At 29.6% G+C, this 70999-nt stretch overlaps 8 protein-coding genes across 13 annotated transcripts; 6 read left to right on the plus strand and 2 right to left on the minus strand.

Annotated features, from left to right (window-relative positions):
• The first annotated feature begins 8295 nt into the window (after window positions 1-8295).
• LOC107929844 (protein REVERSION-TO-ETHYLENE SENSITIVITY1) lies at window positions 8296-11155 on the plus strand. Its single transcript, XM_016861365.2, has 3 exons — window positions 8296-8645; window positions 9957-10378; window positions 10500-11155. Exons 2-3 carry the CDS (start codon window positions 10076-10078, stop codon window positions 10920-10922), a joined length of 726 nt encoding a protein of 241 aa, XP_016716854.2. The 5' UTR covers window positions 8296-8645; window positions 9957-10075; the 3' UTR covers window positions 10923-11155.
• Window positions 11156-17479: 6324 nt separating this feature from the next.
• On the plus strand, window positions 17480-18550 carry LOC107929906 (abscisic acid receptor PYL2). Its single transcript, XM_016861436.2, has one exon. It carries the CDS (start codon window positions 17752-17754, stop codon window positions 18298-18300), a length of 549 nt encoding a protein of 182 aa, XP_016716925.1. The 5' UTR covers window positions 17480-17751; the 3' UTR covers window positions 18301-18550.
• Window positions 18551-24437: 5887 nt separating this feature from the next.
• On the plus strand, window positions 24438-29295 carry LOC107929856 (homeobox protein ATH1). 4 transcript variants are annotated; one of them, XM_016861382.2, is made up of 5 exons: window positions 24438-24963; window positions 26347-27691; window positions 28099-28451; window positions 28574-28634; window positions 28745-29295. In XM_016861382.2, exons 2-5 carry the CDS (start codon window positions 26525-26527, stop codon window positions 28907-28909), a joined length of 1746 nt encoding a protein of 581 aa, XP_016716871.1. In that variant the 5' UTR covers window positions 24438-24963; window positions 26347-26524; the 3' UTR covers window positions 28910-29295. The 4 variants fall into 4 exon arrangements, with proteins under 4 accessions (XP_016716871.1, XP_016716869.1, XP_040973086.1 ...); XM_016861380.2 differs by having other exon boundaries at window positions 24951-25658; XM_041117152.1 differs by lacking the exon at window positions 24438-24963 and adding an exon at window positions 25049-25658 and having other exon boundaries at window positions 26355-27691.
• A 1338-nt stretch (window positions 29296-30633) lies between these two features.
• Window positions 30634-34072, minus strand: LOC107929863 (protein NDL1). Its single transcript, XM_016861389.2, has 11 exons — window positions 33872-34072; window positions 33161-33260; window positions 32764-32861; window positions 32579-32667; window positions 32173-32233; window positions 31962-32048; window positions 31806-31883; window positions 31663-31719; window positions 31487-31542; window positions 31175-31310; window positions 30634-31058 (listed from the first exon to the last, which is right to left on the minus strand). The coding sequence occupies exons 1-11, from the start codon at window positions 33929-33931 to the stop codon at window positions 30846-30848; spliced, it is 1035 nt and encodes a 344-aa protein (XP_016716878.1). The 5' UTR covers window positions 33932-34072; the 3' UTR covers window positions 30634-30845.
• A 14249-nt stretch (window positions 34073-48321) lies between these two features.
• On the plus strand, window positions 48322-54549 carry LOC107929896 (serine/threonine protein phosphatase 2A 55 kDa regulatory subunit B beta isoform). 3 transcript variants are annotated; one of them, XM_041117156.1, is made up of 14 exons: window positions 48322-48936; window positions 49780-49883; window positions 49997-50095; window positions 50207-50326; window positions 50513-50698; window positions 50855-50946; window positions 51213-51331; window positions 51749-51872; window positions 51990-52113; window positions 52272-52340; window positions 52439-52530; window positions 53326-53403; window positions 53577-53644; window positions 53861-54549. In XM_041117156.1, the coding sequence occupies exons 1-14, from the start codon at window positions 48822-48824 to the stop codon at window positions 54001-54003; spliced, it is 1533 nt and encodes a 510-aa protein (XP_040973090.1). In that variant the 5' UTR covers window positions 48322-48821; the 3' UTR covers window positions 54004-54549. The 3 variants fall into 3 exon arrangements, with proteins under 3 accessions (XP_040973090.1, XP_040973088.1, XP_040973089.1); XM_041117154.1 differs by having other exon boundaries at window positions 48327-48936; window positions 50513-50728; XM_041117155.1 differs by having other exon boundaries at window positions 48328-48936; window positions 50513-50701.
• A 5141-nt stretch (window positions 54550-59690) lies between these two features.
• Window positions 59691-62018, plus strand: LOC107929950 (NADH dehydrogenase [ubiquinone] iron-sulfur protein 7, mitochondrial). The gene is made up of 2 exons (XM_016861501.2): window positions 59691-60364; window positions 61529-62018. The coding sequence occupies exons 1-2, from the start codon at window positions 59961-59963 to the stop codon at window positions 61761-61763; spliced, it is 639 nt and encodes a 212-aa protein (XP_016716990.1). The 5' UTR covers window positions 59691-59960; the 3' UTR covers window positions 61764-62018.
• Window positions 62019-62145: 127 nt separating this feature from the next.
• LOC107929949 (uncharacterized) lies at window positions 62146-64432 on the minus strand. Its single transcript, XM_016861500.2, has 4 exons — window positions 63999-64432; window positions 63815-63920; window positions 63105-63248; window positions 62146-62687 (listed from the first exon to the last, which is right to left on the minus strand). Exons 1-4 carry the CDS (start codon window positions 64259-64261, stop codon window positions 62520-62522), a joined length of 681 nt encoding a protein of 226 aa, XP_016716989.2. The 5' UTR covers window positions 64262-64432; the 3' UTR covers window positions 62146-62519.
• A 135-nt stretch (window positions 64433-64567) lies between these two features.
• LOC107929955 (vacuolar-processing enzyme) lies at window positions 64568-67610 on the plus strand. The gene is given in 10 exon segments (XM_016861505.2): window positions 64568-64931; window positions 65068-65197; window positions 65200-65231; window positions 65312-65468; window positions 65600-65685; window positions 65786-65985; window positions 66292-66340; window positions 66578-66787; window positions 66923-67129; window positions 67216-67610. Coding segments are annotated over 10 exon segments (1461 nt in total). The 5' UTR covers window positions 64568-64724; the 3' UTR covers window positions 67399-67610.
• Window positions 67611-70999: the final 3389 nt, after the last annotated feature.

Raw genomic sequence — 70999 nt, forward strand, 5'->3', positions numbered from 1 at the left:
TGCGACATACCTTGTTACTTGTCATATTTGAAGTTGATAATTTTTTAAACAATATCTTTGGTGCTGTGAATGATGCTGATATTGTGGAATTGTAGAAGTATGGAAGTCCATCTATGAAAATCAGTTCATTTGAAATAACTTGTCTTGAAAATTGAATTGGATCGGATTGAATCCCTTGGATTGTGAAGACTATATTGAAATAGCATTGAAGACATAATCTACTTTACATTGGTCTTTATTGTTATATTGTATCTTGCTATTTTAGCTACTATTTAATAGGGGAATTGATTGTAATTGACATTTAGTATGTTAACAAGCCTCAAAACTATTATATATTTGAGAGACTTGTATAGGTTTTGTATTGAGTATCGAAAGTATTTATCTGTTCATAGTGAAACATATATTTGAGTGCAATCGAGAGAGTAAACAAGTTTTGTTTACTGTCTAAGTTCTCGGGGGGATAATAGATAACTTAGAGGTAAATAATCTAGACCTTTAGGTATAAAAGTGAGATGTTATACCAGGGTGCGGTAAGACTTAAATCTTATTGTATTGAGATCAAAGATAGTGAATTCATTTGCTAAGTTAAGCTCTGCAATTGAACTGCATAAACAACTTGATGTGTTCTTTTTTCTTTATTCTTACTATATTGACACCTTTAATGATAATTGCAGTCATCACTTTTATTCAAGCACCCTAATTTTTAAGCAACTATATATCATCTGTCTTAAAATGTATTAATAATTATTATTATTTAAATATTTTTTAGTGTGTGTTAGTTGTTGAATGTTCTTGAATTAACATTCAATCTAGTTGTTTTAAGCCTAACACGATGACTACACCATTGGTAGGCTGAACTTTAGGGTCTTTACCATAATCTTCTTATGGCCAAACAATCACAAACTTAACAATGGAGCTTCATGCCTGCTCAATTATCATTCATATTTCTAACGCCATTGTTGTCGAATGAGATGCAGATAAAAATTTTACGTTAATTTATGAATTGTTGATTATGACAAAGAAAAAAAATCATTTACCTAACTCATAAATAAAAGTGCATGCACCAGAGGATCATTAATAAGTCATGCAATCCTAAAAAGGTTTGCTTTAGAAAAAAATTGCAGCCAAGTGTATTATTCTTAGGGTTAGGTTACATGTATTTGTCCCTCTACAATGAATTTCCCCATGAAATTCATCTCCATCCTTCCATCCCATGTGACCAAACCTTATGCTTTTTCTTGTGAAATCAACTACTAATATACGTTAAAGTGGTCTCTTATTTTTATTCTTTTTTCTTAGGAAGAAAAAACTTATGATGGAGTTGAATTTTAAGTAAATAATTGAGTCACGTTAAAATATACATGTATATTTGTAACATTTTTCTAAAAAATAAAAATAAAGCGAAAAAAGTAACACCAATCCACCTAATTAATTTGAATATGTGGAGTTTTAGTATTATTTGATTTTATAAATATGAAAAACGTGCTTGTCAAATTTTTAGTAAAACTTTGTGATAATTTTTTAAATTATTTATAAATTTTAAATTAAAAAGGTAAATTATATAAATGGTTACTCGAGTAATAATAAACATTAAACTAGATCACTTGACTTTATAAAATTTATTAAATGGTGACTTAAGTTATCAGTTTTACTTTTGTTTTTTTTTTTTAAGTTCATTTTTGTTAAATCAATAAAATCATGGTGATGTGGCTATCAAGTATATGGAGAAATTATTTTATGGATCATTTCCACTACATAATCTATGGTCATTTTTTAATTATTTAATGATATTTCAATAATTTTTTCTATGTCATTAGCACATAATTTTGGTAAATTTTTTACCCAGAATCTTAAACTCTGGTTCAGGTTCGTGTTTAAGATTCAAGGTAAAAAAAATTACCAAAATTATGTGTCAATAACATGAAAAAACTGTTAAAACATTATTAAATAATTAGGAAAATATAATGGAGAATATGACAGGAAGGTACATCAAATATATGACATGAAATTTTAAGAATAAAATAAAATTAGGGATAATTTCCACATCATTTATTGAAAATAAAATCCTAAATTCACCGTTTTGGTCCTTTAAAAATTGAAGCCCGCCCCCAATTTCATCTTCTTCCGTCGTAGAGAAAACTAGCGAGGCAATGAAGAAAAAGAACAGGAAAAAGAATAGTGTTGCCTGAGGTTAAGCCTGAAAATCCTATGTACATAATGGGTAAGATTTAGAATGGATGATAAAGTGTGCTGTTTAGGTTTCAAATTTGAATACGAAACAGAGATGTTAAAGCATTTAATGAAGCCTGAATTAATGAGATTCCCACTCTTCAAATCTCAAATCACCAACTTCAGTAAAACCCACGCCATTGATATATGGTTTCCACGTTAAAGTTACACCATTGGAGATAATTAATTATTCTTTGTTTGGATGGCGGATTTGTAAAAGAAAAGAGAAAGAGAGATTACTTTCTTGGAAGAAGATGAAGCTGGGAGCGGACTTCATTTTTGTAGCTTCCAAACTGTGAGTTTTTGTTTTAATGGTCTTTTATTTAATTTATCCTTAACAGTCATGTCCTCCTGTTGTTAATGATTTAACGGAAATGGATTAAAAAAATAAAATTAATAATTTGAGTGATCATTTTGTAATTTTCTAAAATTGAATCATCATTTATATAATTTATCTTTAAATAAAAAACAAGATATTATGCTGTTTTTAAATTGTTACGACATCAATAGTGCTAACTAAACAATACTCAATTGATTTTTCTTAAATAAATATTTTTTTAATATAAAATCAAGGGGTAATGCACTATTTGGGATCTAAACTTGTTAATTATTCTCACATTAGAGTCTAAACTTTTTTTAATCTAAGTTAGTTCGGAACTTTTTTTAGTCCAAGTTAGTCTATGATATTTCTTTAAAAAAAGTTGGGCCAAAAAAATTCAAGCCCTAATGTGAAAATAATTGTTAAGTTCAAGGACTAACTTGGATAAAAAAAAGTTTAGGCCATAATATGGGAACAATTACTTAATTCATATCTCAATATAAGAACAATTACTTAATTTAGGGATTAATTTAGACAATAAAAATTTCAAACTTTAATACGAGTTCATAACCTAAATAATACATTAATCCTGAAACCAAAGAGGATTTAGATAAATCCAATACAAAATTATTTTTAAAAAAAAAACACATGCTCATCTTTTACTTCTAAATATTTTAATTAAAGTTGTAAATTTTTATAAATAAAAATAAAATAATAAATAAAATCATATGCATCCTACTATATTCCCATGTCCAAAAATTACAAAATTGCAATCACCCAAAATAAAAGATTTGAGACAAAAATGAAAAAGAGAGATGGGCATATGGTTCTTGATTTTATGGAGAAAGGGTGGTCTAAATTTCAAAAGTCAAAACCACAAATAATTAGGTTGGCTAAACTAAAGGCTAAATGTGAATCTACTTCTTTTTATATATATAAAGTTAATGCTTTAGTAAATAATTAGAATTTAATATTTATATTTAATTATAAATAAGGGATAGTTGTACTATTTATAGAAAATTTTGATATCTTAGATTTAAGTTTAATCATTTTTTTTAGATTTATTTTGAGTTGAATTGTTTTATAGAAAGTTATAAAATTATAAAAATATTATTATAATAAAATTTTTAATTAACTCGTGATTCTAAGTTAGTTAAATATTTAATAATATAAATATAGATATTCTTTCCCCAATAAACAATATTTATGATTTTTAATTGTAATAATTATTAATTATTTATGTATTAATTGAATTAGCTTCCGAACGAGTTTTATGATATCATAAATAATTATTCAAATCCAGTATAATCTGAAATATAAACTTTTAAATTTAATTTAAATTAACTTTTTTTAAAATAGGTTATTTTTTAATATTAAATATATATTATTAAATTTTTTACATAAACAACTTAATATATTTTATTATGTTTATATTATAATATAATATATTTTATTTTAAATAATATATAAAAAGAAAGAAATATATATATAGGGAAAGGATTGTATGAAATAGTGACACAACATCATCTGTATTCCTTTCCAATAGTTTTATATCACATCAATACTCTTATCCTAAATTTTAAGATTTTATCCTGAAAAAAAAATCAAATCCAAATTAAAATACTGAAATTCAGGATAAAATCCTGAAATTCAAGATAAGAATACTGATTTGACATAAAATTATTGAAAAGGGATACAAATGACGTGGCGTCACTGTTTCATATAATCCTTTCTCTCTCTATATATATATAAACTTCAAAATTGGATAGCATTGTCAGCATTGTTTCAAGCAGTGAACATTTAAATGCAATTCTAATCCACATTTTAAATGTAATTAAATATTTTACCTAAACAGAATTTTTAGAAATAATGTTTTTATCCAAACCTTTTTAATATCGAATCAACCTTCAAACTTAAATGAATAACTCAACCCTTAAACTCAAACACTCTTCGATGATTAATTAAAAATTGATATGTAAATAATTATTTAATAAATTGGAAAAGAAAATTTTAACTCAAAAATTAGGTTAAGAAATCGTCATACATCCTTAATTGATATTAAAAAAAAATAACACACGTAGCGATCAACTTATGGAATTTAAAATCTTTTACTAGATAATAATCTTATATATTAAATACAAGGCTTAAGGGTAAAAAAAAACATTTATTAAAAAATAAAAAAATCAATTAAACATCTTTTTTTAAAAAATACAACAAATTGAGTTCTCAATTACTTAAAAAACTCAATTGATTCCTTCTTTAATGGAAATTGTCGTTGATTAGTTTGATCATTAACAGTCCTGAAATGGTAGACAAAAGGCATGAGAAGTTGACAAGTGGATAAGTATCTTGATGTGGCATGCGGTATTAGCAAAATCTTTTTTAAAAGTTTAAAATTAATAAAAATATTAATCTATAATGAATTTAGAAAGATAAACATCTATATTTATTTGAATCTAAACCCTCATTTATTCAAATTTATTTTAGATGCGTATAAAAAATTACAAGTATATATGATAAATATTAAGTGTTGGCGTCAATTATAATTTTTAACTACAACACCAGTTGTAAAATATTATATAAAATTTTTATTTGTTAGTTTGTTTGATCAACTTATTTAATCACATATTTTTTAAAAAAAATTAATAACAAATCATGATATTATAACGGGAGAAGAGATTGGATGAATCAAGAAAATTTTCAAAGATTTACTTACTTTATTTAAAGATATATTGATTTTGAAGAACTGAAGAAGAGCTCTTTTCTTATATTGTATAATAAGTGAGGTAATTGAGGTAACATTTATATAGTCGAATGATAAGAAGGCTTGGAATGTCTTTTTAATCGGGTCGGGAATCACTTACTGAAGAAATTAATAGAGCTTGAACCACTTGAACAACAAATGAGGACAAAACAACCAATTACGACTTAAAGAATCATTGAACTGTATTTTTGCTCACGAGGCTTGGACCAATCTCGAAACAATAGATGAAGGTACCATTTCTGTGAGACAGTCAAACCTCCAAATGTTAACATCAAGAATTAAAAATATGGGAATGTCAAAAGAAGAATCAATTTTTTTATTATTATTTTTTGTGCTATATTATCTAATCAAGCTTTTGCTCTTGATGAGGAGTACTTGAATTTCAAGGTAATTCTAAAAGTTTTGTGATATTTTTATCAATGTTTTATAGTTAAGGTGACTTTAATAGAAGAGGCCAAAAATATTGATACGACGAGGATTGATGACCTTTGAGATGAATCTAAAAGGAGTACGATTAAGATAGAACATAACATTATAAGTTATTTCTTTAATTGTAATTGAAGAGAAAAACTTTTATTTATGATTTATTAAAATAGTTGGTCTTTCTTAGAATAAATTTAAATAAAGTCATTCGAGCGTATAATGATGTTTGCGAATTTGCAACCATGATTAGAAGCAAAGATGTTATGGTAGAAGTTCAATAGTTACCAATGCAAAGATTATGGACGTTATGCGGTTGAATGTGCCAACCTTATCAAAAGGTTAAAGTCTTCAATAGTTATTTTGAGTGGTTCTGAAAGTGGAGATGTTGACGAAAAAGATAATATTAACCACCATGTTACTTTTACTTTTTAATTACTTACAAAAGTTACAATTGACTCTAAAACTGGTGGTGACAATAATGTAAAATCAATAAACAAATGGAGTTTAGTATGAAAAGTTAATGAAAATTACCTGGTGAAAATTTTTCTCTTAAATAAAAAAACCACAATCTTTTGAAGATTTTCAAAGAAAAAGGCTCCCCACTAGCAGAAAAAGAAGCTAATTTTGGTGATGCTCTAAAAGAGCTTGCAACAACCTAATCTATCTTGAAAAACATGGGATCGAGGAGCAAGAAATCAGATGAGATCCTTAATGTTGGTAGACATGAATCAGGACATGAAGGCCAAGGGTAAGTTGATACTTGTAAGAAAAGTGTTGTTCCTACCATGTTTGATAAATGTAAAAAGAAAAATGCTTAGTGAAGCCAGAGATTTCCAAGGAAAGAGCATGAGTTTACTTGAGTAAGAAGATTCAAAGACTTAAAAGGTAGATTTGTGTGTAATCGGATCTCAAGAAAAGACATTCAGTTGTTTCTCTGGTAACAACTCAATTTATAACTATAAAAAGATGTAAACACGACAGGAACAAGTGTGGAATAAAAAGAAAAAGGTTATTTATTATTATTGTGGTATTGTTGCCATATCAAACCACATTATTATAAGATGTTGAATAAATTGAGATAGGAAATTGTTACAACTCAATCAAGAATAGCCAGGAGATACAACTAAAAACATACGTGGGTGATAAAAAAAATTTGATTAATGCTCAAATCAAAATGAAGTTGCAAAATTACTGGAAATATTTTAAACATCATGAATAGAGGTGCTCATGGGCTAGATTCGGGTCGGGCCTAAATATGAAATTAACATATTTTATGCTTGCTCAAGCCCTACCCGATCCAAAATATAGGCCTAAAATTTTTATATTATTTTAAGTTAATATTAAATAATTTTTTATTTTTTATTTATTGAAATTTTTTATATAGTTATCTTAATATTATTTTAATATTTATATTACAGTATTATTACATATTTAGTATATGTATATTTTTTTAATGTGTTATAAATTACATAATATAAAATATTATAAACTTAAAAATAGGTCAGACTAGGCTGGGCTCGGGCCTTGAATGTTCAAGCCCGAGCTCGACCCATATTTTAAATAAGCCTAATTTTTTTGCCCAAATCCTTTCAAATTTCGAGCGAACCTTCGAGCCTGGACAGGTAATTCGGCACATAAACAAGTCTAGTCATGAATACTCCAAGATTTCATGAAAAAGATCCTTATTATTCCACAAATTAGAGGTCCTATTTTACAGAATTGTTAAAAATTTAGCATCCATAGCATCTTCTGTTAAAAACATTTTACCCTAGAAGACTTAAATGACCATTTTGTAGTTAAAATATAAATTTATTAATAATTTAATGACATTAAATATAATTTACTCTTAATTTTGTATAGATCGCTAAAGACTCAAATGAATGCAATTTATGCTATAAAAGTTATACCCTTTAATGAATGAATATATAAATAAAAAAATCTTTAGAAAACAAAATGGGTAAACTATAAAAATAGTTACTTTTGTTTATTTCAGATTACATTCTAGTTATTTATGTTTGAAATGTTACGTTTAGTCACTTAGGTTATCATTTTGTTACGAAGTAGTCACTCTATCGTTAAGCTCCGTTACCTCCCTAACGAAAATCTTATGTGGCTGTCCAAATGGGTTTTAAATACCAACTTAGATGTCCAACTAGGATGAGAATAATTTTTCTAGTCAAAACGGAAAAGAAAACTAAAAGAAAAAGGAGACGAACGGTTATTCTTTTCCAGTTCAAGGTATAAATAATTTAAAATTTTCAATTAATTAAATTTATTTAATAAAAAATTTATTCTCATCCCAGTTGGACATCTAAGTTGGTATTTAAAACCCATTTGGATTGCCATGTAAGATTGCCGTTAGGGAAGTAACGGAGCTTAACCATAAAGTGACCACTTCGTAACAAAACGATAATGTAAGTGACTAAAACGTAACATTTCAAACATAAGTAGCTAAAATGTAATCAGAGACAAATAAAAGTGATTATTTTTGTAGTTTATCCAAATAAAATTAATAAATAATTTTTTTGAAAAAAAAGGTGAGGGGTAGCGAGGGTCCCACCTGGAAGTGAAAATCTGGAATGGTTCATGAACCTTGCCATTGCTTTTTCATGTCGCACTTTTCTTTCCAATTCCAAAAATTTATCTTTAAAAAAAAAACAATTTTGATTAATTCCCAAATTGAATTTTTGTCTGAATATATACAATCAATTGTTGTGATTCTTCAATATGAACAGCACCGCCACCTCTTCCACCAGCCACCACCACTTCCAAAAACCAAATATAAAACACAAAGCTATAACCTTTCTTCTTCTAATTTACCGACCTTTTCAAAGATCTTTGCTTTGATTCATCTTTGCTGCACCCTTTTTTTTTTGTTTTCAAGCAAATTACCCTACTTTTTTGTTGCAGGTTAGTCAAAACATCTTCCATTATCAGTCTAATTTTTCTTTTTTTTTCTTTGGTTTTCTTCTTCTTCTTTTTCTTAGTTCACTATGCATTAAATATAGCTAAATTTCTTTTTTTTTATGTGTTATGGTACACGTTTCTGGGTTTTGCTTGGTTTGCCTCAAGAAATGATTCAGAGCTTAGGGGAGCTGAAATTTGATTGGTGTTTTTGTTTTTACTTGGTTGAATTGAGGAGTTTTAGGTAGAGAAAAAAAGGGTTATAAGAAGATTTGCTTTTGATGATTTCCCACTATAAAAATGGAGCATTTAGTGTTTAATTTGATTGGTTGTCTAAAGGAAAATGATCTGATATATAGGATGCATGTTTTTAGGTAAATTATCTATTTGGATTATTGCAGAGTTTGTTGTGCTAGGCTGATAGTTGTAATATGTTCTCTTTTGTGCATTTTTTATCTTTTAAAAGTAATTTGGATTATCGTTTTAAAGATAATATTGAGATGCAAATTTTGCATTCCATTGTGCCCATGCTTTGGAAATCTTTGATTTCTTTGTGAATGAATGAGGTCTTCATGCTGGTTTTTACTTCTTAGTTTCTTTCTGTGCTTCTTCCACTCATATTGTTCCTATTTCGCCACTGATACCCTTGAGCAGTTGTTAACTTTCGGCTATGGAGGAAACCCGATGTCGTAACGAGTCTTTATTTCGGGTGAAGTTTGGAATGATGTTCCCAAATAGGGTTGATGTAGATACACAATAAATGGCTAAAACGAATGTTAGTCAAGGCTATAAGGATGATGACTAGATATGAATGTAGCATTTCATTAGGCGAATCAAAAAAGTTAGGATTCTCGAACGTGCTAGTATATACAAGGTAATGGAGTTGCATTATTATGTAGATCATGTTGGATCTTGATGGATTCTGAATTTAAGCAAAGGTTCAACGTGCTTGGTAACATATGCACTCGTTTAGAGAATTAAGTAGTTATTGGCATGATTAATCCACTTTGGAGTTTGCACTTATTCGTTAATTAATCGAAGTATTAGGACTGCACTACCTTGAGAATGACATTTCTAATGCTGGATATTAAATGGCTTGGGTTTTTGCCTAATTTTGAAAGGCGATGAATACAACCGGCAATAACGGAATTCTTGTATGATAGTGAATTTTGATGAATCTTTTGGTTTATGTTGACATTTGGAACTTTTGCATTCTTACTACAATATTTTGCTTTTTCTTGTATGGCATTTACCTATTGATATCGAATATTCCTTTTGTTTCTTTCCTAGAGTAACGGTATCGTGTATTTATTGTAGAATGAGACTATCGTCTTTGTGATTGGATGATTGCATATCAAATCGAGAACAAGCCCATCATGTCTGAGGGTGTTGTTTGAAATGATGATGGTTTACAGCCTAGAATTTCAAAAAGCCGTATGCCGCGTGGAAGACCTCCTATAATGGATCTGAAAACAGCTTATGATGTCGAACTCAGTGGATCTAGAATTCAGCATGAACTATGGCCTTTAGATGAAATTGATCCGAGGAAAGCAAAGTTTCCTTGCTGTCTGGTTTGGACCCCACTCCCAGTTGTCTCATGGTTGGCACCTTTCATTGGCCATGTTGGCATTTGCCGAGAAGCTGGAGCGATTTTGGACTTTTCAGGATCATATTTTGTGAATGTTGAGGATTTTGCTTTTGGTGCTGCAGCTCGATACGTTCAACTCGATAGAGAAAAGGTATAGTTTTGTGCCGGTGCTCAGAAATTTAACCTTTTACATCTCTCTATGCATACGAAGGCAAATATCTCTTTGTTGGAACTAGTTGCTGTTTCATTAACTAGTTTTATTGTGGAACTAGTGCTGCTTTCCTCCCAACCTGGCTGGTCACAAATGCAAGCACGGGTATCAGCATGCAGAGTTCGGGACTGCACTCACATGGGATGATGCCCTGCAGTTGAGCATGCGTCACTTTGAGCACAAGAGCTACAACCTCTTCACATGCAACTCTTACTCATTTGTAGCCAATTGTCTTAACCGGCTCTGCTACGAAGGATCAATGGATTGGAACATGATAACTGTGGCAGCTCTAATACTGTTCAAGGGGCAGTGGGTCAATAGCATGTCGGTAATAAGATCATTCCTCCCTTTCACAGTGGTGCTTTGCCTTGGGTTACTACTCGTCGGATGGCCATTCTTGGTTGGACTTTTCTCGTTCTCTCTCCTACTCTTTGGGTGGTTTCTGTTGGGTACTTACTGTGTCAAAACCTTGTTGGAAAGCTAGAGTTTCTTCTTTTTTTTCATTGAAGTTGAATTTTTGTTAGTTGAAAGATGCATGCATGGTTGGTACAGGTTGGTTTGTTCTTTCAAAATCCTAGGTTGTCAATACCGGACAGACATCGGCTGAAGATTCTACCCGGAACCGGCTGATTGTCGAAAGATATAAATTTGTCCCTCCCTCATGAAACTGAATTGTAGATTTGCTTCATTAAAGGGAAATAGAACTTTCTATTACAATCCCAAGATTTCTTTATCTGGTGATAAGTTCATGAAGTAATTAGATTGCTTCATTAAACGTTAGCTACCGTGATTTACATAGCTGTATCAGCCGCCATGAGTTCTTGCTTTGTTATTTCTTTCCCTTCAAGTTGTATAGATGTATGCATTCCATGCCACATACATAATGATGCATAATGATGGTTATTATCATATTAACTAAATTGTATAGATGCATGCATTACATGCCAAACACATAATTTAAATAAATCTAATTAATTTTCAGTATTTTTGGGCTAGGACTTAGGTATCGCTGCATTTTTGTCTAATTTTACTCCATAATTTTCATTATTAGTTAAACTTTTAACTGAGTTGAGGTCATAAGTTAGTCAAATATTAATTTAATTGGAAAATGATAAAAAAATTTTATTCATTTTATAAAGTAAGTTACATTATTATGAGTGTTTTAATCTTTTCATATTTTTATAAAATCAATAAAAACACAATAAATGTTAAATCCTCTGACTTTACCATTTCATCTAATGTTTTAATTGATTTTTAATAATTTAAAAAAATGTATATTTGTTACATTATATTTTTTTTTGACTTAATTCTCAATTTATCCTTTAAAGCATTTTGACTTAATTCTCAATTTATCCTTTAAAGCATACTCATTTTCTTTTAAAGAGTCATTTTTATTTTTAATATTATATTATTAAAAACGTAAAAAAGCATATATAATATATTAATTTTTTATAAAATTCTAAAATATACAATTATAATTTTCAAAAATTCAAAATAATATATAAATTAAAAATTGTTATAAAATTTAAAAAATATATTTAAATTTCAAGTAATTGCAAAAAAAAACTTTTATTTTAAATATTTTTTTAGTTTAAAAAATTACTTTTAAAATTGTTTTACAATTTTTGTTATAATATGATTAATTTCAACTAATTTATTTTTAATTATGGTCTTTTTTTGTAAATTTTATTTTTATAATTTTTTTTATAATTTGTATATTTTTCTAGATTATATATTTTCTGAATTTTTTTTATTTTTTTAATGTGCATATACAATTAATAAAAGAAAATATGTTTTTTTTTTTTTTACATAAAATGTCACATGATGCTTTAGGTACCAAATTGGGACCAGGCCTGACCCTGCAGGTTGTTTGGAAGTGTGATTGCCCCTGGTCCAAAGTTAAAAGGGATCTAAAATATTATTTTTTAATTTTTAAGGGGTATAATAATTTATTTTTTTAACTTTTAAAAGTAAAAAAAAAATTTATCAACATTTAGGAGACTTAAAAAAAAATTTCTCCAATTTTTAAGAAACTTAAAATCTCATTTTATTGTTTTGCCAAGGGCCCCAAAAATATTAATAACGAGCCTGATTAAGAAAAAATTATTTAAATACTACAATAAAAAATACATATACTTTAAGGTTTCAATAGTAAATTAAGTTTTTTTTTTTTTCACCCACGGCATAATCTAGAAAACTATGAATATGCGATCGAGACTTCTAATGATATCTTGCTATTAAAACCATGAATATAAAATTTTCAAATTTTCCCCTTCAATTATAAACTAAATATATTAGAGAATCATTTTTACCTTTTTTTTATAAAGAGGCAATAGCATTTTGAAGTACCAATAATAATAATAATAATAAACAATAGCTTGTTCTTTTCCTTTTTTTTTTTTTTTTGCTTTAAAAATTTATGCTCTATGGCGATTGAGTTTTAGTTCAATTAGCATTGGTATTATTGTTAGTGCAGGGGATGTGGGTTTTTGTCTAGATTTTTTAAAATTTTAATCCATTTGTGCTTTAATAATTTAATTTTATTTATTCAGACAATTTTATATCTGGCTATGCTGTAATAGTTCGATTCTACTAGTTCTAGATATGTGTTTAAATTTACACTTTAATTGTATATTAGTGTAAACTTTAAAAAGGATTTGAAGAATGTTATAATTTGGGTCTGAAATTTAGCTAGGTTAGGAGAATATTAAAACGTATTTGGATTGAGACTATATTTATATAAAATTGAGTAATTCAGCCATGGATATAAAATAATTTTGTTTTGGATGAAAATGTTGACTAAAATGTTAAAATTTTAATGACACTAAAGCAATAACCCACGTCGCATTTTGCATGTATTTTATTATTGATATGGATAATTTTTTAATAAAATTTTAAGAACTTCATTAAATTTTATTAGAATTTTTAATAATTTTATTTTTAGTTTTAATGGGTTCAGTCGATTTTTTCATCTTCAAAAAATAATTTAACTAATTTTTAAATATTAGGGTCTAAGTGATAAAAAAATCAAAACTAAAGTGACAAACGAGATAAATATGCTTATATTTAATCAATTCACTCAATTATAACATAAAACAAAAGGCAATCTAATTAATTTAATTATTTCAATTCGGTAAAAGTATTATGGAGACCTTTGTATTAGGAGTCAGATTGCAATTTGTCTCCTACTCAAAAAATGGGCAAATTAGTCATTATATGTTATATCAAAGAGCAAACTAATCCTATTATAAATTCCACCCATTTTTAATATTAAAACCTTGTTAATGTATGTAAATATGAGGTACACATTACATGTCAAGTGTAATTGTCTTATTATTTCATTAGTCATGTCAAATTTTAACCGTAAAAAAAGATTAAATTTTTAAAGAAATAATCAATTTACTTTTTAATCTAACATATAAATATCAATTTATTATTTTTTAGTAAAAGGAGAAAATATATTTTTCTCCTAATAAAAAACAATCATAATATTTTTTAAGTAAATTACAAAAATAAAATAAAATTTAAACGATAAATATGATTAACGTAACTCAAACATAAAATACACTTAAAACGATAAATACTTATCCATAATATAATCATAATATTTCTCTTTTCAATTCAAAATTAATCGAAAATTGTTATCCCAATCCACAAATTTTGCAAAAACCATTAAATATTGAATGCAGCTTTTGGAAATGGGAAAGTCTTTGTCCAATTGGTTCATCACAAAAGCTTAGACTTGATAAGACAAATCAATGTTGGTCGAGAAAAAGACAGAACAATTTAATGACGTAAAGCAATACACCCTTTTGTTTTTTTATTATTATTTCAGTTTGGGGTTTTGTCAGACTGAGGAAAAAAATCAAACAGTCGACCTTCGACCACTCCATTTGCGTAAGCTTTCTTCATCTTTGGGTGTTTGGCTATACAACTATTTTTGCCCACTCACTCAGTTTGGGTCAGAGACTTGTTTCAATTCTTACAATTTATTTTCATTTTACTGTCCTGAAACCAGAAAACCAACTTGTAATGTCACGTTTCTAATATAGCAATACTAGATTTCTGTCTTATTTCTTATCTTTACAAATTCTTTTGGTATTTGAGATGAGATGAGGCTGGTCACTGTCCCAAAACAATGAATCCATTAAGCTTCATGCGTTTTGAAGCAAATGTATTAGCATAAAAAATATAATATATACTGATAAAGAGTTTGATATCTTTTTAAATAAGATTTTAAATTTTAATTTTGTAAATTAAAAAAAGTAAAATTTATTCTAATCTGGTTTGATTTTAGATTTAATCTGAAATTAGTGTAAGTCAAGAGTTGTCCCCTAAAAATATGCTATTTTTGGAACCTGAAAATTACATATGCCATGCTCTGAAAAACATGATGCTAAGAACCTTTGCTTATTGGCTAAATTAGTCATATATGGGATAGCTAATTGGTCAAATAGATTAATTTTTTGAAAATTTAGTGAAATAGACCATTTTTTGAAAGAGGGAGTAAAAGTGTTTCTAACTAAACGCGCTTTCTGCACAATTAGCAAGAAAGTTCTTCTAGTTGAGTGAACTTTTTACTGGCATGTCAGGAAAAACTCGCCCAGTTAGATGTGTTTTCATTGAAAATTTTAGAAAACGCTTTTAGTTAGACGCATTTTCCTGACATATCAATAGAAAGCTCATCCAACTGAGCGAATTTTCACTCTTTCTCTAAAAACAACATATTTCCTTAATTTTTTTAAAAAAATCACTTATTTAATTTTATTTTATTTTATTACATAAATGTCCTATTCTTATTGCATTATACATTGCATCTCTGGACAAAAATGGGAAACCCCAAATGGATAAAATATCGAAGAATTTGAAAACCCGACTTAAAAAAAGAAAGTGGAGGTAGTGGGTGGTGATGGAAATTGGACTGATCCTGCAAAATTAAGGCTTAATTCATAACATTGCTATTACTGTAGAGAATGTTTGGTTTAAAAATAATTCGTTTAGAAAGGGTGCATTTTTTTAAGGTATCCTTAAGCTGTCGGCTTTAATCATTAATTTTGTATTTTTAAAAGACATAAACGAATAATGATGAAATGTGTTTTATTTTTATGAGCGGAAATTAAATTTCCGACCATAAAATTAAAGAACAAAACAAATAACCACCACAATATAAATCATGGTTAAAAAGGTAACTCTATTTAGTAGTTCCTTTTATATTAAAATTGTTTTAATAAATGAATTGATTTAATTTCTATATTGTAAAAAAATTAAATAAATTTAAATTTTAACATAGTTAACATTTTTATTTAAAGAAAATGTTATGTATTATTTAATATTGTTAATATTTTTATGATTTTATAAATTATTTTTTTAACAGTTCAACTTAATATGAAAAAAAAATCATGTCATTTTTTAAGGAGATAAAATATAATTTAGTGTTTGAACTTGATAATTTTTCTTAACTTGGTCCCTAAACCTTTTTTAATTCACATTTAATTTTTGAACTTAACAACTTTTCTTAATTTGATCCCTAATTTTTTTTAACCACAATAGTTTTGGAACTTGATAACTTTTTTCCAATGTTAGTCTCTATTATGATGTATCACTCTGATATTGTACCATATCATAGTCTAAATTTAAAATATATATATATTTTTTATATTTTTCAATGACAATGTATCAAATAATTTTTTATTTAAAATTACTTTAATTCTAAAAATACTTTTTAATAAACTAAGGTTTGTTGGGTTGAATAGTAAGGATCTCGTATTCAAATTTTATGAATAAAAAGAATAATTTTTTTTATAATTTAACGTAACTCAACTCCTGAGGTAAATAAATTCTCAATACAATTAACCAACAGAACCTCACAGAAAAAATTAAAAATAAAAATTAAACAACCAAATGGTAAATATATTATACAGATTTGTTAGAAATTGTCAATGATCCACCAATCTCTTGCTTACCTTTTCATCGATGGAGACAACACCCTCTCTTTTTCATTTATTTTCTGTTTGGGTAAATTACTCAACTATGGGTCATTTTCTTTGTTGTCACCAAATTATTATTTTTTAAAAATTGGTCACTTAATCATAGATTTATTTCTTTTTTGGTTACTAAGCTATGATTTTTTTTTTAAATTCATCACCCAACTAATATATTCATACAATTAATACACCCTGAAGCCTGTTTCATTTTCTTGAATTTTCATTCAACGAACTGCCAAGTAAGTAGCATCCTCTTGCTTGCGAATTCAAGACCCTAACCAAAGTCCTTGCCTTATAAGCAGGCAACTCCTTGCAAAGCTAAGCGAGCTTCGACCTTCGCCACTGCTCCGGCAACTAATTAAAGTATAGGTACCAAAATGAATAAATTAAAAGTACAGATACCACATTAATAGTATCATTAAAGTATAAATTAAGGTAAAACTTGTCATTATCTTATAATTTTTATTAAATTCCTAAATATATCTATAATTTAAAGGGTAAATTATATTAGTAGTCACTCAATTATAATTTTTGTTGTCATTTAATTATAAAAAATTATAAAATAATTATTCAATTTTATCTTTTCTTGACTACTCAATTATTTTGAAATTTTAGTGTTTTCATTTATACCTTAGCTAACTTGTGCCTAAAAATGATTTCGTATTTTTTTTTTATAATTAAAAAACTAAAAATCAGCTCTACTATAATTACCCTAATTTAAAAGACAAATTGATGCGATGGGATAAGATAAAACATATTCATTTCCGAAAGTTGAAAAAGCTTCAAATAAAAGATTGCCACCTTTTGGGGTTATTATTGATAATATTAATTAACATAATGCTTTAAGCCAAGGAATATTGATAATGGATTAATTATAAACTAATCCCAATTTTTTATCATTTTCCCAAAGGGAGAATCCCAAGTAAAGGTAAAGACAAAAAATCCTTTCTAAATTTAGCCATTTTATGGTCCATCCACGAAATCTCTTCATTTAGAAGTAAACACAATTTTAAGAAAAAGACAAACAAAATCCACTGACAAGTTTGTTAGAAAGTGCAATGCTAAACCCCCATATCTCTCTAACAACAACATTTTCAAAATAATTAAAAAGGGAAAACCCTTTGATTCACTTTTTCATATGTTTTTTTTTTGTAATTATTTTATTTGTTTTTGCCCTTCACAGATTGAAAAGCCTCAACTTTTATTCATTAGCCACAAAACCCTTCTTTGTAGCATCCACATCTAGCAGCGACCAAAAGCCCTACCGTCGTGACCGGAGATAAAAACCGGTGGTGAGCTCAGAGGCTAACGAGTGCAAGCAAGGTAGCCATGGACTCGGACCTAACCCAAGAGGAATTCGATGAGCTAAAGCCCCTCATCGACACATACCACAAGTTCGACCCAACGCCAAACAGATGCACGTCGCTAATAACGCAGCGCATCGACGCCCCAGCCCGAACCGTGTGGCCATTCGTTCGAAGCTTCGAAAACCCCCAGAAATACAAACACTTCATCAAGAGCTGTAACATCAGCGCCGGCGACGGCGGCGTCGGTAGCGTTCGGGAAGTGACCGTCGTTTCAGGCCTTCCGGCTTCGACGAGTACCGAGAGGCTCGAGATTTTGGACGACGCTAAGCGTATATTGAGCTTTAGGTTGGTGGGCGGTGAGCATAGGCTGAGGAACTACTGGTCAGTGACTTCGGTCAATGAGTTCCACAATGAAGGCAAAGTTTACACCATTGTTTTAGAGTCTTATATAGTTGATATACCCGAAGGGAACAGTGGGGAAGACACTAAGATGTTTGTGGACACTGTCGTGAAATTGAATCTGCAGAAGCTTGGGATTGTAGCAATGGGTTCTTTTCATGGGCATGATTGAGAAGAAGAAGAAGATCCAACTTCCAAGGGAAATCTTGGAAATTAAAGTCTGGGATATTGGCTTTTAGTAAATTATATATTTGTTGGCTAACGAATTCAGTGATAATTTTGATGTTGGATATTATTTTAAGCTCTCAATAAATTATTACAAAGAAAATTCAAGCATCAATCTAAATTGTATTCTATTCATTGAGAATTTTTTTTTAAAGATTAATTTAGATATATATCATTGTTAAACCAAAAATAATTATTTCATGCATCTTCGTTTTTTAGCGAAGATTGACTAGTTAATTTGAGTGTTTTACTATTATTATTATTATTATTATTAGTAGTAAGGTAATTTTTTATATTTTTTACTGATTTTTCAAGATTTATAACTATTTTTTCTAATAATATTACCTTCAAGATTTAATTTTAATTTTTTTCTTAAAAATATAATGTATCTTGCAATCGCAAGATAAATATAATGATGAATTTTATTAATAAAACACTTTAGTATTATGCATTGAATTTTATGTAATTTATTAAGATTAATATTTGATATAAATGGCCACTTAAACAAATTATTCAAAAATTTTAATAAGATGGAGTTGACAAACAGGTGCGTAGTTAGGGCACAGGGCCGACTCTCTTAAAATAGAAATTTTTTTATTTAAATTTTTTAAATTTAATAAAAATTAAATTAAATTTTAGTCCCTTTAAAATGATAAAAAATAATTTAATTTTTTAAAAAATATAAATATATAGACTATTAAAATAATTAAATTTCTATTTTCACCGTCATAAAAATAAAAATTAGAATTTAATTTTAGATAGTGTTAGAAGAAATTTTCGACTTGATCCTAATTGACAAGTAATTGTGTGAATGGATCATACGTTAGGGGGATATGAGGAATGGTTGAAAGCACCGAAATTAAGAGTAGGTGAACACCTTTTTCGTGTGGCTTCAATGTCAACCCTTAATTCATGGGCAAATATATCAATTATTACCTTCATTTATTTCATCCTTCAAAGTTGTGATCAACTTCAAACAACATGTGATCACTATTGATAGAAACCCCCCATTAATACTTCTCTTTAATTTTTCAACAAATAAAACCCTTGAGTTCCACCACTGTATATACCATCATTAAATCAAATAGAGACATATTATTTAAAATAAATATAAATTTATTTATTTAAAAAATTTTAAATTATCAGTAATTATTTGATTAACTGGTGATGTATAAATTTATATTTGTGGATGCATCAAATATTAACCGAGTTAAATTATACTATTAATACAACATTATAAAGAAAAAACAAATAACATTAATGAGACATTCGCCTAAGGGATGAATTTCAAAATTGTACATGAACTTTGGTTCAATGTACAATTTGATACATGAACTTTAATTTGATGTAATTATACACATAAAACTTTGATTTTGATTTCAATCATACGTATTTAAAGAAATAAACACGTCAATTTATTTTTATATTTGATAAAGATAATTATTTTTGCATGCAATATATAAACATAAAATGATGTTATATCAATAATTGTGTTAATAATTTGTGAGAGTTAGATTAAATCAAAAGATGTATAAAATTACACAAAATTAAAACTAATGTATACGATTGCACATCAAACAAAAGTTAATATATAGTTTTAAGATTTACTCCTTCACTTAATAATAATGTTGAGGACTTAGAAACTGCAAGTCCTAGGTTTCAAGTCACACGATGTGTAAATTCTCATTCTATATTTTTTTTTATGGCTTCAATCCCATTATACGTTGGCCCTGTTTAGATTTATCATAATCTAAATTTAGATATATTTTGATTATCAATTCATTCATTTTAAAATATAATAATTAGTTTTGGTTATAGTTTTACAAATGTTTTTTTTTATAATTATAATTCCTAATTGTAATTATTTAAATACATTTATTGGAAGTATAATTACTAGAAATTTTATCACACGTATAGGTATGAAAACCACAAATTTAAAATATAAATGTTTGTTTAAAAGGAAGTTAAATTAACGATGAAACATATGGTTTGAAACTAATTATACAACTTACTGAGATAATAAATTGTGTATATTAAAACAAAATTATATAAATTATATTAAAATGAAGTTTTAGTTGAATGATAAATCTAAGGTTTTAATAATCCAATTGGTGCGAGTTTAAATTCCACCATATGCATATTTTTATTGGTTTTTGTTTTAATAAAAGACTAAAATATTCTCGAATAATATAACCTTTTTTTTTAATTACAAAAGGATATTTTTGTAATTTCTCAACCGAGTTGGTGAGCCAATTGAAGGTGACACCAACTTAGTTAGGAGCTTAATAGAATAGTATAGATATATAAACAATTAATGTAGATAATAAATTATGTATATTAAAACAAAAAATGTATAAGATATATCAAAATAAAACTTTGGTTGAATAATAAATTTAAGGTTTTATTCAATTGGCGCGGATTTAAATCTTACCATGCATATTTTAATTGGGTTTTGTTAAAATAAAAAGACTAAAAAACCCTTGAATAATATAACTTTTTTTAATTATGGATTGATATTTTCATAGTTTTCTAATCGAGTTAGTGACCCAGTTGAAGGTGACACCAACTCAGTCAGGGGCTTAATAAATAGTATAGATGCATATAATCAATTGTGTATATTAAAACAAAAATGTATAAAATATGTTAAAATGAAACTTTGGTTGAGTGGTAAATTTAAAACTTTAGTAATTCAATTGGTGTGAGTTCAAATTTGACCATGTATGTTTTAATTTGTTTTTGTTAGAATAAAAAAACTAAAACACCCTCAAACAATATAACTTTTTTTAATTTCGGAAAAACATCTCTATAATTTCTTAACTGAGTTGATAATCCGATTGAGGGTGACACAACTTAATGAAGGACTTAATTATAACTTTATTTGTGGGCCAATATTTTCAATTTCATGAAAATTTATTTAACTATAGTCGAAACCCAAAAGAGTACTGTTTATTGGGCCTGAGCACCTTTTTTTTTCAATTTAGAAGAAAAAATAGATTAATTATTTAATAGACAAAAAAAAAGGGATCTTGTCGTAGTTTTTAGGAAAGTGTTTTTTTTAAATGATTTCACGTATTTTCTCAAGAAATATTTATTATAAATTAGTTTTGCTTTTTATTATTATAAATGAGTTTTTCTCATTATTTAACTATTATTAGTTTAATAAAATTAACATTTTACATATTATTATTGTTATCCAAGTTTTTTTCATGGTTTAAGTTTCACTCTCGATAAATTAAGGAAAATTTAGTAAAAAAAATGCTTCTCTATCTCGGTAAAAATGTCAAGTATTTTTTAGTTCAGACTTTTTAAATTATGATATCAATTATTTTAATATTTTTAATTAATTAAAATTTATAAAATATATTAAGGAATTAATTCATTGAAAGTTTTTTATAATTTTTTTTCAATTTTTTATCTATAATAAATTTTAAAAAAATAATATGTCAAAGTTAAAAAGAATTACCACTAAAAGTCAAAATGTGATAAATTTAGCTTATAAACTGAATACCAATAGTCAATTGTCCTGATGTGTAGCAGCTTGAGTGGTAGAACCTGGAGTGATATGCGGATATTCTAGAAACTCAAGTACTCTCATCCTATCAAAGTTAACTTTGAGTATACAAGCAAGAGGTTGTAATTTTAGATTATCCTTTCCAACATCACCAGCATGTACAAGTTCCTCAGTCTCAGAATCGATATCACTAAAGTCACTGTGGGTACTCCAAATAACAATCCAGTGATATTCTCATGCACTGCTTGCCCTAGTTCGAAATGGTGTAATCCAACAGAAATTGACGACACCTTATATGGTTGGGAATGGTGTGTTTTAGCAGAAGTTGATGGCACATTATATGGATTATGAGCAACATTAAAATTGGATTCTAGAAACTTTAATGCAAGATATCTTGATTGCATTTTCGTCTATGTGTATTCATTAGATATATATAAGGAGTTTCCAACAGCAATACAGAACTATTAATCAACCAATATGTCGAGTCTGGTGTTCCAATTTGTGAGTCCACTAAAGGGATCTTAAATGAGCTTGGGATATTGGCCTTCATGTCCTTTTTCAATGCTATCAAGCTTGACATACAACTTCACTTTTCCAATACCATTAGACTCATGAAGTGTCATTATTGTTTATAGATCATCATTATCCGCTACATGAATTACAGTATATCTCATTGGATTGTCACACGTAATAAATCTAAAACTCAATAATCCCATCAAAACTCTAATTTTGCATCCCATCATGTTAATTAGACTTCTGCACTTGAAAATTACATTGATATTCGTATTACGGATGTGGCCATTATAGTTCACATCATAAAGCATGTTGCTCATTTTGTATATCAGAGTAGGTATATGAAGATTGAATAAGGCAAACGAAGATTGCTTGAATATTTAAAAGATAATACCAAGAAGAATATAACAATGCTCAAGGAAAGAAACTTGTTTTATCATCTCAATCTTCCATTTACTCAACCAGAAGCCTCTAGCGCCTTATTCCATCATCAGGCTTCCGTAAACTCATTTAGTGACTTGTTTTACCATCTCATTCTTCCGTCTACACAACCAGAAGCCTCCAAGGCTTGTTCCATTGTCTTAGGCTTCCATCATCTCAATTATGCATGCATGCATGCATGACAATACTGTATTACTTCAACCTTATGTAAACCCTAATTTAGTTGCCTTCGCATGAACCTTAACATTTCATCGATTGCCTCACCCTAACATATATATTGAAGTCGGCACTTTAAGGGGCCGACTTCCACAATGATAATAGGAAGTTGGTCCCTAAATGTGTCAATTTTAAAGCCAGCTCGCTATGGTGCTGACTTTAAATATATCACTAAATAAATTTGATACCTAACTCTTTTGTTAATTAATATTTGAACCTAATAAATTTGGTTAAAAAAGTCGAAAGAAAGCTCTCTTATTTCAAAGACATCTAATTTGAATACCCAAATACTTCCACGATATCTCAATTGTCTTCACCTTCAAGATACAAATTTGCTAATATTAATTGCAAGTCCAAACAATATACAATAATAAAATATGAATTTGTAACAATATAAATTCGAGAATTTGTTTAAATTCTATTTAACTTCATCTATTCCTTTTAGCTTTAATATGATACTTTATACTTTCATATACGTAACATATATAACTTCAAATTAAGTATTAATTTAGACATTAATTATTATAAAAATATTATCTTATTATAAAATAAAATTAATTGTCAAAAAGGAATCATTCTATAATATTTTGCAATAAATATAATTTATATTGTATTTATTTCACTAAAAAATAACTTTTAAAAATGATTTTAATGAAAAGTTGTTAAACAATAAATTATATTTTAAAATAAATTATTTAAATATTAAAATATCACATTTTTTCTTAAAAAAAGTACTGTTCAAAAATAATTTTCTGAAAATGGAAACATAAATATAGTATAAATTCAGAAATTTAACTTGAAAAAACATTTTCCAACCATCATTTATTTCTCAAAAACTGGACATGGCAAGCAAAGACACAGTTCTTGTTTTGTTGAAAGGTAAAGAGAGTTAAAAGAGAAAAGGGAAAAAAGAGATCGAATTATCACATCAAAATCCCACAAGAAAAAACATCAAATTGGTTGCTAGCACATTAGCCATTACTGATAAAAATCCAAGTATCAGATCAGAAGATCAACTGATATGGTTCAAATGTTCATTATTACAAAAGATTTGGTCTGCCTCCCTTACTCTATAGACAATCATAAGTAGTCAAGAGATTTAGATTTATTTATGTACTCTCTAAAGGCCCTTTCAAGTTTAAGTACACTAGACTAGACTAGACTCTTAGTTAGTGGTGCTACAATTAAACTTTGCTTTTAGAGTTTTTAACTGAGTGTGAGTTTAGATAGGCGGTGTATTTACCTGTGGTTAGTGTAAAAACAGCGGTGGCGGTGAGATTAGATACTGTAGCGGTACTGTAGCGTGAGATAAAAAATAAGCTAAACACACCGCACCGCACCCAATCGCCCATCCAAACCTAGAGTAATAATAAGCTGAAAAGAACAAGGGAGTTAGATGGAGCATGGTAAGTGCTTGAATAAATTCGTCAAAGATCTTTGCCCATCAGATATTCTCGTCACCTTTGGCATAGCTTGCATCATCATATTCAAAGTACACTGCAAAACAGCACAGTGTGTTTTCTTGCAATACCTTCACAAATGTTGCATTGGTTTTTGGTTTGGTTGTTTTTTGTTTTTGTTTAGCTTAAAACTTTAGTTGGTTTGCTTACACTTTTGTTCACTCAATTCATTCATCTTTCTCATCAAAAGGGTGTTATCCATTGTCTAAAATGAGCTAAAAAAGCAAAAGACTTTCGTCTGAAAAATGGTGCCTTTAAGAGAGAGGAGGTACCTGACACCAAACAGAAGTTTTCAACAGAGAGAATCCAGATATTTTAATTGTGATGATTGCAGAGAAAACAGATAAAGAAATGTGGTGAGGAGGACAAAGAAGATCAGAAAGAAAGAGAAAGAGAAAGAGAGAAGCAACAAAGGAGGGGCCCTCCCTAAAGCCTGCAACAGAAATGAGTGGCGCTGCTGCACCAAGGAGTAATGTGTTTCCCTTCCTTTTCTCTGTCTCAATTTCCTCTCTATCTTCTTGTTTTTTACTTATCTTTCCCTTTCTATCTAAATAAAACGGGCCATCTCCATAGTTTTCTCTGCACATCTGCTTTTTTTTCCTATCTTTTTTTTCTGGGGGCTTTTTTGGACTCTATCTCCCTCCTTTTTAGTGGGTTCTCTATGATGTTGCTGTTTATATATTATATATATATATTAAAAACCCAATTTATGTTTTAGAGCTTTAAAATCTTTGTTGGACGGATTATAAATCTTGTTGGGGTCTGAAACTGTGATCTCAGTTTCTTGGTGTTTGTTCTTTGAAAGGAAAAACAAAAGCTCCACTTTTCTGTTCATGCAAACAAATTAACACCACCTTTTGTGTGTGTGTGTGTTTGCTTTTTTCCTTTTTTTTATATTCTTTATGTTAAAGAAGAAAACAAAGTTTTTTTTAACTACAGTTTTCTAGCTTTTTGACAATGGTCTTTTTAATGGAGAAACAGAAATCTAATGATTTCATGTGAACTTTGCATTGTAGTGGCTTCTTTTGTGTGTCTCTAAGAACACCCAACATTCATTTTTCAATCTATATAGTTATAATTAGGGTGTGGGTGAAGACACTAGCTTCCCTTAGCTGTTTTTGTACTGTAGATAAAAGCAAGGTTGAAACCTGCATATAATATCAGGTTGGTCATCTTTTTTTCAGCTTAGCTCTTTGTTTCAAACACACAAGCACAAAAGAAAATGAAATTTGAAGGCCCTAAATCTTCAAGGGTCTACTTTCTAATACATGAACTGTTTAAATATGAAGATTTAGGGTTTATATTGGTTCTCATGTTCCTTTTTGTTCAACTTTAGACTTCCATTCAACTGTGCTTTTGTGTTCATTTCCATACCCTTTTATCTGTAAGTTTATTGAAATCATGATCTTTCCATATAAACATTGTTTTCTTAGCTTGAATATATATATATATATATATATATATATTTGTGTGTGCATTATTTAGTTGCTCCAAGTTCTGATGCTTTATTTTTGTGGCAATGTGTCCCATTTACACTGACTGACATCCTTCTGCACTTAGAATTTGTGGTGAAATATTTCTCTATCAATGGTCTTATCTTTTGTGTAAGAGTGGGGCAGGAAATGACCTCAATAATTTTGAAAGGTTAAATCATTCACATAATGCTTCTGAGAAGTCTGTGTACCTATTCTCTACTCTTTTCTTTAAGAACAAAAGAATGGGATCTAATATAATTTCTATCTTAAAACTTTGGTTTTAGAATGGTGGTCACAAGTTGGTTTCTCCATTTTTGCAAGTATGTGTAGTATACTTATTTTATATATTAATTTGGTGATTTCATTTCGTTTATCAGTTCTTCAGGTTCACGGTGGATCAACTGAATGATCATTTTTGAACTCAAGGAAGTTATATAATGAACTTATGTTGGCTTAATGCTCCGAATGATGAAATGAAGGCTAAGCTTTAAGAACCCTACATGTTAAAGGAGCTTCGTATGGTTGAGGCCATGTGATTTTTGTTCCCAAAGTATAATGGAGAATGATATGTTCAGCATTCCACGACCTATGGTGAGCCAAAATTCTGTTGTTATCAATGGGATTCCACCAGAGACGATCACTAATAATTCAGTAGTTGAGTCCAACTTGTTTAACCAGATCAACCAAAATCAGACTCTAGTTGGATTTCCCGTGCTTCCCTTGGTGCAAGGAGAGTTTGGCGGTGATCTGTGTTCTGATCTCCATGTATCTAATCATGCCAGATTCTTCGACTCTAATGCATTGATTGCATCTGTTGGAAGAAAGGTTGCCAGTGATGCTTCACTTGACAGTTCGGGTTTGGAACATAACATTGAGTTTCATGAGCAGTTTATTGGCAGGACACCTGTTTCTTCAACTCCACCTGCAAGCTGTGGTCTTCAAGAAAACTTAAACGAGTTAGCAATCGTAGCGCCTTCGATCAACCCTCAGGATTTCAGGAATTACTCTTCAACTGAATGTTCTGATGGTATAAATTCTACCACAGTAACCTCGGTGAATAGTGTATTGAATGAAGTTTTTGGTAGTATGACAAATAAATGGGATTTTGAGAAGTTTCCTGGTCCTCTTGAGCATGTTGGCAAAACCACATTGAAGACTGCATTTCAACCATATTCGTCTATAGGATGTCCAGATCCAAACAGTTGGATGGCACCTAATGGTGCAAATATGAGCCTGAATTATCCTTGTGGTTCCTCAAAAAATAGTAATGAGCTCTCGTTAAGTCTTGCAACATCTCTTCCTGGTGTTATCTGTGGGAATAATATACCCGATCAGTCCTCCGAAATTAACTGTTGCTTGAATACAACAAGGTTAGGTTCAGAACAAACCTCTTCCAATGCTAAGGAGCTTTCTCTGAGTTTTGGTTCCGATGGACCCGTTCAAGTATTACACTTAATATCGGGATCTAGATATCTTCATGCAGTTCAAGAAATACTTGCTCAAATTGCAAACTATTCACTTGATAGTCTAGAGCAGATGAGTGTTGGACCTGGAGCAACTATGCCGTTCTCCTCAAGTTGTCTAGCTGGAAGATGGATGGCAGTGATGGATTCAAATGATTGTCCCAATGTTGATGGTGACACTGAGGTTCAGTTAGAGGCAGAATTACAAAAACGGACTGTCGAGGCCAAAAAAACCCAACTGCTGACTTTACTTCAAGTGGTATGTTGATCTAATTTGTGCTGGTAGAATTATCAGTTTTGGCCTCTCTCAATTGCTTTTTCGGATTTCAATTATGAACTGCATAATTTTCTTGGTTATTGAATGGATAAGATAAACTGGTGCTGATTTGATGTCGAGTGAAACATGGATTGAATTTCGTAACTTCAAGATTCTTTAAGCCTAAACAGTGTAACAACCTTGAGTTCGGCCATAGCTTACTATAATTGAGCAAGTTGGCTTTTTCTAGAGAAGTAGGTGTGCCTATGTAGTATCTAACTGTTTTCAGTTGTTTGTTTCCCTTGCTTCTTTTTGTTCTCCAATCGCTTTCTTTTCTCTATTTGCTGGTTTATTTAACATTACATTCTGGTGTACTTAAATGGTTTTGCTTTGGCTTTTATCGAGGCCAGGTTGATGACAGATACAGTCAATGCTTGGATGAGATCCATACGGTTATATCTGCATTCCATGCTGCAACTGAGTTGGACCCCCGGGTGCATGCTAGTTTTGCTCTACATACGATCTCTTTCTTATACAAGAACCTTAGAGAGAGGATCAGCAACCAAATCCTAGCCATGGGAGCAAATTTCAACAGTGAATGCAGTAGAGATAGGGAAAAATCTTTTCAGAATTCATTCATCCAGGAGCAATGGGCGTTACAGCAGCTAAAGAAGAAGGATCAAATATGGAGACCGCAGAGAGGGTTGCCTGAAAAATCTGTCTCGGTTTTACGTGCGTGGATGTTTCAGAACTTTCTTCACCCGTGAGCCTTCTTACTGGAGAGTTGCTTCTACAAGAAACTAGGAGAGAAATAGTTTTCTATTTTTCACCTTCACACATAAAATCATCACAGTTCTGCATATTTTGAGAATTTCGTGTTTGCAGGTATCCAAAGGATGCAGAGAAACATTTACTTGCAATAAAAAGTGGGTTAACGAGGAGCCAGGTACTTGGAGCTTTAGATACATATTTTGTGTTGGAGTATTTTAATCTTCTAATGGACTTCTATATGATTTGATTGTTTCATCATGTCCGTTTGGATCAATGAATGATCAGGTCTCTAATTGGTTCATAAATGCTCGTGTTCGGCTTTGGAAGCCAATGATAGAGGAAATGTATTCGGAGATGAACAAACGAAAAGCTCGACAAAATGAGGAAGGAACCAAGAGCAACCCCAGAAGCCAGATAAGCATCAACCATCAAAGATTTAACTTCAATTAAAAGCACAAGAAAGAATGGATCAGCGGACAATGGATTCTGGATTTGAGCACGTTTTTCAGTAGGAAAGAAACACATCCACCTCAAGGTTACAACTGTACATAATGCTCCATTATAGTTGGGACCTTTAGCTTTAAGGGTATGATTCTAATTCATACGGGGAACTCTTTTGTTGAAAGTATTTTTGAATTCATAGTAAAATTTTCATGGACTTGGTATATTGAATGCCTTGTTATGGGTAGTGGTACTGGCACACTTTTTTGTATTTATGCATGTGGGGGATTCATGGGTTACCAATGTACTTATGATGTTCCACAACATACCAATATTACACTAGTATATATATTATAGTAATACATAATGTGATGGCAGCAAAATGTACTTTGAAATTGAGGAATGTTTTCATACTTCTATTTCTGCATTACAAAAGCATACCATCCAAGGATGAAGATGAGCCCCTTTTTTTCTCCTTTCTTGTACAGCTACCGTTTACTTTTGTTTTGAAAATTGTAGAAGTTTTGAAAATTGTAGAAGCAATTCAGGGTTTACATAGACAAATAATCCATGTGGGCAAAGAAACAAGAGAGGTGCAAGGTTTGGACTCTTGTGAAATGCTCACATCACCATGTAAAGCAAGAGCTTATTACCATCAAACTATTTTGTTGGTTGATGGTCTTGTCTTTGTAAAAGTGAGAACACAATTTGAGGTGATAATGGTCTTGCCTCTGTGCCCAAGTGAGAATACAAGTTTGAACTGAGTCGCCCTAATAAAAGTGAGCTCTTAAAAACTCATTTATTCGGCTCTAATTTGAAGCTTGAGTTAAAAGAAAAAAAAGAAAAAGAAAAAGCAAGAGAGCTTATTTGGAAGAGCACCATTGTCTTCTATAATTACTACAAATTCTTCCTAAGTTAATTGGAATCCTATTATTTATCATTTAGGATTTGGGGGTTATTTGCTATAATACATGCAAGTCTAAAATTACAGCTGTTTAGTGTCAACATGTTCTCTTTTCCTGCACGTAATTGGATCCCAAGTTCATGTAAGTGACAGATATCTTGTCCATTATATATATAGTGCGTGCTAAGTTGTAATCCTGTTGGTCAACAGCAAATCAAAGTGCTGCGGATGATACCTGATTGGTGAAGCTGTTAGTGCTGCAATTTGAACAACAATCAACAATGGCAGGGATGGTGTTTTGTTTTTCACTTTGACAAGACAAGTTTCATTCATCCTCTCATGCCTGCCAACTTCTGCCCTCCCAAGGTGATTGTTAAAAATCCAAAATTTCTATCATCACAAACTTCTATGACAAACATCTCTATGTTTACTATATACACGAACTAGCAATATAAATAGGGTTTGATCATGGAAACGATGGGAAAATATGTTTATTTTTGCCCCTTTTTTCAAGTCTTACTTCAATCATAAAAAGTTCAATACTATTTGGTGTCACCAAGTTCTGAAAAAGAATAATCTGATGGGAATCAAATCATTTCCCTGGAAAGTTGTTGGTAAAGACAAATAATACGACTATTTGACAGCAACAGGTCTAATGGTTTTTTCCTAGTTATCTTATCATTTTCCTGGAAAGTGACATGAACCCATTTTCAATGGCTGACTCAATAGCCAGATGATCCCCCATAATAGCCTCTTAGACCCCAATGATTTGACAATAATTTGCCAATGGAAACCCACTGTTATTATCAGTAAATTGGTGTTTCTCTGGTAAATAATAATTATTCCATTGATTTACAGATGACTTTTAACATCTAAGATTTATTGTTACAAATAAAAGAATTGACAATATCTCTTTTTCTGTCTGTATTTCTATCTACAACCCTCACTAGCCGATCAAAAGATGTTACAAACACCTTATATATATAGATAGATTACAAAAAGGTGATGTTGCCCTTTCTCTTTCATCTTTACCCCCGCAGCTTACAAAGAAATCCGGGTTCTAATCGGTTTCAACTTCAGTCCCATGCTTTCCGGTGAAAGAAGCTCCGGAGAGATGCAAGATGGACTCAAAGGGCTTCTCGGGCTAATGCTTAGAGTTGGTCGGTATAAACCATATCCCATTAGAAAGTACTCTATTGGTATCAACATGGCATGGGGTTGCTCCTCCGTCACCATTGACCCGCATGCCTGAACCTGTAGATTCCACCACCATTTCAAGGTTGTTAGTTCACTGCCGTATGGATATTATGATTTTGAAAGTTGGATGTGTAAGGTATTATAACAGGTTAGGCAATAGATTGTTTGCTTACCTCCACTAGGGCACTGTATCTTCTATCTAATTTCGATGTCATGTGAAGAGCCTCGGAATGGAACGGTGAGTTCTCCCCAACAAATATTAGCGAACGGCAATATAGTTTTCTTAATCCTTCGCTCAGGTCAGGTCTCCTGAAATAAAGTAAATAATACTTTTATGCTGGATCAAACCAGTAACTGCGTGCACGCACTGAAAAGTTTTCTTTTTCTTTTCCCCTGGTAAAGGTGGAAACCAATCACATGAACCTATTTTAAGAACATCTTTAAAACAAACCTAGTCTATTGATCTACCATGGTTACGGTCTTACTCATTCATTGCATCAAGGAACCGGCAAACATTTATACTCTGCCTCTCATCTAGCAGCTGCAGGTGGAAAGAAAACAAGATTTATGTCAGAAAACTGCCATGAGACAAACTATCATATTCCGTATAGGTCAATTGAATAGCAAATAAAAGTCGAATACAAAGAGCTGAAGAACTAACTCTTCTGCATGCCTGAACTATATCAGATTCTGGTACTAGAACACTACCACGAACTTCCTGCCATTGTCATTCAGAATCTCACAATTAGTCCAGTTCTAGACAGAAGGAAATAAATTGCATAAGTTATTGAAGCAGAAAAATACCTTACTGAAGTACCGCTTAAGCAATAACTCCTTCGCCATGCCACACATGCCATAGAAATAAAGAAAATTCGACATCACCTGAAATAACATGAAAATCCATCTAAGCACGTAATTATGTAACCCCTAAGAGAAAATAAAATGGTGTAGAACATGAACCTTATTTAACAACCATTCCGTCCATGAAGGTGCTCTGCAGAGGGGTGAAACGAGTATTAACCCAAGGACTCGTTGTCTGTATTTCATCTATTAAGGAAAAGAAAATGCAGCAACAATTACTTCCAACAAGTCAACAGAGCATGATCTTTAATTTGAAATGAAAAAGGGAATAAGGAAAAATGTATATGCTATGCCAAGATAGTTGACTTACAGCAAATAAGGTAAGAATATATGCTCCAGCTGTAACTCCCATGCACATTACAGCACCAAGCCTGTGGTTAAAAGTTAAAAACATAAATAAATAAATAAAAAGGAAAGAGTTAAAAGATAAACAATATCAGCTTGCTTGCCTTTATTATTTTCCATATAAATAAATAAATATATATATGTATATATATTAAAGAAGATGACAGCTTAAGAAATTATATAAGGGTGGCAGGTGCCTCAAGATGCATCATTTTCAGACAACTACTGCACACCAATTACCAGCCATCATTACAACATAATATGCGTCATAGAATGCCTAGAGCATAAGAGAATACAGTAAAGTAAATTTCTAATAAGCTGACACTTGGAAAGAAAAAGCAAATAAAGTAACTATGAAATTATATTTTTACCCGAAAAAGTTGAGAACCTCAACAATCTGATCTGCCAAGTCATCGACGGAAGGACTAAAGTCATCAGAGACAATCGAGGCAGCTCCCAACTGCAATATTTCTTGAAGGAAGTTCCGGATAAGAAGGCGTGAATTATAGGATTCAACCCAAAAAAAAATGATTAAAACCGGCTAATTAAAACTGACCTCATGCCCTGGAGGACTTATATGATATATGCAAAAGTTGTGCAGGAGTAAGGAACTAGCTTCTGGAGAAAAGAACAAGCCTTGGAAACAGGAGATATCTGCACAATCCCGCATATTTAAAAAAATTAAGATGCAAGAAGTATCACTAGATAAATGGTATTGGTCAATGTGGAAATCTAACAAATAATGCTATGAAATTCAGACATATGACACTAACATGTAAATCTTTAGCTCGGATTAAAAGCATTACAACAATATCTATGTTTAAGGAGGAAATTCAGTTTGCAAAGATAAAAGACAAATTCGAGTGAACCCTTTTCAGCCTAAATTGTTAGTGAAAAATAAAGATCAGCATAAGGAAAATCGATGAATCGATAACGTTTTCTGCATTGCTTACGATTTAGAGCTAAATCCGGATAAGTAACAAGAGCCGGCTTATCTTGGTCTCCGAACACAACAACAGAAACCGTACCGAGGCGAGTTTTCACAAGGTACTCCTGCAGATAGAGTTTACGAAATGCATTGTTATTCGTTTAACAAACCTTCATGAAAACACCCTAATGAATCAAAACAAATTACCATCAAACCAAATAACCCCTAATTTTTAACAAATAACTAGAGCAGAAAATTACAAAATATGATCTAGTAAAGAAAACCCAACTTACTTGGGTGTCATACACTTTAAAAGAACTGCTTCAAGCATAGCCCAAATTAAGTATATTATAACTAAATAAAGCTAACATCTAACCATGTTCTGAATCATCTAAACTCCTAATTTAAGCAAACATTGACATAAAAACTCATGAAATTACTAGTCAGCTTTCTTCTTTTTTCTTGCACTTAGAGCAAAAAAAAAGCAAGAACCCATTAAATTTTCAAAAGATAATTGAATTTAGTTTATCTGGGTGCTTCTCAAATGAGGAAAAAAAGAAAAATCAGAAGCCGTGAATCAAATGACTATGAAAGCAAATTAAGGAATAGAGAATTAAGCAACAAATGGGAGCATAATCCAGCTAGATAGCTGCATTAAACTTTTTCCGATTTCATTTTCTCTCCATTTCCCGCATTTTCCCGGTAAACAAACAATAAGATATGAATGCAAGTTTACCTTGCCGCCTAGAGAGATCGTTTCCATATCAATGGAAACCGAATCGCTAGAAAATTCCATTTTCCTCCTCTCTCTTATCTCTACCGAAATGAAAACACAATTTTAGAATTGGCTTTGCATTGCTTATATATACCAAATTTTCCCTCTGTATTTCCCTTTCAGATTTTTCCCATGCTATTAAAAAGTAATAAAAACGAGAAAATTATAATATTAAATATTTAATATACTTTTTTATGTTTATCTTCAAAAACAAAAGTTTAACTCGTGGTAACTCTTACCGAGTCACCGACGCTTTGATTTGTAATGACTCGGAATCAGTGAGCGAGAGAGGGAGAGAGAGAGAAAACTCGTAACTCACAAGGGTCCGTACTAGCGGACTTTAACTTGGGTCTCGGGTCTATTTAACCCCAGTTAAGAGGCATACAGTTCTTCGATTTTACGGTACTGCCCTTTTTTCCTTTTGCTATTTGCTCATTTACCATTTGTATTGAGCAAGTTTTTTGTTTTTTGTTTTTTGTTTTTTTCTAACTACAATTTGCAAGGCTGGGTTTTTTTTACTTAAATGCAAATTTAACTTTAAAATTATACTATTTTCTTATTTAGTTACTTGAAGTATTTCTTTTTATTAAATAGCAATATCTAAATTTTTTCCTCTTATTTTACCTTAAAACGTGAAATCAAGCAATAAAAATATAGCATAAGGGATAAAACAAGGGACTGGTAGTAGCGTTGGCCCCCTCCAATAGAAAATTAATTATATAATCCCTTCAATTTTTATGAAATCATAACTTAATATAATAGTAAAATTATATTTTAGTACTAAATTTATTTTATTTATTTTTTACTCCCTAAAAAGTTTTTTTTATTTTGTTTTTGCCTATGATGTGACACGTGATACGCTTATTAAATATCATACATTTTTAATAAAATAAAAAGAAATTGATAGTTAAAGTACCGATTTTAATTTTAAAACTTTAAGTACTTAAATAAAAAACTAGTATAATTTGAGGGAAAATTTTATAATTAACTATTTTTTTCAATACTTTTAAAAACATCTTGTTTTGAGAATTTTTTTTTTCTAAATTTAAAATAAAAATTAGTATTGTTTTGAGTATCCATTTGGATAGTAGTTTTGAATCGACTAGATTGAGAATTGATACGAATTAATTGAACCGATTAAAAAATCAGAAGAATTAGATTTTTTTAAAATTTTAATTTCTTTTTAATTTTTAATCTACCTAATAGCCTGAATGATTTAATCACTGTCTAATTTAAAAACTATTGATAAAAATAATTGAAAAGACATTAAAACCTAATATCTCCTACTTTATAACCATTGTAATTTATATTTTTGATAAATTCCTTTAATTGAATTGGATTCAATGCTTTATTAATCATTAAATTATAGACATCCATGATATAGATAAAAAAAATTATGTAACAAATATTTTATAAAAATTTTGATATAAAAAAGTGAAACTTTAGTTTAAATAGTAAAGTTAAGGTTTGAAAATCATGTTGTCTTACCTTCCGGTAGTCCTATTACCAAAAGAAATCTCACATTATGTGAAACAAACTCAATTAGATAAATCTATACTAATATAAAGATGGTTAACTAATTTGGTATCATGAGTTTATCGAATACCAATTCAATTAGATAAATATAAAATAATAAATTAATTATACTAGATTATGACACAATCATGATGTAATTTTTTTTTACAAAAAATATATTTATTAAAAATCTATTTAAGAACCAAATTAAGCTTCGATTAAAATGATAAAAGTCACATTATGTGTGAATTTTTATTATTTTTATATAAAATATTACAAAAAATCAAAACGGATTAATTAATCTTTTTTATTTAAAAAAGTATACCAAATAGTTAGCTTATTTTAAAAAATATCCACTTATCCATTGAGTCTTAATTCGATTGGCATGAATATTGTTGCCAATGTAGGAGGACATGAATTCAAGTACATCGAAGTGCATTATCATCCTATTTATGAGTTGAGAATGAACCATAGATAATTCTAGATATTATATCAAAACAAACAAATATAATCACAACCTGTAATAAATTTATTAAAAAAATCGCTAGCAACTTCAAAAGATAATTCTAATCTAAAAAAAAACATGCTAAAGTCTTAATATATTATTATTTTATTTTATTTTCTAGAAAGGATCTTTTTATTTTATAAAGATTGTATATATATTTAAACACGAGTGTGCAATATCTAATTTTTATAAATAAATTATGCACGTGGAGTATAAACTTTCTCCTAAAAATTAAATAGAATCGTATAAATAAATAGACAAATCTAAAAATTATACAAAAATTTTAATTTTGTGTAATTTTATATATAAAATTTTGATTTAATTTAATTCATATAAGTTATTAACATAATTATTGATATAACATCATTTTATGTCTATGTATTTCATTCACGCATAATTATATTTTCCAATACAAAAATAAATTGATATAGTTTATAATTGCACCAAATCAAAGTTTATATATAAAATTACACATTAAATAAAAACTCATGTATAATTTTGAGATTTATTTCTATAATAAATTTATTTAAAAGTTGAATTCAAAAACTAAGATTTTTTTTATAATATTAAGAGTTAATTGTCCAAACTTCAAAATATTTTAGTTAAATATTCTAATTATTAGCTTGTTTTTGGGGTTCGCAACTATTTCTCTCAACAATGACTTTAAAATTAGAATTTGTATCTTCCCATTGAAAATGTAATGTATCTTACCATTGCATCCGACCATTTATTAGTACTTATAGCTTGTTCTTAAACATGAGCTCAAATGGATTAATAATACTTATTGGTAAAGTATTAAACCTTAAAATATTAGAATTTAAATCAATTTAGAATTCTATTCGCAGTTTAAAGATTTGTGTATTTAACCATATTGTACAATGAAATGAACTCAATCATTTCCTGATTGAGTTTTAGCTTAATTGGTATGCGTACTGTTGTTAATGTAGGAGGATGTGGGTTTAAGTGTACTAAAACACATTATTCTTTTAATTAAACTTATAATAAATTTATTTAAAAAAAATGGAAGGCAACTACTACAAATAATTTTAATTTTTCTTAATATTTGTTTTTATTTTGTTGGCATTTGTTGTGCAAGATTTGTTCCCACTGATATGGAAAGATTCTGATTTCCTTCAAAAAGATTAAAACATATTTATCATATTTTATAAATTATAATCAGCCATATATTATATAATCCAACGGTTGAGAGATCATTGATCAAAATGGGGCCCAATCAATCACATCAACAATCCATCTCATGCAAACTACGTCGTTTTCAGCTCAAGTTGGTATTTGTCATTACCATTCACCAGAGGCCGACAACAACCCTCCTCCCCCCTAGGTCCAGTCCCTCTTCATACCGCTTTCATGTCGTTTTACTCAATTTTAGGAAACGTTTTCCTTATTTTTATATATTAGAGAAAATAAGGCATTATTATTTACTATTGTTATTGGAGTTAATTCGGATCGATCGGTTAAATTAATTGAACCAAAAATAAATAAGTATATTAACTCAGACAGAGAACCATTTAAAACTAATAAACAATTGAAATTTCGGATAAAATTTAACGACTGAATTGATTTATAATTTTTTTATTTTTTAATTTTTATAAATTTTAATTGTTTATTTAATTATTGTTGGATCAGTAATCAAATTGAAAATAACGATCTAACCAATTCAACCATTGATCTAATTTTTAAAACATTGTTTTTCTTTTTCCATCTAACAACACATTATTATAAATAAAGAAAACTAAAAATGATATGCTTAACTGTCAAGTGTTAATGTTGCCTTTGCCCAATAGCAATATTAAGATTTCGAATTTTGAGTTCTTAAGTCCGAGAGTTACTTTGCGTTAATATTTGAGTTTTTATTTAGATTTATTATGATAAGTTAGTTTAAATAGAGTTAAGATAGTTGTTAATTAATTATTCAATTCTTCAGGAATGATTGATTTTATTAAAATTGTTGTAATTTAAAACATATATACTTAATTATAATTAATAATTTATAAATCCTATATAAAAAAAAAAACAATGCTAACCGTGAAGACTTAACAATGACAATTAATCTTAGCTCAAAACCACTCCTTTGTGATAATCTTGTATACTAAGAATAATAAATACATGGCAATATTCCTTCATGGATGGGACTCTTTTCTGTGTGATCTTTCCTTTTTTAATTTCTCCCGTGCAAAAGCAATTAGAGTAACTTAAGCAAAAGATATTTAAGAACATAAGCTCCAACGTTTTTTTAAGCTCATGTTTTTATCTTGTAAAAATACGTGAGCATGCGAATTCATTTCCCCTACCTATAATATCCATATTTGAGTTTGCGTATAACTAAATATGTGTAAATAAATTTGTTTTTTTAATATTAATTTTAAATATTTTGATTTTATAAATATATAAAAGTAAAAGCTCTCACATATTTCATTTAATTTCACATTTAATATATAACTAGCCAATGAAAAAATTTACATATTATAGTGTTTGATTTTCTTTAAAATTCACATTTAATATATTTAGTTCAGTGGTGTATTTAGAGGCTAGCAGAGGCTGCGGCCCTTCTAAAATACAAAATTATCTATTTAAATTCTTTAAAATTTTTAAAATTTTAAATTAATAAAAGTAAAATTACACTTTAACTCTCTAAAATCATATAAATTTAATTTAATAATTAAAAAATTATAATTTAATTTCCACCTAAAAAAATTTCTAACTTGAGCGTTGATTTAGTCCTAATTTGTCATGTAGTTAAAAAATCACCATCCACTCAAAATTCCAAAAAACCATATATCTATATATATATATATATTTGTTTCAATGTGATGAGTGGGTTAAGAACCATTATCGCCTAGAACATGACCTTTTATTTTTATTTTTTTTAAACCATGTACTCATTGGTGCATAATAATATAATCTTTTAATTAGTTCATGCTTTAAAATGAACCAATTTCAAACCTTTAGAGGTAGACATTTTACCTCACAAAATACCCAATTTTTTTATTTCTTAATCTATAGATTTGTCCAAAATTTTTACTATCCATCTTACCTTAAAAGAGCTAATTTTGACAGAGGTTTCAAGAATTTGGGTGGGTTAAACCCGACTTGATTTAGAATTTAATATTATATTTTTATTTAAATTTAATTATAAAATAAAATATTTTCTATACTACCACATATATCCATTTATTATAAAAGATCAGAAAATAGATTATATTTGCATATTCATGTAATATCAATTTCGAGTTAGATCTTGGAAAAATTCTTAATTTTTATTAAAAACGATAAATTAATTCAATAATGAAGTTAGTGAGTTTAAAAATGATTTTTTTTTATTTAGACTCATTTATAAGTTATAAAATTTTTAAATTAATAATGATAAAATCATACTTGAGCCCTCAAAATGATAAAAAATTAATTTGATTTTTAAAATTATAAATATATAGTCTATTAAAATGGTGACATCATTTTTTATGTGAATTACAATAACAGGACAAAACCCAAACATTAAACGTAACTAGCACGATTCGACTATCATAAAGAATATATAATTAAATTCTGATCCAGAGTTTTTACTAATTCACCCCTAAATTAATTCAAGTAAATTGTCTTCAAATTCAAAGTCCTTGGATTCGTTACCATGGTGCCTTAATATCAAATGCTAGAGAGATGGACCTTTGAAAAATTAGTACAAACTCCAAACAAGGGCCGTCTTAAAACGCCATTCAGAAGCTTATTCATCAAATTGTCCCACACATAAAACAAAACATTACTTTCATTTTATTTATTTATATTTAAACAAATGTCATATGCAAAACTCTAGCGTTGTTGTCTACTTGTCTTGCATGATTTTTTTTCTTTCTAAATTAAGATATTTCTCCTTCAAAAAATAGGAAATAATGATCATAAATATTTTCAGTCCATATAATAATAAATAATATCCATACAGTTAAAATTGAATTTGATAAATACACTTTAATTTTCGAAAACCCAAAAGAGAAAGGAAAGTGTAATGAAACCTTTAATTTAAAATTTGATACATTTTCATATTTCTATTTAATTATATTTGTGTGTCCTGTTATATTTTTATATTTGGTATTGTATTTTATGATGAATTTTAAGTAATTTTGGTAATACTATAATATTTATGATGTGATATATATATATAAATATTTTAGAGAGACCCAAGAAAAATATATGTGAGTCAACCAAGTACACGTGAGTTTTGTCGACTCTAACACTACCCTAGAATCTATTAAAATACAGTACACAATTTTTTCTAACAAATTAAGTTTTTCTAAAAAATTCTTTTTCCTTTTTTGGTACATTTTAGTTTTTACGACCAAAGACTTGCCTCTGCATTTGTCAGCACCGACACCGACACACGGTCGTTGTCCAACCGAGTTGACTCAGGCCATGAGCCCACAAGCTGAGCCGAGTTTTGAGTTTAGTTTCCCATTTGAGCTTCATGATAAGTAAGTAGTCGTAATAATAAATAATAATTTACTGAGAAAAACGAAAAAAAAATTAAAATAATATCAGGACTATTTTAAATTATTATTTATTAAAATAATTAGAGATAAATTTTAATTTAATGTGTAATTTAATGCATAAATTTTGATCGTAAATCAATTATACGAGTTTAAAAAAATAAATACATTGCTTTATTTTCATATTAGATAAATATAATTATTTATAAATGTAATATGTAAATGTAAAATGCCGTTCCGCCGATAATTGTTTTAGTAATTTTTTTAAATTTAATTAAATTAAAATTTTTAAATATAAAATTACACAACCATAATTCATGTCTAGTTTTGAGATTTATCTCAAAATAATATTATGTATTTCATTAGCATTATATCAATATTTAATAATATTTTAGTTTTAGTTAATTTTTTTATTTTTTATGTTATAATAATAGAGTAAGATTTAAGGTTGAATCTAGAGTTATAAAGTTGTGATTTTAAAGTTTAGGGTAAGAATTTAAATTTAAGATTTAGGATTATAGTGTATAATGATGAGGTAAAATTTCTAATTATTTACTCTTTATAAAAAAATTTAATTTAATATTATCTTTATAGGACACTTATCACCGGTAGAATATACAAAATAATTTCTTATTATATATTTATGAAAATATAAAAAAATAAAACAATATATTATTAGGTAAAAAATAATAACTTTTTAAGTGAAAGTCATTTATTTGTGCACAGGGATAGAAGGGGGGAAAAGACAAAAGCTATGGAAATACATAAATTACATGTAAAATAATTAAATATATTTATACATGTTTGCCACTTTGTCTTTACATTTCTTTATTTCTGAAGTGTAAAGCAAAAGGGATTTCTTTTTTAAAATTTTCTTTGAAGCCGCTTCGAATAATTTATCTATAATTAATTAAATATAAATTTAAATTAAAAACCATAAAAACATAAATTTAAATTTTAATGTTTTAAAAATTAGTATAATAATAAATAAAAAATGTCGGCTGACATGATTAGTTGGATCACTTGATCGGCAGTCATAAGGGATGAGGATTTGGACCAAAGCAAAGTTTTAAGAAAAAAGTGCAAAAATTTCTATTTACGTGTCACCTTCTCGTTGACTTGGAAAAATTTGGTGAATGCTTTTTTTTTTGAATTTCTTTTTTATATACGATAAATTATGGAGTTTGAAATTAAATTATGCAAAGATGACGTTACAGTGATGTCATGGCGGGGAGAGAAGCCACGTGTTTAATTATAAAGTAATTTAGTTATTGCTTGAATTAGAGGGCATTGAACTGTAATGATTGGGATGTGTACTGATTTTATTTTAAATTTGTGTATACTTATATGTGTTGATGTATTGATTATGAATTATTAAAAAGTAAAATTAGAAATAAAATAAAAAAAAGGTTATGAAATCTTCTTCGGCAATGTTTATTTTATGGTTGGAATTGGACCTACCATGAGTTACATGTGATGATACGAGTTTTCTTTTATGGAGATCAGTGCCCCCCCGCCCCGAAAAAAAAATGAAATTAAAAAATTACGATTATTTGATTAATAATTAATAATTAATAATTAATAATTAATAATTAATTTAGTTTTTAAGATATCAAAGGATAATTTAAAATATAATATAAGAATGATTGGTTGTTTTTATTTATTTCAAAAAATTTTAAATTAAATATTTTGTACAAAATTCATATAGCTAATTTTGTTTTTGTCAAAATAAAAATTTAAAATTCAAAAGACTTATTAGTATTAAGTGAAAAATTACAAAATAAAATAAAATTAAGCATTCAATAAAATTTAGTACCGAATTGAGCTCTTAAATGATGAAAAATTAATCAATCAAGTTACTCCATTAATATTGACTATGTTTCATAGTTATGTTTCGTTGATCTGATTAATAGACTAATTAGACGATGACACGTGGAGCTACATGTATATTATGCTGACTTGAAAAAATACAACATTAATAAATATTTAGAAAAAAATAAAAAATCTTAAAAAGTAAATATTTAAAAAAAATCATATTTAGAATGAATCTGGATAAAAACTTGGCCATATTCATTTGAACTAAGACAAACATTCATCCTAGAAGTGATTTTTTAAAATAATTATTGAAATTTTATTTAAATTATTTTTGGTACAAAAATATTTAAAATTTATTAATAAAATTTAAAAAGTTATTACAATTATTTTTAAAATGAAAAATATTTAAAAATTATTAAAAACCAAGCTTGGAATGAACCTAGACTACGGGTTGTCTAGGTTCAATTGCATCTAGAGAACTAACTTGCCCAAGTTCATTCCAACCATGGTTTTTAATAAATTTTTAAACATTTTTATTAATTTTAATAAATTTTTATAACTTCTTATAATTATTTTTATTTTTATTTTAATAAGTTTTCCATAATTTTTATATGTTTTTTGTATTTTTATAGTAATTATTTTTTTAAAAAATCATAATTAGGAAGAATCTGGACATATAATTATCTGGATTTAAATGCATTTGGACAATTGTTTCTCCATATACATTCTAGATGCGATTTTTAAATAATTTTTTAATAATTTTTTTTAATTGCTGAAATGACATTTTGCCACGTTAGAATGATGTACATGTGTCTACCATGTGTCACCATACGATTGGTCTATCAACCACATCAATGAAACATAATGGTCAAACTTGATCACCATTAACGGAGGGAATTGATTGATTAATTTTTCATCCTTTAAAGGCTCAGTTAAGTACTAAATTTTATTGAAGATTTACTTAGTTTTTTTTTCATCGACAGTTTTTTTTATTGATAAGCCAATTAAATATCAGTATTAAAACAACTAAAAACAAAATTGAAATAAATTACCTCAAATATTTTAAAAATCTAAAAAATCCAATCCAATCCAATCAAACCAAACTAAACACAACTCTATCCTTCCAAGCAATTTTTTTTCTTTTATCTATACCAAACCAAACCTAATTTTGTTAAATTTTCTTTTTCGTATTTTTAAAATAGATTATTATTTTATACATAGTTAGAAAAATAAAAAAAAACTCCATAAATAAATCTAGAATGATATCATTTATTTTTAAAGCGTAATAAAATAATTTAAAAAAAGATATCTAACATCATCTTAAATTCACTCGTAAAATTCACTTCACTGACAATAAATAAAATAATTACTTTTAGAAAAATGAGTATGAATAAAAATAAATGTGCGTCCATAATAACAAATCAATGCATCTAAAGTTAAACTTTGGAATGATTATTTGTTCAATGTTGAAGATTGGTTCGATATTTATAGGATTTAGATATAAAATAATATATTTAAAAAATGAATTTAAACAAAAAATATATATTTATTTAAAATATTAGTCAAAATTGAGCTTTGATATTCAAAGTGATCTCCAACTTGACCATAACTTTTTTTTTAATATTATAATATATTATTATTCATTTATTTTGATATATTGTATAATTTATATCATATAAAAATTAAAAATATAATATAGTGTAAATATTAAAAAAAACTTAATGTTGTTATTGTTTAAAATATCAATAGAATATAAAAGTATCAGGTTTGACCAAAATTTAAGGTTCATATTTCAAATATTATATATATGAATTTGACCCGAAATTTACCTAGATCAACTAATGGACAACTCTATTAAATTAAAATCCTATTGGTAACCATGTTTAATCTATATTCTATAATATTAAAATATTATTAACCAAAATATATTATTAAAAATTAAATAAAATGTTTTTACTAAAAATAAAAATTATAAAAATAAATTATAATTATTTCTAAAAATAAAAATTATAAAAATTTATTCTACCACCAAACTTAAATCCGAATACTTTTTTTTTACTATATAACTAAAGCCCAAGAAGCCCACCTATCCGGTGGATTAAGCATCTAACCCAACTGTTCAAGTTATAAAGGAATTTTTTCTCAAAAAAATTATAAAGAATTTGTATTTAAAATTTTTACGCTATATATATTTTTAGCAATCTGAAATTAATAAAATTAAAAATATTACTTAGACTAATAAATTTTTTAATTTAAAATTAATTATTTAATTAAATAAATTGTTGAAAAAAAAAATCCTACATAAGCGCTAGCTAATGAGAAAGCAACGACCAGATTAAAATTCATATCATAGTAATAAGATGTTCCCTGTTGATTAGCTGCGGAGGTAGGAGACTTGTGAGAAATGGGAGGATTTTGAAAGATTTAAGGGGATGGAGATTGAATCGAGAGTTGGGGAGTATGGTTAATTGTGTGCCTTAGTTATGTAAGTATCTAAGGAAAACATCTCTAAATTATGTCTTTTTTTATTGATGAATTGTCACTGAACGTCTTACAGTAAAGTTATCTCTTATTAGAGGGAAGATATAACTTGATGGTACATGATTCCAAGATATATGAATGACCAAAAACAATAATCCTATCGGACAAAATTTGCTATTTCAACATGTAGCTATTGAACTCTAAAATGTAATTTCGAAGGAGCAAAACTACTGATCCTATGATCTGAGACCAAGAAATTAAAGTGGACATGTAAAAACTGGTCCTCAACAGCAAAATATGAGTGACACAACATCAATGAACTACAACTACTAACGTTGCAAGGATAAAAAACAAAGCTTATGACAAAAAGGAATATCATGTCATAGTTGGTGATAAGCTATGAATAAAAAGCATTGTGAAGCAGAAGCAGACATCAGATTCCCCATAGTGGCTTCCTATACACAATTTGTCATGTCAATCAAATATTATTCATAAAGTATTTCTATTTGATATATGGATAAAATGATATAATCTTTAAGGATTCTTCAAATATATAGGAAAATTAACTATGTTTGCATAAAATAAATGTTGAAAAATTATGGATATTACATGTATAATAATAATTACAGGCTTCAATTATTAAATAAAAGTATAAGTCAAATATGTGTAGATACTCTAGTAATTAGTTTCTAATCGATGATAGGTTGATTAAAAATTAAGGTTAATGTACAAAAGTTATATATTAGGGTTATAATCTTCAAATTACACATACTCTAATATCCCATATTTAGAAAAGAGAAAGCCATCATTCTCTAAAATATTTGTGTTTCTAAAATATTTATATTAATTTAAAAGATCAAAACCATAAAACTTGAAGTCTTCAAGATATCAATGAATTCAAGTATGCTTTCGCATCTAGTTTTGTTATTATTGATATGATGTGATAGATATTGGTTTACGATTTTAAGTTTTATATTAAAATTTTATAATTCTAACAAGTGATATCCGAGTTTCGTCATGTTGAATTATTGAAAATAAATTAAATTTTATTTTTTTGAATGAATCGTTTTTAGGTTTTATGGTTTTTATGATATGATTTGGATATTGTAAGGAAGGATTTCCATCTTTTCCCGTAAAATTTTGGCATTAAATGTTTAGGTATTAAACTCTACTGTTGGATTGAATGTATGGTCTGTGGAACAATGGATGATTATATTATCCATGAATTGGATGTTATTGAATCCACATGATTTTAAGTTTTGTGAGAATTTTGTTAAGATTTTTGATAATTTTTTATGAACTTAATTATGATTTTTTTAATTAAATTAAATATTAATTAAATAATAATTAAGATATTTAAAATTCTAATTAAGTAATAATTCTATTTTACTTTAATAAAAGTAACAACGTCAAATTTTATTAACTAATAATAGTAAAATATAATTATAATTATCATAAGTTTTTATCTTTTTCCTATATTTTATGCTTGGGGTTCTATTTAAATAACAATTCTATTTTAAAATTAGCACAATATTTTTAATAATAATTGTCTCACAAATTCTATTAAATTATAATTATTTTTAAATTTATAAAGAGTATTTATATATAAAAATATATTTTATATATAAAAAATATATTTATTTAATTAAAAATTTTGATTTCTTATTATTTTAAATTCATTCAATTATATTCCATAATTTTATTAATTAATAATATATTATATTATTTTTTAAGTAGAGCCTTTATAATATATGACCAAATTAATTAATTTCATATTAATATATTATCATTTTAATTAATATTACTTATTATTATTCTAATGTAATTTAGTAATATAATTAACAATAAAAGATATTTTTGTCAGTTTCAAAGTTTTTTTAAAACTCGTGCTTTTATATATTTTTTAGATAGATATTTTTATGATTTTTATTGGAGATATGAAAGATTAAATCACAGACTGTCACATTTCGTTGTTTGATTGGTCTATCGATTGATTTTAATGATTAATACAATCAAATGTGAAAATTATTAACATAAGAGCTTAATTAATTTTTTAGGTTAATGATAAGGGCTCGATTGGGTTCAAATTAAATCAATGGACTTAATAACTTTTTTTGGTTTTTACTTAAGGGCCTACTATAAGCTTTTATTTTATTAGGAATATGAAAGTTGTCTTAAATTTTTACCAATATTATGTTATTATTGAGTTTATTAATAGTTGATAGTAAATTTGTAAGTTTTTTTTTAAAGTAAATATTATGTTATTACTTTTATTATCAGTAGTTGAATATGCTATATGTATTCTATAAGGAAATTGTATTATTGTTTTTGTTTGTAATTGTAGTAAGTTAGTGTTGATTTTGTTGAGTTATTTGTTATTAAGAATTGTTGAAATTGTTAGTATTGTTTGTAATGTTCGAAATTTAATATTTGGTAGGCTCAGTTGAGAATATGATAAATTAATTTATGGTCCAAATTAATTTGAATGGATATATTATTTCAATTGAAGATGGTGTCTTCTTTCAACCAGAAACTCCTTTTGATATGACTTTTAAGAATGATGCTACCTTAAAGAATATGAAAAGAGAGATTCTTAAAAAAATCTAGGTTGGAGGCATTAAGTGGATATTCAATTAGAAATATAAATATGTCAAGTTTAGTAGAAAAGATTGTAAGTATTACACAGTAAATCTTAATGACAATAAAAATATTAAGACGATGCTAAATGATCAATCGCAAATATAATCTTAAATTTTTCGGATTCCATAATAGCACACTGAAATTACATTGGGCTCTTCCTCCTCCTCTTCTTCTTCTTCACGGTATGTAAAGAAACAAAATAGGCTTAGGGTTTAAATAGAGAACAAAATAAATTGTTTTTTTTTATCTTTTCGGTTCATAATTATTTTTAACTTTTACATTAGAAAATTTAAAATTTTCCAAAATGTATATCATGATACTTCACGTGGAAACCATGTGACAAACTAACATGTCACGTAGGAAACTCATTACCTTAGTAATAAAAGATAATGAGTGGGCGATCGTTGTTTGACAACCTGATACTGTAAGTGATAATTTTAAAAGTTTGGTGACTAAAACATAATTTTAACTAAAGTTAAGGAATAATTTGTATAATTTACCCTTTCAATTAATACATACAATTAATCTTGTTTAAGGGATAAATTACCTGTCCAAATTCGAAAGCTTACATGTAATATGGGAGAACTTGAGCAAAAATATTAAGTTTGAAAAACGAGCTTAGTTAAAAAAATTAATTCATTTAAAATATGAGTTAAATTTAGACTTAAACATTTAAAGTTCAAATCCGATTTAATCCAAACTGTTTTTTGATTTTGTAATATAAAAAATAAATATATAATATTAAAATATAGATTAAACTGACCTGGCACAATCGATCACACCCCACAACTAAGAAAACTAGTGTTATTTATTTAGTAGTTGGTGCATAAAATCGATTAGGATAGAGCATTGTAAGCTACGCAAACATGACATAAATGATAAAAAAACCTCATCCAAAAAAAGTTGAGTAGGGTAAGCTAAGCTATTAAAATCGAAACAAAAGAATTCTACGTCGTTTTCCATCAAACAGTCACCAAAAATGAAAATTAAAAATAAAATAAAATAAATAGAGAGATCCAATAATCAGCCAAAATAGCTACGTCGCCATTTTCCAGCTCCGTCATTATCTTCCAATCTCCTTTGTTGTGCAAGTTTAAATCGACGGCGATAGAGTGTGCTAGCTAAAGAGAGTAGTAAAAAAAAAAAGAAAAGAATCTCGTCGATGTTCATTTCATTTAAGGAGAAATAAATTTACTACTATTATTATCCAATCGATGTAAAGAATGAGAGCACCGATAATTTATTCGTTGCGGTAGCTGTTTCTTGTGTAGATGATGATCGATCGACAGTTTGCGTTTTGTTAAATGGAGATTTCTTCGAATCGATGAAGTGTTTCCGGTTTTGTTATGAATCTGAGTGTTAGATCGGCTTCTTGATGCATTGAGTTTACTTTTTTCTTTCTTTTGTTTTTGGAGTGGAATCGATATAATTTTCTTTCTTCCTTTTTTTGGGGAAAACAATGATCAACGGCGGTTCCGAAACAGCCGTGGCTCCGGTGGGAGGATCGCAACCGCTTGACTGGAAGTTCTCTCAGGTGTTCGGAGAACGGACGGCCGGAGAGGAAATTCAGGAAGGTGTGCTATTTGGATTTATTCGATTTTGTTTCTCTTAGTGTTGATTTTGTCTCAGTGCTAAGAATTATCGAATTTTATTGTTTTTTAATCCTTATAGCTAATAATCTTTTTTTTTCCGTTGCTATTTATTTTTCCATTGTTTAAATTGGTAATATATATTGTTGGATTAGTGTATAATGTTAGGATCTAGGTCTAGCTTCACGCACTGTATAGCTTCTCAAGGTGTGATGTGAAGCAATGAAGAATTTTTTGTGTTCTGGAATTAACTAATTATCGGTTGAGTTCAGTAATTAAGTTGAGATTAGATGTTATTTACTGAAAGTCTGAAGAAGGAATTCAATGAACTCTAAATTGATCTAATTACTAGGTTCCTGGTCTTGGAGGGTGGTGCACCATGTAAAAAATGTACTAAGCAAGTCCTTTGTGGTAAGAGACTGAGTTTGCCTGCGTGACTGATGGTCTTTGACTTTAGGGTGTTATTTATGGACTAACATGGAAGTAAAACTAGTTTCATGCATTAATCAGATGGTCTTACTTAGGAGTCTGGCCATGCAAGTGACAGTTCGATGAGGTTTTGATCCAGTAAGAACCATAATTTCTTTGTGAACCATCTCGGGCTTGGCTGTTATTAGTTTTGCTCTTCATGATGCCTTCCTTGCATTGGCCTCAATTCTAAGCGTGATTAAATAGAATATTTTGAAGAGCTTTTCCATGATGCACTTTGCTTGATGAGTCTGCTTGTGTGAAGAAAACAGTTGCGGGCGTGATATACTTGGTACTTATATGTCCTACATGTTTTGCTTCTCTTTTCACTTCATTTACATGCCATTGTTTCTTTTTCAGTTGATATCATATCTGCAATTGAATTCAATAGAAATGGCGATCACCTTGCTACCGGTGATCGTGGGGGTCGGGTGGTTTTGTTTGAAAGGACTGACACTCAAGACGTACGTTCTCTGACCATTTTTCTTTTTAATATTTCTGAACCTGCTTGTTTCACTTATTGTGATTCTCCAGTGTTCTGTTCTTACACTTTGTCATACCGTTTTATAATATGTAGCATGTTGGACATCGAAGAGATCTAGAGAAGATGGATTATCCAATCAATAGGCATCCTGAGTTTCGCTATAAAACAGAGTTTCAGAGCCACGAACCTGAGGTATTTTTGTTTCGTTTGTGGTAGACATAAACATAGTGATTATTGGGAGTACATGCTAAAAACTTTCTGGACTTGAATATTGAAAATGCGTACTCCCTTGGTTTAATACAGTTTGACTATCTGAAGAGCTTGGAAATTGAGGAGAAAATTAACAAAATTAGGTGGTGCCAGTCATCTAATGGTGCTCTTTTTCTTTTGTCGACAAATGACAAAACAATCAAGTTATGGAAGGTAGGTAAAGGCATATTTTCTATTCTGGATTTTACAGTTATGAAGTTATACACAAATTATTATTGTGATAACTCCACTATTTTTTCCCAAGGAATATCAATATCCCAAAGCAGCAACATAGCAAATCTACAAATTTAACCTTGTTATCCTGTTGGGTATTTCTAATGTCATTTCAAACTTGTAAAGGTACAAGAGAAGAAAGTCAAAAAAGTATGTAACATGAACGTGGACTCAACCAAAGCCATGGGAAATGGTCCTATTGTTGGTTCAAGTATATCAACAAGCTCCAAACAATACATTGCAAATGGAGGATGCACGAGCAATGACTTCTCATTCCCAACTGGGGGTTTCCCATCTTTGCATTTGCCTGTGGTAGTTGTTGTGAATCCAGAATGCTTATTTGTTAAGATACTTTGGAATCAATTAAATTTTTTTGTCATATTTCCGTGGTTTAGGCAGTGTTTGATATGCCAATACTTTTATTATATGGTTTACTGATCTAACATGTAATGCTTCTGTCATATCTAGGTAACCAGTCATGAGACAAACCTCATGGCCAGATGTCGAAGAATATATACTCATGCTCACGACTATCATATCAATTCCATATCCAATAACAGGTGCGTATACTTACTTGGCTGAATTTAGCAAACCCTTACGTATGGTAGATTTCTTTTATGTTCATTGGGTTTCCACTTTCTTGGGGCTGAATCTTTTTTGTGCTTAATTTTTTTTTGGGGGGGGGGGGTGGTGTTACACGTATAAAAATTATAGATTGAGAGAAAGTAATAGGAGTTGCTGCTCAACTTTTGAACCTAGAATACTTGGTCTTCTAAGCTTGTTCTTTATTTTATGAAGTACTTATTGTTCCTTTCTTGATTTGCAGTGATGGTGAAACTTTTATTTCGGCAGACGACCTGCGAATCAATCTTTGGAACCTGGAAATTAGCAGCCAAAGTTTTAACATTGTTGATGTGAAACCTGCAAACATGGAGGATTTGACTGGTCTGTATCTGTTTTGTAAATGGAAATTATGGATCTAATTTTGATATTTTTTATCTTCATCTTTTATTGCTTATGGGTTGATTGGTAAAAGATTCAGTTATTTCCAGTATTCCCATCCCTCTTTTTTTCCCCTTATGTATTTTGGTTATTTGCAAATTTTTCTTCCTCTTTTCAACACCCTCCTCTTCATTGGGTTACCAGGGGTGGGGGTTGGGAGGTTGAAGGGAGGTAAGCGCTATGGAGGAGTAGCAATTGAGTTGCTTCTCTCCCATTATCCTGTACTTCATTGACTCTCTTCTGTCCTCATACAACACTTTGGATTCTGCTGTTATTATGAATTTATGATGTTTCCCTGTAAAGATAGTACTATTATGTATTTTCCTGTTTGCATGATCCGTTTGCTATTTATACTTGCAGAGGTGATAACTTCAGCAGAATTTCATCCTACACACTGTAATATGTTAGCATATAGTAGTTCTAAGGGCTCAATTCGTCTTATTGATATGCGACAATCTGCATTATGTGATACTCACCGCAAATTGTAAGCGACCTGTTTTATCATGTCATTTGAAAAGTCATCACTAGCTTTCTGTACTATTATATTCTTTTTTTATGCTGTTTTCTTTCTGGTTTTATAAGTTTCCCCTTGATGGTACAGATTTGAGGGACAAGAAGCTCCAGGTTCCAGGTCTTTCTTCACAGAGATCATAGCATCAATCTCCGACATTAAGTTTGCCAAAGATGGAAGGCATATACTAACTCGTGACTATATGACCCTTAAGGTTTATTTGTTTTTACGGAATTGATTCTTCTCTTTTGAACTACACTTTGCTCTTGCGTCATACCTGCTCGGTATGATGCTAGTATAATAGCTGAATTTCTCTATATATTTCCTCCTTTTTCAATTGTTTTGTGACAAGGTTTTGATTTATTGGCTCAGTTGTGGGACATAAATATGGATTCAGGTCCGGTTGCAACTTTCCAGGTTCATGAATATCTTAGACCTAAGGTAGTATATTCTACTATTTGGTTTAGATAATATTTTTAAAAAATGCTATATATTTTACCCGGTATGATGTTTTCCTCTCTTTTTTGGACCCTGAACAGCTTTGTGATCTGTATGAAAATGATTCCATCTTTGACAAATTTGAATGTTGCCTAAGTGGAAATGGACTTCGAGTGGCTACTGGTTCCTACAGGTACGGACATTACATTAATTCTAAATTGGTCTCTAAACTTCAAAATGATCTAATTGAATTTCCAAACTATCAATATCACTCCAATCAGGTCTTCTGTCAGCCATTCTGTTGACTTTTGTATTATATGTCTATTAATGACACGTCACTAGTTGAATGCAACACGTCTCTTTTTTCAAACTTTTTTCTTTCATCATTTCTTTCTTCCTTTTTCATAAAAAATACAAATAAAAAATAATAATTTTATACAATTAATATAACTGAATAGATTTTAATAAATTGTTTATTAGAATTTTATTTAAATTAGTATATGAATTATTATTATTTTTCTGTATTTATTTATATAAAAAAAGAAATTAGAATTATTTTTATAAAATTAATTCAAATGAATAATTTTCTAATTAATTATAAAATTTTAAATTTCTTTAATTACAACATAAATTATTATTTATTCTTATTTGTTTATAAAAAAAAGGAATAAAAGAATAAAGAACATAAAGAAAAAGAATAAAGTATAAAAAACAAAAACAGAAAAAGCAAATAGGTGTCGCAACTAGATATGCGTCACCAATTGACAGAATTACTAATGGAAGGACCTGTTTGGAACAATGTGATAGTTTACAGACCTAATTAGAACGTTTAAGAGTTTAGAGACCAATTTAGAATTTGGCTCATAGTTTATGGATGTTTGGTGCAATTAACTCTTTTAGTAGTGATTCTTTTTATCATCCGAAATAAAACATCCACAATATGTCAGGACTTGAGCATCATATAATCTAGTGTTTTCTGTGATTCCAGCAATCTGTTTCGGGTGTTTGGTTGTTCTGAAGGTAGTACGGAAGCAACAACACTGGAAGCCAGCAAAAACCCCATGAGGTATGTTTTGATGTTGTCTGCTTGGCTATTGTTGATATTAGTGATGCTAGTTGCTGTAAAAAAAATAAAAGTGAAAATTGTTTCACCTTTCCTGATTTTTGAACTCCTGAGTCAAAAGGATGTATCATCATTTGTCAGAAATTCCCTTTTTTAATTTTGTGATTAATTTCCAGGAGACAAGGTCAGGCGACATCAAGGCCTTCAAGATCTCTTGGTAATCTCTCTGGTGTTGTCCGACGAGGTTTGTGTTTCACATCCTTACTGATTCGTAATTTGAAATGATCTGTAACTCATTTAATTGCATATTTTCATGATTTCGCTTGATTATTAGTGAATTAGTATTATAGCCATTTCCTGAGCACCTAGTTTTCAAATAATCGACTCAAAAAGCATTATATATAATATCTTTTGAGGTAAACATCTATTTAACTACATGCATCTCTCGTCGCCATTTTAGTGAAAGGAGCAGATAACTCGGGAGTTGATGCAAATGGAAATGCTTTTGATTTCACTTCGAAGCTGCTACACTTAGCATGGCATCCAACCGAGAACTCTATTGCCTGTGCTGCATCCAACAGTCTTTACATGTATTATGCATGAAGAGGATCCAACGAAGCTTGCAATTATTTTTGCTGGGCAGAGCTTTTGGAGAGATTGCTTTGCCTTCATACCTTATTTAATGATGCAGAAAAGCTGCACCCATTTGTTGAACTCTTGGCGATTCTTCGAAGTCCAATCATTTCGACCACCACCAAAGCTCAATGCCGCTGTTGTTGATTTTGTCGATGAAGTACATTGACTTTATGATTTGATGGCCACTGATATTAATATTCTTTTGTAGGGATAGACACACAGTGCTATCCCTATTCTGTTTTGATTAGGATGAAGAAAATTCAATAGCACAACTCCATCTAACAACTCAACCACCACCCCCCCCCCCAAAAAAAAAAAAACTTCTATAATTAGAGGCTTCTGCTGCAATGTTACCAGGTTTGAGTTTGAGATAAATGAGATGTCAACCAAAATCTTCAGGAAAAAAAGGAGCTTATAATTCTCATTGGTTAAAATGTTATTGTACCATTTAGACTATATAAGTTTAACACATTTCTGAATTTTAGTTTATTAATAATTATTATTGTTATCAAATTCCTAACTATTCTTTTTGTTACTCCACAGAATTGCCGCTGGTTTGTATTGGTTTTTGGATGGTGTAGAAGTGGAAGAAGCTCTCCTTTTAAATCAAATTTACTGATGTCCATTTTAATTGATCTAAACAAATAATAAAATGCTAATTACTTATCAGTATCTGTGTAGATGTTGAAATTATGAGTTGTATGCACTATGCACGCAATATCAGCTTCGGTTGTAGCTTAAAAATTAAAATAAAGGAATAAGACAGAGATGCAAATGTTTAAATATTAAATTTATTGGACATTATTGTATTATAAACTTCAGGTACCTGAATTGTTCCTAGTACAAGAGACAAGCCCAAAGGCCTATTTGGCATGTCGTGGGTGGCTACTTTAGTTCTTAGACCACCCTTATGTATTTCGAGTATGGACTATTTGTATTTTTATTAAAATATTATTATTTTGTTCATATTTGTTCAATTAAGACTTTTTATGATTTTCTTTATAAATAGAGATTATTGGTTAGATTAAAAAGGCATCACTTAAGTGTTGACACTCTATTAAAATCTAGTGAGATTTATTTTCTTAAATAAATTCTAAATTTTAAGAGGGTTTGTATTTCAGTTTTTAACCTTTGAGAGTTGTTGATATTCATTTCAAGTATCAATAAAGTTTTCATTAAGTGTTCACTGCTTCGCAATTAGAGCCTACAGTCTAAGCAAGTAGAGATTTGAGAATAATAGAGAAGATCGTGTTAGTCAAAAACTAGGAATATCTTATATTGTCTATTCCTAACACAAGTGCGAATTTGATAAATAATTTATTGTTATAAATATCACAACAACCATTTACAAAAAAACCATATTGGCTTTAATCAACTCTTTCAAAATTAAACAAGCTGAAGTTATGATAACCTCCTCCACAATATTAAAAAGTTGAAGTAAAAGTTCTATCAAAAAAGAAATAAGAAATTAATCTTGTAAGAAAATCTCCATTGAGCATTTTACTTATAGAAAGTCAAACATAATACATGCTATGGTGGTAGGCTAGATTATCTATTTATAAGTATGTCTTAGCCTTACTTGAATTCTAAGTAATTAGTAATTATTAACGGCTAGTTCTCCATTCTTGTTATAGTTGAAAAATACTTTTTAGAAAAAAGCTTGGAAGAAAAGTGTTGTGAAAAAATATAGTTTATTAATTTTTAGTGTTCTCCATTACTATTAAAATTTCTGTTTGAAGGTTAAAATGTACTTTTTGGATATGATAGTGGAAATTTAAAAATTAATTAAATTATATGATATTTAAATAATTTAATATAATGGTACATAAAGTATAAATGTTAAATAATTTTTAAGTAATTAATATAAATTATTTGTAAATTAATGATACATAAATTCCTTTAAAAACTTAAATATAATAATAATTTATATTTAAATAATCTAATATAATGATAAATTATATTTAAATAATTTGATATAATGGTACATAAAATATAAATTAATCTAATTTTTATGTACTTGTAAATAACTAATATAAATAAGGATATTTTGATTATTTTCGCTTTCAAACGCAAAAGTTAAAAGTTAAAAGCACCTAAATTCCAACTTTTGCGTTTGGGTGGAAAAACACACTTTCATCGTTGTTGGAAAAACTTTCCTGTTGTTAGGATAATTTCTATTTTAATCACTCAACCGTCAAGTCATTAGCGACATCTGATATTACAAGTCACCTCATTACCACGTGAATTTTTTCGACGTCAATAAAACTATTTTTTTTCCATGTAAAAAAAAATTGAAACATTTTGTAGCCCTAAAAAGACAGATTAAATCTTTTGATATCGTCTAGACGGATCGGGATAAAAAATCCCAAAAATTCCAAAAGCTGAGAAATTTAGGTTAGGGACTTTGATAGATTGTTAAGAGCACTAGAAAGAAATGTAGGGTTTTGATATATTTGTATTGCAAATATTTGGGTTCGTAGAGTCTGTATTGTTGCTCAAGATTCGAAAAAAAAATCTGCTCCAGTTGCTGTTCAAGATTTGAACAAAAGACCTACTCGAGTTGCTGTTAAAAATGGCGAAAACAAGCTTTAGAAGCAATTGAAGCGCCCGATTACAATTGCAAAAATGAATTGAAAGCATTCGATGAAACAAAATCAAGAGTGAAATGGCTCGTAGATTCTAACGTATCGAAGATTCCAACCATTTTCATCAATCAATAGTATAAGCTCGAGAGAAACAACAACATCCATGGCGACTCCATCAATGGTGGAATCTCGATCGTAGGAAAATATTTTACAAAGTTTATTGCCACCATTCATTATCAACAGATTAGGAATTTTGCAATACAAACAAATATAATTTTTACCTAAAGTTATGGCACAAAGATAAAAATTGATATTAAAGTTTTGTAATGGACAGTTTCAACGACTTATTTCTCCTATTCCTTAACCCAATTTAAATTAGCTTACAATTGATTAATCCTTTACTCACTGAAACTAGAAGTTGAAGATTGTAATTCTGTGAATTAACAACACGAAAAAAAAAACGTATGTAAATTAAGGAATATTTTAATAAGGAATAGCAAATAACTATTATAGAAACCTAATTTAAATAAACTTACAATTGATTTCAACTTCTAAAAATGGAAGACTATTAACAACCTAATTTAAGTGGAAAAATAATATTTGAAGTCCATATAAGTGCACGCTTTAAATTTAAAAATCTAATATTTGCACGCTTTAAATACCCATATAAGTGCTGAAAATACTTAGTTTCGTCACCTCTTATTTTATTTCCTGACTTGAATTATTTGCAGGGACCAAGTTGCTACTGGTTTTCTGAAAGAACAAGTATGGGGAATTCTATGCCAGATTGAGAATATCTACCAGAATTCTGTCTTCTTCCTGTTCTTGAGAAAATAGATGAACCCATCAGTCGGGTTCAATTTGGTGCTGTTAGCAGATATTGGCATTCACTTTTCAATACTTTTCTTGACATCAAGAGGCGATCATCCACAAATCTATTTCCAATGCTGATGATTCCATCCAAAAAGAGCGCCACAAAGCGAAAAATATACAGCCTACAAGCCAAATCAAAAATCGCTGAGATTGAATTTCCCAAGCCTTATACATGGAGATACTGTGGTTCTTATTATGGTTGGTTAGCCACAGTAGATGAGAGCTTCAATATAACTCTTTCAAATCCTTTTGAAAATCTTAGCATTCATCTTCCTCAGTTTGACAGCATGGCATATGATAGTGGGCACTACACATATAAAATTTTAAAGGTTGTGTTATCAGATGATCCCTTGTTGCATCCGAATGATTTTGTAGTTGTCATAATTTATAGTGTTTATGGCAGATTAGCCTTCTACAGACCTCGCCAAAAAAATTGGATATACATGGATGTCGATGAAGATCAATCTCTTTTCCTTGTTATTCTTTTCCATAAAGGTTTGGTTTATGCTATCTGTATCATTCGATGTTAATGGTGTAGAAGATGATGAAAGTTCAAAGCTACCAAAATTGAACACAAGTATATCTTGTTAAGTCATCTATGGGAAATTTATACTCCATCCATAAACATCTAGATTTTGAAGAGGTTGGTGAAAGAAGTGTTCATTGGAAAAAAAATTCACAGTTTTCAAATTGATTTTAGATGATGAAAACGGTAAATTGCTAGAAAAGAAAGAGGTAGACAGTATAGATGGAGATATAGTTTTTGTGGGTGATAATAAGACCTTAGCAGTTTCAGTTTTGGATTTTCCCGAAGGCCAGCCTAATTCTATATATTTCACGGATGATTTTATTGATAGGGATACATATGAGATATTGGGTCCTCGAGATATTGGTATTTTTCATTTGAAAGATGGAAGCTTGAAAAAATATTATCAATTAAAATCCTCGTACAAAGATCTTTCTCCTTATATTTGGATCTCGCCCTCAAAAGAGTATAATTAGAGTTTAGGATGGACGTTTACTTCATTATTATCATCCTCTTCACAAAATTTGTCATTCTTAAATTTTACTCAATTATTATACAATTGTTTTATGTATTTGTTAATATTAAGTTTACTCAATTTATTTTATTTATAGAAATATTAATTAGAACAGAATAACCGTTACAAAAGCAAATAACTATTATAGAACTTACAATTGATTTCAACTTCTAAAAGTGAAAGAATATTAACATCTTAATTTAAGTGGAATAATAATACCTGAACTATTTCGAAGAAGGAAGACTATTGACATCCTATTTCTTTCCTAAAAGTTTTCTATCTTGGATTGAAGCTGCACTTTTTTCTTATTTTGTTGGTAGATTTAATTTCAAAGAAAAGAAGGAAGAAGGATCGGTTGAGTTTTTATCCTTATGTATTAAGGTTTAAATAAATTTATTTTTCTTGGACATAAAGCTGATCAGATTTAATTAGAGATGAAGCATTTCTTAAAATTAAAAGAGAAGATTTTGTGTCAATAATTTCTTTATTTTAAATGTTGATTTATCTCCTTTGTTTCTTGGAGAAAATGTAGAACTCGGCCTATTTATTACCCCACATGTTGGGGGTGTACCGTCAGTGCTTTTTGTCAAGTGGTTTTTTGCTCCCTATTTTTGCATTTGTGTTAGGTACTTCATTGGAGAATAAAATTTGTTTTAGGTAAAATTGTTTGGGTGAATAATTGTAACATTGGAGGTGTTTTGTGTAAACGTATATTGAACTTTTTTTTTTTTAATACGAATTTGAATTTTTTTGTTGAATATAATCATTCACTTAACAAAATTAAGTAGAGTAAAATTGGTGAATTTAGATTGCGTTAACAAATCACATGTGTTATTAAATTATCTTGTTTCAAACATGTGAAACATTGCATTAGACATCTAATAAAATGTAAAATTTTTAAAAATAATATTTTAAATTAAAATTTACAATTGTAATTAAATGAGATTTAATCAATATTTATAAATATCTATATAAAATATACATGGACTTGATAATTAGATGGATTAATTTAGTTTTGAGTAGAATTTATTCAAGTTATCATTCGAGTTTAAGGCTCAGTTCTGTCATCATAAATTCGTATAGTTTTGAAATTTGATCTCTTTAAATCTTTTTAAACTATTTAAATTGAGATATTTCAAGCTCGAATCACCACGAATTTTAGTTTTGAATCGATTTAGATTTAAGTTATTGTCGATTAAATTAGATTGATTCCCGGATTAAAATGGATGCATTACGAAGGAAAACACTTTGTTTAGTCTCCTAACCCACACGTGGTAGGCAACGAACCATTACAACAAAGACAATTAATAACACCACAAAACATAAACCATAACCCGAGAGTGAGTTGGTAACTGAGTCAAAATCTTCCAAATCTCTGGGCCTCTCCAAAGGGAATCCTCTCTTCTCTAGAAACCACCGTCGAGCCATGGCTCTAATCACCCGAACCACTGCCAATCGCCTCCCTCACCTCCTCTCCCTACAGCGTGCCCTCGCTATTCACACCACCGTCCCTTCTCTCTCCTCTTCTGCCACCCCAACCACATACGCCCGGCCTTCTCCGCCGTCCACCTCCGGCACTCCCTCCAGTCTCTCTAAGCCTGCTGAGTACGTGATCTCCAAGGTCGATGACCTCTTGAACTGGGCCCGTCGTGGGTCCATCTGGCCCATGACTTTCGGCCTCGCTTGCTGCGCCGTCGAAATGATGCACACCGGTGCTTCTCGCTACGACTTCGATCGCTTTGGTGTCATTTTTAGGCCTAGCCCTCGCCAATCCGATTGCATGATTGTTGCTGGCACTCTCACCAACAAAATGGCCCCTGCTCTTCGCAAGTATTATCTCATCTCATTCTTAGGGTTTCATTTTAAAAAAGTTAATTTATGATCCTTTATTTTGATCTGTATGTTAGATTTGGGATTTCATGAGAATGTGAACTGTTGCAGTCCCAACCTTTTCTTAGCTCGTTGGGTTACAGGCGTAATCGCAAAATTCAATTCGTGAACGCTCTATTTGATTTGTGTTAAGGATATATTTACAATTTAATTTGTGACTGAATTGCTTTGATTTTTGGAAGATATTTTTTTCTTTGAAATTGGTGGATTGTTTTTGGGAATATGATACATAAATTAAAAATGAACTGAAAAGCTACTTGAGGCTGTTTCTTCTTTAACATGATACATAAATCGAGAAGGTTATGTATATTTTTTCTATTACTCTATTCAACTTATGAGTTTCTTTCTGATTATCGGGAGAATTGTTGAAGAGTTAGTAACGTAAAAAACTATGATTGCATCATTTTGTATCTGTAATCTTTTAAGCCCTTAGCTCGGTTGACCAAACATAGATCTTAATGGTGTAAAACCTGAAGCTCAAGCTTGAATGGTCCTGGATAAGTTCGTGTGGTCTAACTGGGGCTTGATGTTTTAGGAAGAAGATTCATAGTTATTACAAACATATTAGTACACATTGATTTTTTATTTTTATTTTTAACTTTTATTTTATGGTGTTTCTGGACTTGTGGAGAACTACCCAAACCCAGAATGAGCTAGCTTATTTGGCATGCAATTTTGTCTCATGACAGCCTTAGCCTAAACGTCTGATGGTGAATTCAGAGTGGGATGTCCGTGAAAAGTTTTCTTGTTTTAATGATATTTTGACAAATATGATTTATTCCCTTTGTTGTGCTGAACAAATCCAACCTATTAAGTTTTCACCCCTGATGGTATCCCATTCTCTGCTTTGAATATTAAGATTCTTGTTAGCATTCCCCAAATTTTGTTGCTTGGTAGTGTATGTTACAAATTCTTCATTTTGAAGTTTGTTACTCTAGGCTCGAGGGATTCTCTACGAATTATGTGAATGACTTGGCAAAGAATCAACACTGTGTCTCCATTTCTGCTTCTTCTTCCTGCCTGTCTTCATATTTCCTGTTTGTTTTCCAGTCTTCGGTTATGCTCTGCTTTGGTAATTTAGTTTATGGTTTGTAATATTTGTAGGGTTTACGACCAAATGCCAGAGCCTAGGTGGGTGATTTCAATGGGAAGTTGTGCAAATGGTGGTGGGTACTACCACTACTCATACTCAGTTGTAAGAGGTTGCGATAGAATCGTCCCTGTTGACATCTATGTTCCTGGTTGTCCACCCACTGCGGAGGCGTTATTGTACGGAGTTCTTCAATTGCAGAAAAAGATCAACAGGCGCAAGGATTTCCTCCATTGGTGGTCCAAGTAAGAAAATTTGCAAGTTATTTCAGGGCTATTTGCACTGCATTTTGCAGTGTTGAGTAACAAATAAATAAAATCAAACTTTCTGGTGAAATGCCATGTAGGTGGAGATTGTTAAGAAAAGCTTTTGATTATAAAAGTTCATGGGGTTTCTATTACTTTGCATGGTGACTGTACTTCCTGTATCATTTGGAACTTACAGTTTTTGTTTCGGATTTAAATGGGTATGAAATATGAATAATTTCATTGTTTTGTTGTGGTATTTATCTGGATTTGATGGTTTTTGCATTCATGCAAGTGTTTATCTTCTTATTTTGTGGAAGACGAATTTGGTCAAAAAAGTTCTATTGATAATTGGTTAACTCAATTTTATTGGTTTAGTCAATTATGATGTTAAATTGGTCAATTATTGATTATTAGAATTCATTATTGAATCGGCCTATCGATGTTAAATTGATTTGATTAGATAAATTGTTTTAGGTCGGCAGTACCAAAAATTTAACCTTGCAAAAAAGGCCTTTTATACCCTAATAACAACCATTTTATTCCAAAAGTGAATTTTGATTCTAGGACAACTAATGATGCTTTCATATGTAGTTTCCCAAATAAGAGAAAATCCCTTCTATCAACAATTCTCTGCATTCAAAACCGATGGCAATCCAAACTCAAAGTTTAGTTACTGATGACATGGATCTTCTTTTAGATCCTCACCAAGAATGTCTTCATACGAAATAGGAACTCTAATCCTGTCATGAATAGCTTTTCATGTTCCTTCGGTACTGAACTGTTCCTCCCGAGTTTGTGGAAGCAGTTGAGAATCTTCCAAAACACTTACCGAGGTTCCATTAGTCAGATTGCAAGCAGTTTCTCGGGACGAGTTCTCTTTGTTCTGTGCTAGTGCCCGTCCGACATTTTCCTGCTTGAATTGCTTCTGCAAAATTATAAATACCACAACTCACATATTCGATGTTACAATTCGAAGAACGAAACTAATTACTAGCTTTGGTTACTCATAACATGAAACAAGAACCAAGGCCTGGAAATCTAAACCCAAGTTCAATGGCTACTATATCAAAAACAAGAGTTGCTTGAATCATACTTACATTTCAACATAAAGGAGCATGTCATATGCAATTAGATTAGTCATTAGGTAGCCAAACTATAAGAAACATCAGGCTTTAACCGCTAACGGTTTACCTTTGGATATAAACCAGACAATTATTTAGACATCTGATTGCTGGATGAATCAGAAAGCTCTCATGCATACACATGTGTATATATATATTCATAAGCTAATGAAAAGGCAAGCTAATCAAAAGGCTTACTTTAAGTGCCTATTAATACGCACCTCGAAGTCTTTGGTTTTTTTCATTATTTCGCGATAAGCAGCGGGTTGTCGCACTTTTAGGATATTCCATAATATGCCACCACCTGTCCGAAAACGTTTTCCATCGGCAGTCATCTGACCTCCACAAGATTGAATTGCACCCACCTGGGAACTTTGTATTTCATCATACCATCCCAGAAGGAAAATTGCAATAGGAAAAATGAAGGAAAGAAAGTATCAAACCGAGCATGGAATAGAACAGTAAGATATATTGAGATTATCATAACATATAACAAAAACCATAATTTGCAACAGAGGTAAAAAGGGCATAAGGAAGAAGAAACAAGTCTTGAATTTCCACTTATTCCTTTATATACATCAAGCAATGGTAGCCAAGGTGAGGGACTTCAACACAACAATCTTATGAGCCATGGCCATGATGAAAATTGTTTTCCACACCGGACACCAAATCAAGGAATCTCCAAAACTATGTCACATAATACTTGGGTATATGTATCCGACATGTGTATGGTTAGATTTTCCTGTACTCAAAGGTCATATCACATACGTCGGGCACATATAGAAAAATGAGAAGTCCGAGCAACATAGCTCCAAAATCAAAAGAAAAGCTCAATGTTTTAACCATTATCAGTTGCAAATGGGATACTAATGATAAATATAAACCCATCATTTGTACATTATAAACACAGATAATTGAGTAAAAAATATACCTCCACGACAAGATCACTCAATGCAGAAACCCCCAAGCACCCCACAGCGTTGTACACCATGTATGACTTCTTTTCTTTTAATCGTCTACAAGTGTCTAACACAAACCTGCAAAACCCACATTTATCAATTTATAAACAAATTAACTATGTTTTGATGGAAGAAAAATTTTTCATAGAGAATTACTGGTTTATATCCGAAGGTTTATGTCCAGAACCACCCTTTTTTCTCTTATTCTTCCTCTTATTTGCTCGGCGCTTTTTATTTTTACTTTGGGGCACCTGATTTTCACCATTAACAGCAGCAGAGCCGCTTTTTTCCCGGTCATTTCCCGAGTTACAACATTCCACGAGCTCTCCTTCTTCAACGTCAACCATCTCTACATCTTCTCCATATCCTAAATCTTCGTCTTCGTAAATCGCTTCCAATATGCTCTCTCCTTTCTCCATCAAGAATTTCAAAACCAAAACAATCCCAAAAAATTTAAATTTTATGGCCCTTAAATGGACAATGGAGATGTTTGCCGGCCGAGCTTTCGGTGAACGTGCGAACGTTTTTGAGTGTATATTAGTGGGGATTTTTCGGTTTTGTATATGTAATGCAAAGGGAAGCCCAACTGAATAGTATGAGCCGATTGTCGGAGAGAAAGCCCATAAAAAAATTTAAATGGGCCTTCACCCAATTTTCTAAGCAACTCTCATCACAACCGCCAATTATATACGATTCCTAATCATCAATATCGACGCCCCAGATGCAAGCACACATTTTTATAAAAAAATTATAGATAATGTAGCTCTGGGCCCCTTACGTATCCTTTACTATATGATAATGTAAATATATCTATGTATAGCAGCTGCAAAAGGTTTGAAGAATCTGTTTCCTTTTTATGGTTCTCTATAATTTGGCCAAATCATGACATCTCTTGTGGTTGGTGCGATTCTTCTCTTGTTGTCGTTGACCGGAATTGTCTCAGCCGGTAGAGATGTAACCGGAGACATACTCCGGTTACCTTCAGAAGCTAATAAGTTCTTCCATGGGGGCGACGATGATGAAGTTGAAGGCACGAGATGGGCAGTCTTGATTGCCGGATCTAATGGATATTGGAATTACAGGCATCAGGTCATAAATAGCCTAATTTGTCAAAAAAGTTACTTATTTTGGGGAATTTTATGATGAATTTATTGTTTTTTAATTCATAATGATTGATGGGTCGTATTAATTTTGAAGGACATATTTATCTATATATTTGTTTCAGGCTGATGTTTGTCATGCTTATCAACTGTTGAGAAATGGTGGCCTAAAAGAGGAAAATATCATTGTTTTTATGTATGATGATATTGCCTACAATGAAGAAAACCCTAGACCTGGAATCATCATTAACAATCCCATGGTGATGATGTTTATAAGGGTGTTCCAAAGGTTTATTCTTTTTTCATGGTTACTTGTAATCTTCTTTAAAAAGATTATAAATTGTATGCCTAATTGATGTTCTTATGCAGGATTACACTGGAGAAAATGTTACTGTTAACAACTTTTTTGCTGCTATCCTTGGAAACAAATCTGCTCTTACAGGGGGTAGTGGCAAAGTTGTTAATAGTGGCCCCAGTGATCATATCTTCATATATTACTCTGACCATGGAGGTCCTGGTGTACTTGGTTAGTTCTCATTAGCTTGGTCATTAACTTCATATCTATTACCTTGGATTCTTGTATGTCATTTCGGCTTGAAACTTAATATTGGTTTATAGAGTTGCTAATGAATAATGATGAATTGTGTGTTAATCCAGGCATGCCTACCTTACCTTATCTTTATGCTGATGATTTGATTGATGTTTTAAAGAAAAAACATGCTTCCGGGACCTATAAAAGCTTGGTAAATTTTTTTGTTCTAAATATCTGTCGGTTTCTAGATGTCTTGTTCATCACTATGTTGTAATTTTTAATTTCTTGTCTGCCTGTATGTAACTTTGTAGGTATTCTATCTTGAAGCTTGTGAGTCTGGAAGTATCTTTGAGGGTCTTCTTCCCGAGGGTTTGAACATCTATGCAACGACTGCGGCAAATGCAGTCGAGAGTAGCTGGGGAACCTATTGTCCTGGAGAGTATCCAAGTCCTCCCCCAGAGTATGAAACCTGCTTGGGAGACTTGTACAGTGTTGCTTGGATGGAGGACAGGTACATATAATTTTTCATCTACCCTTCGGATCATTGAATCTGTGAGGTTTTTGAAGTTGAAGCCTATTGCCTATATCTGTTTTCGATAGATTTAAGTTTGGCATCTTTAGTTTATTTCATGTCTCTAAGAATTTGGTAAACAAATACAAAAATCAGAGGCAAGGTAGGTGGATATATTCTGATTCTTTTGATATCATCTGGATTAAATTAGGATATATTTTAATCCTAAGGAATCAGTTTTTTTTCTTAATAGTTGAGTTACATCTCTCAGAATGTATTTTTAATGTTCTGTATCTTGTTGAGCAGCGACATACATAATCTGCGGAAGGAGACTTTGCACCAGCAATATGAACTTGTAAGGCTTTTTTAAACCTATGCTTTGCGACTTCAATGTCATCTTCCTATAGTAGTTATTTATTACTGCTATATAGATATAAATAAATATGAAACTATATACTGAAAATGAGTGGTCGGTCTAAGTTCCTTTGACACTGAATTGAAGTGCCAATGAGTCTATTCAGTATTATGCTAAAATCTAAATGGTTACCCGGTTGCGTTATATGGTGAAATTTCACTGTGCTGGTCTTTACAGGTAAAAAGGAGGACTATCAATGGCAATTCTGCATATGGCTCTCATGTTATGCAATTTGGTGATATAGGAATTAGCATGGACAATCTCTTCACATATTTGGGTACTAATCCTGCTAACGATAATTTCAAATCCGTCGATGAGAACTCTTTGTTGCCACCCACCAAAGCTGTTAATCAGCGCGATGCTGATCTTGTCCATTTCTGGGATAAGGTTTGTATCTTATATATCTTGCATCGGATATTACTGTGAATGAGTAAGATATGAACACTTTGTTCCGTACTTTGAAAGCTGAACTGCTAGTTTAGAGCTCATCCCACTCAAGTTATTTTTGAACCTATTGTGCAGTATCGCAAGGCACCTGATGGCTCAGTTAGGAAGGTTGAAGCTCAAAAGCAGGTTATGGAAGCCATGTCCCATAGAATGCATGTAGACAACAGTATACAACTCATTGGAAAGCTGTTATTCGGAGTCGAAAGAGGCCCTGAAGTTTTAAACACTGTTCGACCAACTGGTCAACCTCTTGTTGATGACTGGAAATGCCTTAAGAAAATGGTAATACCCTTGATTCTCAGTCCCTCTTCCTCATTTTCCTTTTTCTCATCATGCAACTTACGAAGATGCTCTGTCCATTGACACAGGTAAGAACCTTTGAGACGCACTGCGGATCACTGGCACAGTACGGGATGAAACACATGCGTTCCCTTGCAAACATCTGCAATGCTGGAATTGAGACAGAAAAGATGGGTGAGGTATCGGCACAAGCTTGTGTCAACATTCCTTCAGGACATTGGGGTTCTGTTGAGAAAGGGTTCAGTGCATAAAATGTAGCAGAATTGTCAACTGTTGAAGACCTTAACTTTGATGATGTTGTATTTCATAATGTGTTTTCCTAAGAGATATGTATATATATATAAAGTCTCTGCATTTTTATGATTATTCATGTGATTGCTTCTGCCCAAAATTGTTGGGTAGCCACACTGAACCAGACATGCTTAATTTAAATTAATGTGCTTCAGTTATGATTCAAATGAAATATTGCAAAGCCTAAAATGTAATCTTTTTGGTGTAACATCTTTCAATTACATTAAAATAAATTTATTTAAATCTCCGCAGGGCAACACTTTGACACTGCAGTTTTTTTTCCTCTCTTCAAGTTTTGAATCCGAAACTTTGCTTAAAGATATTGGAATTTTTATCACTTATTCTTTACGTTGCATAAAGGATAAAGGATATTGAGACTGTTTGTAACGGACATATGCTGGAGAAACTTAAAATTTAGGAAGTTGCTAAATAAAAATAAAAATAAAATTATATTCACATATTTGGATTTAATATTTTTTTAAAATTAAAATATGTTTCAAGTCCCTATATTTTTTGTACTTTTTGTATTTAGTCCTTTTTTTTTATTTTTAGGGATTTAATTCCTTTAGTTTTCATATTTAAAAAATAGATCCAATTGTTAATCTTGTTAAATTTTTTTTATTAAATTTAGGTCATTACAACATTTTTTCTGTTACATGGTTACCAATTGAGGATTTTTTTAATTTTAAAATATCAAACCAACAAATTTAATAAAATAATATTAATTATGTTAATAATTGGACCTGCATTTTTAAATTTAAAAAATTAAAAGACTAAATTTATTAAAATAAAACTAGAGTGGTTAAATTCTAAAATCTACAAAAGATATAGGGACTTGGTGAATATTTTACTTTTTTTTTGTTTTAGTACATATAAGGAAAAGTATTCAATTCCTCTAAGATTTAATAAAAAAAATATTTTTATATTTTAAAAATATTCATTCACTCTTTTAATGTTTAATGAAAATACACAATATGTTTAAGGTTTATTTATTAACTGAAATTTAAATTAAAAGATAAATATGTTCTGTATTAATTACTTATTTTTGTTTTAATATTATATTCAATAATTATTAATTAAAAATATAAAAATAGAATTATTTTAGCTTTTTTTAAAAGTATTATTAAATTAAATTATAAATTACATCATACTTTAATATAAGCTTATCTTAATATTTTTCCAAATAATACTAGAAATGAAACACGTTGAATGACATCAAACTGCATGAAGACCTTATTTTTACACTATTTTGTTGAAGATAATGGTCCAAAGTTTACGAAAATCAAACTGTCCGGTAATTACATTTGATTCTAATTAAATTTGAAGTTGAAGCTAATCATATTATTAAATGAAAAGTAATTTATTTTAACATTATATTTTTCCGTCCTTAAATTACGAAATCAAAATTTTATTTTAAAAAACATTAATAATTTTTTTATTCCACCACTCAACAAACCCCGGTACGAATAAAAATTTGAACTTGTGCTTAAAGAGAAGATCCCTCTATTTTCCAATCAAAGAGCATGGTGGTAACCCCCTTGGGTCATTGTCATCTTTAAGGACAAAAATAAAGAAAGAAACTGAGCTGAAAGTAGCCATTTTGGCATGTTTTTCATCTACCATTAGTAATAGGTTAATGAAGTGATTTGGAAGGTGACGGGTGGGTCTAAGCAAACACACTTAAAAACTTTCATCATTGGTTGGATATATAATATCAACATATGCATAATCCAGGCTGTGTGGGTTTTGTAATTGGCCTAAGTACAAATCATTCAATCAATTCCGTGGCTCATTATCAGGAATTTAAGCCCTTTTTCCTAAGGTTGGAAGTTAGTGACTCTTCATGTGAATGTGTCGAGAGTTGCTTGGGGTGGTTTTATAAGTTGAAATTGGGAGTCAGAAATTTTGAAGTTACGTCGTTTTTTAATACAAAAAGACAATATATTTACGCTAATTACTATTAACACCATATGATAATTAAATTTTTTTTAAACAAAGAAAGCTTTTTCAACCATATTGCATATAATTATTTTTATGTAATTTTAATATACAAGTGGTACAAAAACGATAAAACCAACTTAGATAAAGCATGGGTTTCAATTTTAAATCATGTAAACAAATGTTTATAAAATAATAATAAAAAGGGTTAATTGCACCAAACTATTATCAAGGGTTCGGGTAATATAAACCAAAGCACAAAATAAAAAATTTAATTATTTTTAGTAGGAAAGTAATTTCTCTCCAGATAAAGATTATAATTTCTAGAAAATAATATTTATTTTAAATAAATAAATTATCACTACTTTCTGACAGAATAACAATATCTCATAATTATATGAAGTGTTTTTAGGTCAATCGATCCACTTTATTTATAGAGGGAAATACAAGAATCCTGTTTAAACAAATCTTTGATAAGTAATATTATTTAAATAGAAAATATACTCTCTGGGGCTAACTGAGAGAGAGAGAGAGAGAGAGAAAGGAGGGTAGCACACCTTCATAATTTTACTAGGGCTGTCACCTCTCATGTTACATGACGGGTAAATTAGCCTCTCATGTATTAGATTTAATTATAGGTGCTTTCTGAAATTTTGATCCAACACTTTATAATTTAAACTAACTCAATATTTATTTTCTATTCTCAAATAAATAATAGTTAATCAATTAATTTAATTAATTAAAATAACTAAATTACTTTCTCAATTAAATAATTTTCTTAACCAAATTCTAATTCGGTAAAGTTATAACTATTTTACCGTAATAGAATCTATGAGGAAATATATTTAATTTTTTTATTCAACATATTCATGATGACTAATTAGCCTAATTTCATTTTCGAATTTTAATTATTTAATTATAATTAATTAAATAATAATTCAAAAAACTTTCAATTAATTCTCAAGTAATTTTTGTACTTAATGAGTAAACACATTCATTGTGAAATATATTTCTCTTACTTCATCGTTTCCATTCATTTCTATTCATTTGATTCTACATGTGATTCATTTATGGTTTTAATGAGCTAGCGGAAGTTTCAACTTTTTACCTATTAATTATGAACATACTTAGTCACGAAGCCATTCCACGACTGAGCTCTTCCTTATTATATACTATTACGAAAATTATTTAACAAGTACTCGTTCAATGACTTTGTCAGAAGTGTATTACTTTTATAGAATATCCTTAATTCTTTCGGGGATAAATCTATTTACATTACCTTTATCACTTCCTCCAACTTAGGCGTAAGAAAACTTCCTACAACATAAGTTTTGATACCTCCATAAGTTTCCTGTTGTTTTAAAGGTTCTTCCATACGTCCAGCCCAAAACACAAATCTCAATCCAACCCCCTCCAAAAAAGATGTTAACAATCTTATTCTAAGCATCACTAGCTTCAATTGATGTTGTAATCGAATGGATCTCAAATAGTAATAAGTTAGATTTTAAGCTTAACTCGAAACTTGTGGCATAAAATTCATCTCAAACTCAATCCAATATGTTAGTTTTCAATTACCAAATTTTCAATATAACAACTTTTAATAATGAAATTTACAATATTTTT

Source organism: Gossypium hirsutum, chromosome A07 (genome assembly GCF_007990345.1).
Source record: "Gossypium hirsutum isolate 1008001.06 chromosome A07, Gossypium_hirsutum_v2.1, whole genome shotgun sequence".
In the NCBI taxonomy this organism is placed as follows: Eukaryota; Viridiplantae; Streptophyta; class Magnoliopsida; order Malvales; family Malvaceae; genus Gossypium; species Gossypium hirsutum.

What these genes read in the sequence shown, in the direction of transcription:
- LOC107929844 (XM_016861365.2), top strand. Translation starts at nt 10,076, where the DNA reads ATGCCGCGTGGAAGACCTCCTATAATGGATCTGAAAACAGCTTATGAT. An exon ending in TTCAACTCGATAGAGAAAAG is followed by an intron (nt 10,379 to 10,499) that starts GTATAGTTTTGT and finishes TTGTGGAACTAG; the next exon opens with TGCTGCTTTCCTCCCAACCT.
- LOC107929906 (XM_016861436.2), top strand. Translation starts at nt 17,752, where the DNA reads ATGGACTCGGACCTAACCCAAGAGGAATTCGATGAGCTAAAGCCCCTC.
- LOC107929856 (XM_016861382.2), top strand. Translation starts at nt 26,525, where the DNA reads ATGGAGAATGATATGTTCAGCATTCCACGACCTATGGTGAGCCAAAAT. An exon ending in TGCTGACTTTACTTCAAGTG is followed by an intron (nt 27,692 to 28,098) that starts GTATGTTGATCT and finishes TATCGAGGCCAG; the next exon opens with GTTGATGACAGATACAGTCA. An exon ending in TTTCAGAACTTTCTTCACCC is followed by an intron (nt 28,452 to 28,573) that starts GTGAGCCTTCTT and finishes TCGTGTTTGCAG; the next exon opens with GTATCCAAAGGATGCAGAGA.
- LOC107929863 (XM_016861389.2), bottom strand. Translation starts at nt 33,931, where the DNA reads ATGGAATTTTCTAGCGATTCGGTTTCCATTGATATGGAAACGATCTCT. An exon ending in TCCGGATTTAGCTCTAAATC is followed by an intron (nt 32,862 to 33,160) that starts GTAAGCAATGCA and finishes GGGATTGTGCAG; the next exon opens with ATATCTCCTGTTTCCAAGGC. An exon ending in ATATTCTTACCTTATTTGCT is followed by an intron (nt 32,049 to 32,172) that starts GTAAGTCAACTA and finishes TTTCCTTAATAG; the next exon opens with ATGAAATACAGACAACGAGT.
- LOC107929896 (XM_041117154.1), top strand. Translation starts at nt 48,822, where the DNA reads ATGATCAACGGCGGTTCCGAAACAGCCGTGGCTCCGGTGGGAGGATCG. An exon ending in AAACATGGAGGATTTGACTG is followed by an intron (nt 51,332 to 51,748) that starts GTCTGTATCTGT and finishes TTATACTTGCAG; the next exon opens with AGGTGATAACTTCAGCAGAA. An exon ending in GCCAGCAAAAACCCCATGAG is followed by an intron (nt 53,404 to 53,576) that starts GTATGTTTTGAT and finishes ATTAATTTCCAG; the next exon opens with GAGACAAGGTCAGGCGACAT.
- LOC107929950 (XM_016861501.2), top strand. Translation starts at nt 59,961, where the DNA reads ATGGCTCTAATCACCCGAACCACTGCCAATCGCCTCCCTCACCTCCTC. An exon ending in ATGGCCCCTGCTCTTCGCAA is followed by an intron (nt 60,365 to 61,528) that starts GTATTATCTCAT and finishes TAATATTTGTAG; the next exon opens with GGTTTACGACCAAATGCCAG.
- LOC107929949 (XM_016861500.2), bottom strand. Translation starts at nt 64,261, where the DNA reads ATGGAGAAAGGAGAGAGCATATTGGAAGCGATTTACGAAGACGAAGAT. An exon ending in AAACCTTCGGATATAAACCA is followed by an intron (nt 63,921 to 63,998) that starts GTAATTCTCTAT and finishes TGGGTTTTGCAG; the next exon opens with GTTTGTGTTAGACACTTGTA. An exon ending in TGAGTGATCTTGTCGTGGAG is followed by an intron (nt 63,249 to 63,814) that starts GTATATTTTTTA and finishes CAAAGTTCCCAG; the next exon opens with GTGGGTGCAATTCAATCTTG.